The sequence below is a fragment of the Poecile atricapillus genome, chromosome 5, assembly GCF_030490865.1.
Source record: "Poecile atricapillus isolate bPoeAtr1 chromosome 5, bPoeAtr1.hap1, whole genome shotgun sequence".
Taxonomy (NCBI): Eukaryota; Metazoa; Chordata; class Aves; order Passeriformes; family Paridae; genus Poecile; species Poecile atricapillus.
Window position 1 is genome coordinate 6,292,506 of NC_081253.1, and position 60,948 is coordinate 6,353,453.

Genomic DNA, 60,948 nt, shown 5'->3' on the forward strand with positions numbered 1-60,948 from the left:
AGAAGAATGTAGGATAACTAGGGGAAAAAAAACCAAATATATTCATAAATATGTTATCTAGTAGCAATGATCTGAAACTATGACAACGATGTGCATATAAATGATTTAAACTGTCTAGGGATAGCTAATATTTTTAGTAGACAAAACAAAATATTCAGTAGTTGCTTTAGTTCAGGCTTAAATAAGACCTTGTACCCTAGAAAGTCCAGCTGTTATTTCACTTAAGTCATTTGTCTGCTACATGACATTACTTCTTCATATGAGCCTTGACTTATTTTATGTTCTCTTATTTGCTGTTTCCAACTGTTGTAGATTAACAGAGATCCCATGTTAAGTGTGTGGTTACTTTTTATGCACTAAAAGATAAGTTGTTACTTCATCTTTTACTGAACTTTGAATACGTTTTTTTTTTACTTGAATGCCTCAAGCTCTTTGCTAACAAAGTCTACTGTCATTGGTAACATGTTAATTCAAGTATATGTATTAACAGGATTCCCAGGCCCTAATAACCATTACTTCCTGCATTCATAATAAAAACAGTGTGAGAGCGCTATGTTCTCACACATCAAACAAAACTTCAGGACAGCCCAGTTAAATGATTTGCCAACATACTATTTGATACAGCACTAGCATTCTCTGAGTCTTTCTCAATTATGCACTGAGCTGTTTAGGACAGCAGGTTAAATGCTCATCAGCACTGCTAAACTATTTGATTTAAATGATCTGTTCCATGTTTTGAGATAACTTTGGCAATCTTAAAGTAAGAGCTTGAACAATGCAATTATTTTAAACAGTTTGCCAAACCTTAATGTGTCTCTTTACAACATATGGTATAGTCATTGTTTAAAGGCAGGTTCTCAGCAGTGCACATCTTTCACTACAGGGATCGAAACTGGGGACCCATCTGCTCAGATCTATTAAATTCTCAATACAGTTTCAAACATTTGCTGAACTGATGACACTTTCAAATATGGCAGGATTTTTATAACATAGGTGAATAACAGGAACATGGTTTCACTTTAAACAAAAACATCTTAAATTGTTGTCAGAGAAAAGAAGAAAGGAAATAAACAGCTGCAGAACTGCATCACGTTAAACACAATGCCAGGCTGTGTGATACAAGCTCCAAGTTATAAAGCTTTCTTTTTTCCTTTAAACTAAGGAATGTGCAAATAGTAATCATACTAGCTCAACAGAAAAGCACTTTATAGTGCAACCAAAAACGTGGAGGTGATCTCTTTTATTAGGGCAACTAAAAATATAAAGAAGTAGTCTTTGAGAAATTTTATTTTAATTTGTTTTATCAGAGCTTGTGAGCAGTAAAAAGGAAAATCAAAGGGTTGCCCTGTGTGGTTCCTCTCAGTGAAATAATCAGCTTTGAAGTTATTCTTTGGATAACACAAGACCCTGGGTTAAGTCAGGGGCACCTCCTCAGGATTTACTCCTATTTGACACAGCACCGCCAAACAGATGTAAATTTTATAGCAAACAAAATGTGAAAATATTTATTATACTAAAAATCTCCATGAACACTATGATTACTCCATAAATAACCACACAGCTGAGAAAAAGACAGAGGAAAACACAGGAGAGTAAAATCAAGGAAAATCTAGGGGGGAAAAATGTAACATGAAAGAATAACTTTCCACTGATTCATCAGTATTCTTACACTGGCCCCTCCCCAGCTGAAGTAAAATATCACAGTTCAACAAGTCATCAGTTATGACAACTTAGACAACAAAGGATCTGTACCTATACACAGAATAAATGAAATTAGATTTGTTGTCAATCTGATAGCCATCATATTTTGACAGTTATTTATGTTCATTTAAAGAAGCGCATCCCTATTAATGATAATTAAAATGCCTGCTGTAAATGAAAATCTGTTTATTTCTTACCTTGTACTTTTTTTTCTGTTAATTCACTGATTTTATTTTCTAATACAAGTGAGGGGAAAAAAGTACAAATAGAACAGACAAGAGACAGAAACATAAAACCAAAACAAAACAGGATATATAGCAAAATGAAACAAAAATACAGATCTCCTCAGGGCAGCAGTATCTTGAGTACAGGATTACAAATATACATAAAAGTTCAGGCTTTTCTACAGAATTTTTAAACTGAATATATTCTACCTTGTCCCACAGCTCTCCATATAGCATCTTGCAACAAAAAACCTGCATATACTGGAATAGCATGTTGATAAAAACCAAGGCCTTGCCAAACTTTCTCATCCAAGTAAAATAAAATACACATTCAAAGTAGAACAATTACTTGAACAAAATTCCAAAAATCTAAACTCCCTCCATATGGACATTTTTATTCCCGAATAAAAGAATCCAAGGGTGACAGTAACAAGGAAAACCTCAGAATTGTCTTAATATGGTTCATAATTTGTCTTCTGTACATAATCTTGGAATCATAGAATGGCTTGGTTTGGAAGGCACCTTAAAGCTCATCTCATTTCAACCACCCTGCCATGGGCTGGGGCACCTTCCACTAGAGCAGGTCACCCAGGGCCCCATCTAGCCTGGCTCTGAACACTTCCAGGGATGGGATAGCCACAGTTCATCTGGGCAGCCTGTGCCAGGGCTTCCTCATCACCACAGGGAAGAACTTCTTCAGAATATTTAATCTAAAATCTACCCTCTTCCAGTTTAAAGCCCCTGACCTATCCATCCATGCCCTTGCAAGAAGTCCCTCTCCAGTTCACTTGTAGCCCCTTTAGGTACTAGAAGGGGGTCTAAGGTCTTCCCAGACCTCGTTTTCTCCATCCCTTCCCTCCATTGTGCCCACCACACCACATGGGTTGGTGTCATCAGCAAAATTGCTGAGTGCACTCAGTGCCACTGTCCATGTTGAACAGGACCAGTCCTGATGCCAACCCCAAGGAGCAGCACTTATCACTGGTCTCTGCTTGGAGATTGAGCCATTGACTGAAACCCTTCAAGCACAACCAGCCAGCCAATTCCTTATCCACCGAGTGGTCCAGCCATCAAATCCATCTCTCTCCAGTTCAGAGACAAAGATGTGTGGGACAGCGTCCAACTGAGCTTTGCACAAGTTCAGTAGATGACATCAGTTGCTCTGCCTTTATCCACCAAGGTCAGCAAATTTCACAACTTACCTTTAACACAAAAAAGATCACACCTCCTCCTACACTGTTAGATAGCTCAGTGAGCACCACACATTCTTGCTCATTGTTCATTTGAGAGCACAAAACATTTGCAAAAGTGTGAGTTTTTGATGCTGGTAAAGTTATTACAGTTTCTTTGTGGTTCTTCCACACAATCTCATTATTAGCAAACTGTAGCTTTTGCTTGATGTATATTTATTATTCAATATACTATTATATTTATTATCTTAATATACTTACTGGATGATTATATTAAATTAATTGAAAAATTCTGTGTTTTGATAGCAAATACAGTAGCAAAAATATATATTTAGGCTATTTTTATAATACCTTTCCAGTGGCATGATATAGCAGTTCAAATATGCTCTGGCTTTCCAGCAAAGCAATCTCAGACAAAACAGCACAAAATTCCTCAAAATAATCTTGGTGAATGTTAAATGATATGTAGGAATAATACCATGACAAAATGAAGACAAACATAAGAGGAAGTCAATAAACAAAAAAATCTAGGTGTCAAATCATATTTGTGGAATCTATGGAAACCTCATCAAAGTGAATGAGATTTCTACCAAAGCCAGTTTTTGTGATGTCCAAGTGAAACTGAGTAAATGTACTTGGACATTTATGTCTCAACAAGAATAAATAGCTCCATGTGGGGCTGTAAAAGAACAATTGACAGCAATTGAGGCTTCAAATCAGGTACTGCAGCTGCCATTTCAGAACTTCAGATGCAGAACAGGATGACCAGAGGATGTTTCTGAAAGGCAGAGAATTCAGAATGGAACACAGGCTCTCAGTTTTGAATGCTAACTCTGGATATCAAGGAAAAAAATTACTGATGCATTAAAAATACAGCAGTAAGTATTGCAACTTACCTAGTGCAATAACATTTCTTGCATTTGATAGTGGATGGGAGTATCAAGATGGGTCAGATCCCTGAAGAATCCTTTTGTACAATAAAGATCATATCACAGTAGTAAAAAATTTAGGATACTTTTAGTCCTCAGCCACAGACCCTTCATCTTTCATAACATTCTGATTGTTGAGTGAAGATTTTAATGAAAACAGTATTTCAGAATTTCCTTCCTTTGTGAGTATATGTCCTCACCTTAACCTTATTTTAACATTGTTTTTGTGTGGGCGTTTATTGTATTGCAGAGTATGGCAAATCTGATAAGAGAAAAGCAATGACTGCTTTAATAAGCCCAGTCTTATTGTATCAGAATGGCTGAAATAATTACATATCCTGGAAAACCTGGGAACTTGTGATCCTACTTTCAGACACAGAATGGATACAGTTTTTGATTACAGAAAATATTCTTGCAGTCCAACACAAAGCTAAACCTCAGTTGTATTCTCTGATGCACAATCAACATGGCTCATTTCCTGGGCTTTGGGAGGAAAACTGTTTCTTGCACAACCCAGTGAACTGAGAATAATAGGAATGATATGCTTGATGACAGCAGCAACATAGAATCTGAAACATATCTCAGAAGACTGCACTTTTGAATTAAAGTATGAATGTCATAGGGAGAGCACACAGGATGTTTGATCCCAAAAGGTTTCTTTCTTTCAGTACCCTATAAGCTACAGCTGTAGCTGTCACAACCATCCATTACTTGGATAGTTAATTCTCCCCATTCTAACTTGTTTCTCAAAAGATCCCACAGCTTATGAAAAGATTACAAAACCCAGAATTTATGTTTAGATTCCAAAGGAAACAAAATTATTTTATCTATATTCTATTTTATTATAGCTTGTTCTCATGCCTTGTGATGCAAAAAAAAAAAAAAAAAAAAAAAAGTATAAGTGATAGGATTTGTTACTTCATAGGATATAATTTTTTAGACAGAATGGAAATATTATTTCTACTTCCTGGTGTATCTTTTTAAAAAGAGAGTTTCTTCTGCTGCCACCATAAAACTAATTATTTAATTGAGAAATGATCCATGTTGATTCTACCTGAGTCTGCGAGTACCATACCTGAAGTTCAAAAGGCTGCTGCAGGATTGTGACCTTCACACAACAGGAAAGTATGACAACAAATCCATGTTCTTGGAGAGTGTGTTCAATTCCTAACACCTCACCAGCCTCAGATACAATAACACTTTTCCAATTTCTTTGAATTTATTAAGCACATTCATATTGATATCTGTATTCCCATGTATACTTAGAGGAAAATTAAAGAAGATTGGACAACTGAGTGTGACAACAGCTCCTGGCAGCATACACCATAGAAATGGTTCACTCTGAAAAAATAATTCAAAACTTACAGTATATAGAGTTTTCTGTAGGGACCTACAGCCCTTCCAGAGCTCTTACTATGACCAACCATATTGACATACATTTTCTTTAACATTTACATTTTTTAAAGTAATCCTATCACAAAGAGATTACATTTTAACAGATACCCTTTACAGGCAACCCTCTCCAAAATTATTCCTAATATACTTTCCTGTGCTTCTGGTAACTGTCAAAAATTGGCTTCATATCAAATGGAATATTGGTCTGATTTAATACAGCATTTCCTGTTTGAATATTTAACTAATTCCATTATTTTCTCCAGGGCTTGGGTTTTCACTGGGAAAGCATATTGCAAGAGCCTCCAGTGAAGGCATTTTTGGTACTCATTTCCTGAGTCTGATCTTGACTTCTGACAGAATTACCCATTTAGTATAGAGAGCTGCTAACTCTTAGAGTGCTCAAGATGTCTGTCTTCACAACTATTTGCTTCACAATCCTCACAGCAGAATTTAGCTGGAATCATTTGAAAGCTTGCTCCATAAAAGCAAGGACTCCAAATTTCCAAACTGTTACCAACTGAAATTTCTTACAAATGTTTCTGCATGTACAAATGAACACTCTGTATGTATATATGAAAGGAAAAAGAGACTTGGACAACAAACAATGCATTTAGCTCTTTAGAAAACAGCAAGGCTCCTTAGGACTCAGCTCATTAATTTTCCCAGAGAGATATGCAATTGAAATTCAGTGAGAGTTAAACACTTGACTCCCTTAGGATCTTTAAAATCCCAGATGAAGTGATATTTAACTAATTCCCACACAAACAGAATTCAGTCATTTGGCAGAATGATGCAATCCGATTGTTGGTCACCAGAATAGATTGGGTCCCCAGCACAGCATTTACTGACGTCTTTAGAGAGCTGCCATGTCCCGTCCCTGGGCACACAGGAGCCCAGGGCCATCACCTGCTGTGGGGTTCGAGGGAAGGGGTGCACTTGGAGGAGCCTCTCACTCCCCGCAGTAAGGTTGTGAACGTGCATTCAGCTTCCCACAAGCACCCTTTGTTTCTCAGAAGCTTGGATCTTCTACATGTTAGAAACAATACATTCTTTGGGTGTGACAATCCTCACGTATCCAATAAAATCAATGGAATTAGATCCCTCCCTCTGAATTATATGAAATCAAATTAGACTTGTATGGAAAGATTTACTCTTGAATAGCAAGAGTTTTCCTCCCCTTTCCCTGTCTCAATTCTTGGTGTCCTGGCTTTGCTGCCAGAAATTTCTAAACTGGTGAGCTCACTCTCCCCCTCCTCCTTCCTCTCCTCCTTTCTCCCCCTGCCCTGCCCGTCGGAGGGTTTCAATGGGCTCCTGCAGTCACTCGGGCGGACAGCATTCTGTTGCCAGGCAACTCCCTGAAAAGAAGCACATGCTGCTGCGGCGCAGACAGAGCGTGCCCGTCTGCTCCAGTGATGCTGTGGCCTAATTTCTACCTCTCTTGTGCTGGATACAAAAGGGAACATCTCCAGAGTCGAGGGTTAGGGAGTACTGAATTATCTGCACTTTTTTTTGTTGCTTGTTTTTCCCCGCTCTCCTGATCGGGTGCATCCCCTTCCATCTGAGGGCCCCCAGAAGTCATGCATGTCTAATCTGCATGCATGCGTTTGGGACTGCTCCCTGGGCTTGCAGAATGCTGACAACTTTCTGTTAGCTTTTGGCTGAGTTAATAGTACTTATGGAGATCTGTTAAGCTTCCCTGTAGCTCTCCCACAAGGGCAGTTTTGCATGTAAATTCTCAAGGCCATTCATCTTTTCCTACCTGACTCTTTATTGCCTGGTTGTTTGGGTTTTTTTAAAGGCCTCTTTAGGGAATGCAAGTATAGCCTTTTTTTATTTTCCCTCCTTTCACCATGCTTTCCTGGGAACAAAGAACAGCAAACTAAGAAATTCCTTTGGTTTTTCCAAAGCCTGAAGAAAGATCACTGCTTTATCCATGGATTTAGTTTTGGACTGCCTAATCTTCTCAAAAGGCAGGCCCATACGTATTCAGATTTTGTGGTTTGAACTCAGCCCTGCAATCACAATCCTCCACTGTCTGTTACAGACAGTATTATCATTAGGTAAAAAACAGCAGTCAGATAAGAAGCAAGTTTTATTAAATGTCCTGCTAGCTTCCTTAAATTTCCTGTTAGCATGTTTGCCATAGGAAGGTTGCTTATGCTAGTTACCTTTTGTCAGCTGTGGTACCAACTCAGCAGCTCACTCAACCTGCAAGCAAACCTGAACCTCAGAGAGAAGCTGCACTGTATTCAGCCTGGCAGAGTCTAATATTGCTCTGGTGTTCTGGGTATTCCACCAATCTTCCCCTCACTTCTGGATCAAGTCTGAAGTCCCAGTCCTAATTTACAAATCCCTAATTTGGTTAGTGCACATCTACTTTAAGGGCAGCCAAGAATCCTCAGTCACTGACCCCTGGAGTCAGCACTGTACTACAGATTTCTTCCAGCATAGCTACGTGAACACAACTGTGACAAAGCATAACCTCCAGCTGCCACTGCTGCACCAGTAAATGCCTGGTTCACCCTCCTTTATGCCACCAGGGCAGCACATTTGTCAGCTTCGTTTGTGCCTTCAGAAGTGTCATGGAATTAAACAGGCAAAATCCAGTGGCATGGGAAAACATGTAAATCGCAGATGCTCTAGAATAGATAAAACCAGGATCACTGTCACTGAGCACATTATAAGAAAGGCCCTGTAAGACACAGAGATCCAATAGCTCTGTAGGAGAAAGGTTCCAGCCCAAATGTTCCAATTATTTCCAATGGCACAGTGCTAAGGTGACAGCAGACAGTTCTCATTCCAGTGTACTTAACTGTGGATAAGAATCTGCTTATCTTTTACTTAACTCCTACACAAAAAATCGGAACTGTTCAACTGTGTGGCAGCAAAAATAAACTCAAATGCATTGGCAAAGTCTCATCCTTTTGGAGCAAGAGAGTCCTTTCTTCAGTCCCTGAGAGTGTCACGCACTAGGAAATCACCGCATTATTTACAAAATGTTTTGAGACAGTCTGGAAAGAAAGGTGCTATACACAGACACAACAACATGTAGGACGTGCATGAGTCACACATACACAGCTTTCAGTATTACACAACTCCTCAAACATCTCCCTTCCCCAAACACTCTCTATAAGATGAAACACATGGGACTTTTCTCCCTCAAAAACACAACAGCAGTAAAGAAACAACAAAGTGTCTTAATATTACATTAAAAATTCACACTTTCATTTGAGGTCAGTCTGAAGGGGAAAATAAGGATCTAAAACTGCTTCTGGCTATGGCAAAGTGAATGAAAAAATAATAATAAAAATAACTAGGTGATCCCCTGCCAAACAGTTAATGAACTAAAGTTAAAAACACAAGCCAATTTGACATACAGACACCAACTTCTTACTTATTGTCCAGAGGCAGTCCATGTGTTTTTCTATGTATTTTTGGATCCTGCATCAATTCAAGATGATACTACAGTTTGGCCCATGGCCAGAAACTGGCAAGTGAAATAATGTTCCAGTACATGCACTGTGAGCACACAGCTGGCTTCAAAGGGAAATGGACTAATCCTACTTCATTTCCCTTCTTCAGTATGTGTTTAAAGAGCTTTGGTGCGCTGAAGGAAATCGACCAGAATTCATTAGTTCCCTTCTGATTCAGCTCATTGCTGCTGGAAAGGGAAACAAGTCGGAATTGCAGGATCCTACTCAATTTCCTTTTGGAGCAGACTTTAAGCCAATACTCCTCTCAGTTGTACACACACAGATCTTCACTAATGATGCATAAGTTCAAATGCAATACCTCTCCAAGCTGCCTAAACATATGAAAACTATGAAGGGAAAAAGAAGAATTAAATAATCTATTGGACTTTATATCATGGAGAACTTCTGGCTGAGAATATCCCTGAGAAAGAAACTCAGAAAATTGGTAGAACTTCTAGAAAGATACACAGGAGGAGTAAGGAGAGATGGAAGAACCCAGGTGAGACTATGAAAAGATCACAATGATGGAAAAAAAAAATAAATTAAATACATCATATACATTTTCTGATATCCAATGAAAAATTACAGCAAACTAAAACACTGATTTTAATAGCTAAAGCAAATGCTAGGGATGATTTTGATCCTGTTTGGAGGTGGTTTTGTAAATGGAGACATGAAGATAGAACATTTGCTCTGGACAGAAAAATTTTTTCTTCCCACTTATCAGACCTTTCAATTTGTCTCTTCAGAGTTCATGTCATATTTTATGAGCCTTCTTAAGATTCTGCAAAGCAATAGGATTTCAATTATTCCCTTTTCAATTTAAGACCACTCCTTTTGAGACCATAAGCCAGCACCAACACTCTTCCAAAGCTAACCTACAATTAACCACCTAGGCAGAGAGTGGCTTATGACAAACAAAGCAGAACAGAAGAAAGCTACAGGGTTCATGATGGGACCATGGCTTCACTTGAGTCAAAATGTAAAAATCACTTTTTGTAACTGCAGTGAAGACAAAGAAGTATTATTGCTGTAATGAACTGTCTCTTAAGCTTGAACTGTGATACTTTAAATAGTGAGCAGCCTTATGAATTTGGCTTCCCCACTAATTACAAATCCATTAGCTTGAAGCAGTATACTGCAAAGAAAATGGGTCCCATTTTTGGCCAAAAAGCCTTTAAATTATCAACACTGTCTCTCAGATGGGTGACTCCAAACTCCTCAGGTTTTAGCAGCTTTTATTGTCTGGGGTTCTAGGGGTGTTTGGGGAGCTCTATGTGACAAATTAAAAATTTGATTCCTTACCAGTTAGCTGCAGAAATCCAACACAGACACAATTTATATCCTACACTAATAGCTTCTCAGCAGAGGAAAATGAAGGACAATTAGAGAGCAAGTAATGGCTCAGTGATTCTGTAGAACACTGTACCACCTACAGAGCCAGTTAAAATGAGATTATTTTCCTTTGTGATTCTATGTCAACCTCAGTTTACAGCTTTAACTTTTATCATTAGACCACAATTTAAGATGTTATTTAACCCACTCTAGAAAAAGCCATATGACATTTATAATTTACAAAGGCTGACAGCTTCGTATAGACCCACTGGGATAGACACAGTAATAACAGACAATCCATTCTCTTTGCATGGACAACTTATTTTCTCACTCCAAAGACAAAGGTTGAATGTCCCATCCCTCTTTAGTTGTAGTGAATAGATATTATATAGGAAAAAATCAATCACCACTTGTGGATATCATCACAAACAAAAAAATACTTGAAACAAAGGCATTTCACAGCTCAAACATTCAAAGTCAAAACTAGTTTATTAGGCATTATCCTAATTTTTGTTTAATGTGCTTTACAGTACATGACAGTAGATCATACAAAGGCAATTCTAGCTCAGTTAGTTCAGCCAGTATATTTTTTTAATCCTTTCTTGTTTGCCACCTTTATGTCTCTGTTATTCTTTTTTGCTAAACTGATTACACAAAAGATTTTCTTTTGTACTGCCTTTGCAAAACCAGCTTTCTCCTTCTTCCTACCTGCCCAGTTTTTCTGTCTCTCATAAAGAACCATTTCCTTTTGTTCATGCTGTGCACACCCTATGACCTAGAGTTCATTTAGTATCACCTCAGAATTCAAATTTCTCTCCAAACTGAGTAAATTGTTCTGGAAAAAAACCTATGTTGTAAATGTAACTAAGCTCTTAACAGAGATGAGACTTTGGTTTTCACTGTCAGAAATATTTCAGCTTTCAAAACACATTCCAACAAAACCTCCTCTTGATTCCTACTGTAAAGAGCCATGAGTTCCTTTTGTGAAAATAAAATTGAAGGTCAGGAAAAGCAATGTAGTTCAATAACCTACCCAACCGCAGAGAAAGAGTTACTATTTACAAATTGGAGTTAGTGTACGGCAAGGAGAATTGGGCTCTTGGAGACACAACAGGAAAAGAAAACTTCCTTTAATTTACATGAGAGATGTCTCTTAGACTTGATATGGGAGGTAGTGAAATACTGAGGGAGAGAAATTAAATCCAGTGGCATCAAGTAGAACACAGTGATGGAGGAACACCTGCCCCTACTTCCACTCCTTCACAGGTACCAAAGGACATTTGTCTGCAAGTGGGATTTAATAGACTGTGGAGACTGACACGGGCTGTTCAGTGGAGGAAAGAAGGGAAAGGAAAGCAACCAGGGAGCCAGGAAATGTGAAGTCACCCCACTGTGCACTGCACACAGTGCAAATGCTTGTGCAGACCACCCTGGCCACTGCATGTTGCTTGAGCAACTCACTGTTCTATTTATCCACAATTAGGAGGGAAGGAGACTGTGGATATCCAGAGATTGTGGATACCACATGGCCTTACAGTGACCTTGGTAACAGGTTCTCTGGAAATACATGATAGTTATTTCAACTTACAGACATGGATATATCCCCTGCATTCATCAACCATACATCCTAGTGACAATACCTTTTTTTAGACATCACAAACTGAGAAAAGCTAGATGATTCCTTGATAAGAGATTTGCTATCTACAAACTTATTCTCACTAAGAAGCTTAACCTATGACTTGTCAGTATTATCCCATCCTTTGATTCTTCAAACATGAAATGTTACAAACCACTAGCAACATTCTATCTAAACAATAGTCTCCTGAGCATGAGGTTCAGAATTTTGACATTTCTAAAAGATACATATATTTCTCAATTAATTGCCAAATGAGTGCTTTAGTAATTTTGCCCAAGCCAAGAAAAATAAATCTTTTAACAGAAAGTCCACTAGCTAAACTCTAAATGAAAAAAGAATGCATTAAAATGTTCATCTTCTCTTCAACCTTGGATTAAGCAGGTGTCTATTTACCAGGGATGTAGGAAGACTCAAAATAGAATGCAGCCTATTGTTATGCATTAAAAAAGTGAACTTTCTGTATGGGAATATCCTCACTTGCTTCACTGTACTGTTCAGAATATGTGATGTGTACCTAGTGGGAAATGTGGAAAAATCAACCCACCACAACTATTAGAAAATGTTGTGTTCAAAACTAACCGGTCCAGCTGGCTTCTCTGCTTTCTCAATAGCCTTTGTAGCTTCCTTGAGTTGTTTTCTAAGGTCTTCCTTTGGCTTGTCATGTTTACAGCACTAGGAGAGGAAGAAACAAAGCAATTTTAAAGTTTGCTGAGGAGTACCTCATGTGCTATTAACAATGACCTTCCCACTCCCAATTCTATTTGTTCTTCTTCCTCTACAAAGTGGGTCAAATCTTTCAATTTAAAATCTGAGCAATCATCAACAATCAGATCTCTGACAAAAGCATTCAAAACTAGGTGCTGAGATGTCCTGACCTTCTGGAAAGCTTAGAGCCCCATTCTATGAAAGCAACAAAGAGTCACTTCTTAGCAGGTTGAAATCTAGTGATGTATTAGAGTACAGCCCAACTCAGAGCACTTTCACACCGGGTATGGGAAGCGTTAATCACAGCAGTGCCAATTTCCAATCATAAAAAACCCAAGGGCACATCTTCTCTGGATGATTCACACTATAGACAAACATGCCTTTGCAAACAGCTGTGCCCTACAGGCTACTGCCCACTGGCTCTTCCTCAGCTCCTCATCAGGCTCACTTCAGAGGAAGCAAACCCCCATCAGAGGAAATCACTAACCCTTATCTCTCCTGTATGTTCACCTGAGCATTTCTCACTGTGTTTCAAGTAAGGTCACACCACCACCACAACACCAAGGTAAACAAACACCAGAGCTCAATGACCTGGATGACTTTGTCTGGAATGGACAGTGGTGCCTTACAAGGGTAGCTCAGTCTGAGAGTGTGGCTTCACACTGAACTTAGGTGTAAAGACAGGTGACCACAGAAGCTGACCTGTCAGACAGTTCTGGGAACAGCCAGTCTCTCCCAGCTCAGTGGCAGAAAAGACTTGTCCCTGGTTCACTGTTAGGTATTCATGAGGGGAAATCTGTAGATCCTCAGCTTCTTCATCCACATGATCTTGGGGCTTTTTCTGTATCTTGACCCCTCAAGTGATAAAAGCTTGTACCCAGTTCTCGAATCTAATGCTCAGTTTTGCTAACTCTTCCTCCCCAGCTGAAGCTTTAGCTTTGTGCTGGTGTCTGTCTTGACAGCCAAAAAAAAAAAAAAGCATGCCTGTCTTTGTTAACTGAATAACTTCAACTAAGGAAAAAACACTGCAAACCTGGATAACTGACACAGTAAATTGAAAGGTGGACATTTTAAGTATATTTCACAAGGTTTAACTTAGTAACTTTCATATCTTATTTTCCAGTTTGATGAGTTCTATTCTACAGATCATGAAATCTGGAGTGTAACTACAAAAATTTGAAAATCTAGCAGACAGACCTTGACAGTCACATAGTCAAATCATATATGGCAGCCAAGGAAAACTAACAGGAATATCTTCTGCAATCCAGTAAAAATAGTAATTTATCAGGACCTGGGAAACAGAATCTGAGTGTTCAAAAAAACAACCCCCACTGCTGTCAGGTAATGTATTTAGTCATTCTGAATGAAGGACAGTTAAAACAAAACCCTGTTGTGTAGATTTGAATTTTCATTCGTTAAAAGGAGATGGGAGATGCCAGTTTAATCACTATTTTTCTGTTACTCTGGTACCAGCTGTTAACCATATAATCATAATTTTAGGTCTTAAAAACCCAGGAAAATTGAGAGTAGAAAGGCCCACAGCAGCACTACAGAACTACACTAGCAGTTCTGTATGCCCTCCCCACAGTCTGGAACACCATGAAGTTAATAAATATCTGCAAGTTTTGCTCAACAGACAAGAGGAGAGAGGAGGCACGGCAGTGAAGGGTGGCTGCAGTCTGAGTAGAGTGCAGGTCACACTGGTGTCCTCAGCCTGGCACTAGGCTCTAAGTCTCCATGTGGGATGCATATCTTTTAAGCACACTAGTTGCTCAGAGTTGAAAATTGGCATCATATTCTTCTTACTGTCTCTAGAAGAAAATAAAACCCCACACATTTCCAGAACTGAGGATTGCATCGCATAAACCCCTGACATATTAGGTTTGCAAAGTGAGGTGTTCAGAAAGAAGGCCCAGATTTTATAGAGATGAACTTGGCACTCTGTAATCCCACTGTCTGAAAATTAGAGGAACTTGAATTTCTAGGTATTTCATTTGAAAATCTCATTTCAATTCTGTAGAAACTAAGTGACTTCAATCCCAAAAGCTACATTTATCAATCTGTTCTGACTGAATTTAAGATTTATCCTATTTCTTACTGACATGTGGGAGCCATCCATAAAGGACCACCAGTACAGACATCTGAATGATAACAGCTTGTTTTCATTTTTTCTCCAAAATGAAAATGACCATCCTTCCTTTGTCCAAAATTCATGAGAATTCTATAAGCTGAGAACAAATATAAGCAAGTAAAAAAATCTCCCCAAATGAAATGTTTGCAATTAAAAGAAAATTAGAAAAAAGTGTATGACCCTTATAATTATTCATAATTATTCAGTGTATAAATTATGTAATATATAATAGATATTCAGAATTTGCTGTATATCCTTGTCAAAATCTTTGTCAAAATAAAATTTGATTTTTCTTATGATGGTGAATGCAAAGGCTGAAGTCATACCTAATTCAAATGACAGCACTTCAGTCAATGAAATTATCTCAGCTTACAGAAGGAGAGGTCTGTGGTGTTTGCCTGATAGGTCTGAGAGAGAAAACTCTCTGTTCAAAACATTGAAGTCTAATGACAGAGTGTGCAGAATGACTCACATTACCTTCTAGCTAACTACAACTTTTAGAAAGCTTTAGAAATTTATCATCACTATATGGTAATGATGACTTTTCTCTGACACAAAGAATTACAGTTTTTATCAATGGTTCATGCCAAAACCAAGTCTTAAAAGAAATCAGCCCAAAGCAGGTGCACTGAGCTGTCAGACCTTGAAATTTGTTTTGAAACCAACCACCTGTTAGTGTAATTGTGTAGCTGTTCTTCCTGGCTTATGGGATTTCAGTTCAGCTGTTGTTCTCATGCTAACACTTATTTCCTCTAGGAATCAGTCTGTCCATTTCCACCAACCTACAAACTCCTGTGTGACTGTCTTCACAGGCTGAGCCAATGGATATATGCAGAACGTCTGAAGGAGCACCCTGGACCAATAACACACTTTGTTTACAAAATACTTCACAATTGCTGTAAGAAAATGGCTCAAAAATAGCATTTAACATCCTCTGTGACACATTTAATCATTTAGATGACTCGCCTCTGCTTCTTGTTTGTTTCAGACAGCAACAAAGAACACTTTTAATGGGAAATCTCAGAGATCAGACTTAGTGCTGGTGCCTGACTCACATCTACTGATAACAGCACTGTTCTTGCTGCTGAAACCAAGTCTGAGCCAGGATTCCCACTACAACTTTCTGTTTCTAAAGGTTTATAATTTCACCCGAAGTTGACTCTGGCTTAGAGGTTAGCAAGGATATGGAATACCTAGCTGACAAAATCTAGAAGAAAAAATCTGCCTACATGTGAGATAAAAGTGTGAAAATTACCGGAATGACAATGGTTTCAGATGGTTTCTGTAAACGAGAAATGTCATGTAAGAAAGTACAATGTCCTTGCGCTTAAGGGCCCAGCCAGAACTGCAGTCCCTTTATGCTCCACTTTGCTGTTTTCAGCACCCTTTGGACATCAGCCACCCCGGAAAAAGAACTGGACACTTGGGTGAGAACAATAGCTGAGCTGTTCATGAAAAATCTCCTTTGCCAACCAGTCCCATTCATCTGGCAGCTCCACACTGCCCTCCAGGGAGGGCCATCATCAAATTTGCCGTGTTTCCCTCAGTTTCCCACTGGCAGGAAGTAAACACATAAAGAAAGTAAGAGAAATCCAGCTGACATAAACATGAAAATGTATATATTTCATGACATAAACAAGAGTAAAAAATAAATTATAAAGATTAAATATTCCATGGGTTCTTATTCATGCACAGATAACTGTTATCCAAATGCCTTTTTCAAGTGCCATTTTAAAGGAAACAATGAACAATTTATGGATAATAGCTCATAAATATAGGCAGCACTGTATGTCCAATGACACAGATATTTCATCTTGTAAGACATGACTACTGGGTTTATGCATGATATGAAATGTGAGCTTTTTGCAGCTATTTCAAAGAATTTTGGGACACAAAAACTGTTGACAAGATATCTCCTGTTTAAATGTATTGCCCATCTCTGGTTGCAGAGCATGTTGTCTTGTGTTTATCAGAAGGAACACTTCCAAAATGCTTTGAGAAACTCAATTGTTATCATTGTCTGAACATAAAAAGACTACACCTTTGTATAGAGTTCTGTCAAAAGAAATCCTGCTGCTTATCATAAGCACGTACTTCCCCAAAGTTCCTGTTTTTTTAGAAGTTTTATTAATTGCAAATGTTGTTTACTAGAGGAAAACCGTGACTGAAGCTCTAAAACAAAGAGAATAGTTGCAACTTTAATCCTTTCAATAAGCCTTTGTTTCCCATTGACTAAAAACTTCCTAAAGGAAGTAGAGCTGCGAAAATCCAGGAAGGAATTAGATTTGCCAAATTCTGTTCCTACTTGGATCTAGAGGCAAAGGCTTTGTTATTCATTGTACAAATGTTTTAGTAAAAAGAGAATGATCAATTACAAAAATACACTTTTGCCAAGGTTGAAATTATTAATAGAAGAGCTTTCCCTATCACAGAAGGCACACTATGAACTTATATGACCTACAAAATAAACAATATATTAATATTTTAGCAGCTCAATTTTTTCCTTCAGTGGCACATTTTTTTCTTTTTGTTATCTGAAGCAAATTTGGATACTGACCTGACAATCATACAAGAACCTAAATAAATAAACAAATATGGAAAGGAAAAAATCAAAAGCAACTTCTTAATTAAATTAAGCACGCTTTACAGCATCCAAAATAGGAGAAATCTTCAAAATTCATTTCCATGACAACAAGTAATTGCACACGAAAAAGTGTGCTATTGTGGCAATAAAGCGGAATTCCCTGAAGACCTTTCAGAGACACAACCAATTTGTTTTGTATTTTTTCCCCACATGCTCTTTTTATCTCTATACCACTTCATGCTCTCTAGGTTTTAACTTGCCAAACAAGTAGAGAGACTAGGTAAATATGTTCTGATTTATTCCATAGGGCAGAGGTTGTTTTAATTTATTCTCCTAAAATAATTTAAAGGTGATTCCTTTCTCCTTCCCAAAAGTGCATATTGCAACTTTTGATTTCCTGGCCAAGATTAAAGACTATTTGAGCCACCATTTTTGTAAGATGCTGTGTAAAGACAGGTTATGGAAAGTGCTGACTACTTTCAGCTTCTTGTGGTTTCAGTGCAAATGCTGTTTAGCATATTTAAGTAAAATCAGCTCAGTATTTTAACAAATGTCAAAGGTTTGGCAAAGCTTAGCTGGACCACTGAGCTGGAAAGGCTTCAGTTTCAGCAGCCATCAGCCATGGTTTAATATCACATCCACCTCTGTGTGCTGCTGGCTCCAGCATCCTCACAGGCTGGGCCTGAGCTTCAGCCTGAGCAGCAGCAAATGCCTCTGGATTCCTAATGAGACAAATTTATGGCTCTGCTATGGAGATGCCCACATACCATTTGTAACTTGAAACGCATATAGCTAAATCTTGGAATAGCTTTGGTTTAGGATATTACAGATGATAATGCCTAAGTTTCAAGGATGTATTGGATATAATTATTCACAATGTCTTAAACTTTCCTCTGTGAATTTCCTTCATATAATAGAGATACGTGGGATACATCTCCAAAATCACTGAAAAGCGTTTTGGTAAGATTAAATTGTAACAGGAGAAAGAAGTGAAGCAAAGAGAGGAAAAAAAAAAAATATTTTCTGCATTCCACTTTTCATCACAACAGATGACAACCCCCTCCCTCCCTTGAAGATGGGAAAGCCAATTTTAATTTAAACTACAAACTGTTGACCAGGCCTCAGCTTGGCTTTGCAATTCACTATATGCCTGAGGGATAAATTATTTAGCATTAGCACATGGTATGTCATGTCTTGTTACTTAAGTGGAGGATGGCCTCCATCCAGCTGCACCCCCGGGGCCCCCCGATTGGCTGGGGGTGATGTCATTTCCATGTGCTAATCCTGGGCCAGGCCCTGGGGGACAGCGCTGGCCGCTCCCCCCCAGCCCCTCCGCCTCCCACCCGGGCCGGCTCCGGCTCTGCTCGCACTTATCGCGCCCAGGTTCACCGCAGGTACTGCCCCCATCGCACGGGTGTCAATGCCAGCGCAGTGAAACAGAAGGTGCGGCAGATGAGCTGCATCACCTGCACGTGATGTTTTGTGTTCTTCACAGAGGACTTGTAATCAATTTAGTGAGATGGAAAATAAATTTTTGCTGCAGACCCAAGCTAACTGGAGAATTTTGAGGGGTTTATTTAACCACATTATTCTTAATTTAATTTCTCTGGTTTTCTATTTTCAGTGTATTACAGATTTTTGCTCAAAACACCTATTTCCACGCTGCAAGACAAAGGGACCCTGGACAAATGACCCGAGAGCATGAACTCTGCAAAATGCTTCTTCTGGAATCTTGACAATGGAATAATTAGCCACAGTGCCCTTTAAAAGGCTGTATTTTGTTTTCAGTAACACCCTCATTATACTAAAAGGGTTTTTCCTTCAGAACCACCTTCAGGTTACTTGCCCCAGAGGAAATACTCATGCTAGTCACCACTGGAAGGCTCCCAGCACAGAAATAAGGGTTACACGGCTGGTTTCTTTTGATTGAATTTTACAGCAAAGTGGGTGAAATGCCAAGAATTACAGAGCAGTGTGTCGTGCAGGTGATACCGTCTGCTCCGTGGTGAAGCACAAGATTTGCATCTGTCTGTTAGTTCAGGTTCAGGCTGAGCTGTGGTTCTACGTGACAGGTAACAAGAGACGCAACGGACAGAAAGAAAGCCACATGCTTTGTTACTGTTACATTAGCATTTAAGCACAATACACAGTACCCCAGCAGCAGTACTTCGTTTCTTGTGGTGAGGAATGAAAACTGACAGTGATTTGCCTTCTCTGTCACTGAATCTTAATTCTTTTCAACAGTGCATGAGAAGAAAGGATTTTGTGAAAGCTGTGCGGTCTTATGGTGAAGTGATAATTCTCTGAGACACAGGCAGAAGGGGAACTTTGCAAGGGGATTCCCACGAGAAGAGATGTTGAACCAGTGCAGTTCAAAGCGCTGCAAAATAAACAACAGTAGGACAGGAAATGAAGAACTCTAATCGATACCGCAAAAGGGATTAGTTAGTCAAATGTGAAAATTCAAAACTAGAATTTAAATCAGGACAGCTAACTCTTTCTCGCCCTGCACAAAATAAACAATCTATGGATTTGCCAGCTGCATCCAGCTTTGATTTCTGTCATTTCAAAGCTGGCACCTGCAGCCAGCCCTGGCTCAGAACCGTAGCATTGCCTCAAGCACCCAGCTGGAGGGAAACACCTGCATTTGCACTATTGCTCATCCCCTCAAAACTACCAGACCTACTTGTAGCTAACTAATAAACAGCTAATTATAAACAGGGTGATTGGGCAAGGGCTCAGAACTGCTACCAGAGTAAGCACTGGGAAGCCACCGTCTGCTAGCCTAATAGAACAAAAGTGCATTTAGATTTGGCTCCACACTCATTAGCTGGCCACCTCACAGCCCAACATGTTTATTTATATGCATATAAGCATCTTCAAGGCGAGTGCCAAGAGAATGGTGCCAGACTCTTCTCAGTGGTGCCCAGCAGTAGGAGAAGCACTGGCCGTGAACTAAAAACCAAAGTTTCACCTCAACACAAAGAAGAACTTTATGTTGAGTAAGGCAGAACTCTGTAACAGCTGCCCAGGGAGGGTGTGGAGTGTCCCTCTCTGGAGACATCCCAAATCCACCTGGACACGTTCCAGGTAACCCTGCATTGGCGCAGGCGGGGGTTGGACTGACTGAATGATATCCAGAGGTCCCTTTCAACCCTAACAATTCTGTGATTCTTTGATGTTACCTCTGGCCACAATGTGATGGACTGCGGAGCGGGGCGAGCGAGAACCAAACCCACCCTGCCTTAGCCCTGCCCAGCCCATCACAGCTTCGCAGCGTTCTCCTCAGCATCATCAGCGCGGGGCCGGAGGGGCCGAGACTCGCCAGACTGGCGGCGGTTCCCTGAAGGTACAGCTGCTGAGGGGAGCACAGAGCCCCCGACACCGCCCCAGCCCCGCCCTCAGCCCGCCCTCAGGGCACCGCGGGAGAACGCGCGGCGCGGGAGGCGGGCAGCGCGCGCCCGTGGCAGCTCTCGCGATACGCTCGGCCCGCGCCGGGCGGGGCAGGGGCAGGCACGGCGCTCTCGCGAGAGCCCGGCGCGCGGAAGCGGCGTGGCGTGCGTGGGCCTGTGTCGTGAGGGAGCGTGAGGGCCGCGCCGGGCGCTGCAGGATGCCGAGCGCCGCCGGCCGCGGGCAGGGCCAGGACCGCCGCTCGGAGAACGAGGACTCGTCGGCGGCTGATGTGGGTCTCCGCAGGGAACGTGGCGGGCGCGCTGTTGAGGCTCCCCGGGGTGGAGGGGCTGGGCCCAGGCGGGGTTTGGCCGAGCCCGGGGGCACAGCTGCCCTTGGCTTTACCCTGCCTGTCCCCCCACTCCCCCTTCGCCGGGCCCAGCCTCTGATTCCCTGAAGAGCTCTGCTCCCCCCAGAAACAGCTGGGCTGTTCCTCCACAACAGGAGGTTTCTGCAGGGGCTCCTGCTGGCCTTCTGTTTCTGACTTGTACGTGAGGATCACGGAGCAGTGCTGACAAGTTGTAGGCCGGTGTTTCTTCGAGAAGAAAAACGTACTAACAATGAGCATGAGTTCATTTTGTTATAAAGTAATTTTTGCTTATTCTTGCATCAGCAATAAGGAATTCCATGTATTGGTGGCTTCCCTAAAGCTACAGATATGCCACAGTTCGTCAAAAGCAGACAAGCAAAGACTCTCCCCAAATAAAGTATTTAGTAGGAACTTTGGTTTGTGTGTTGAATAGAGTAAAATAAATAAACGAAGGGATTTTATTTGAAAATCAATGGACTTAGTTGGAAAAGCAGAACTGTGATATTTTGGTGAAAATGCTGCCTTCTTCTGTGCCTTACCTGGCAGATTTTGTTAACAGTCAAGCTCCACCGGGCTGTGACAATTACATGTGATCTGCTGGATTTCTCAGTGTACCTGAATATGGGAAGGAAATACTTATCTACTTAGGTAGGAGTCAAGTATTTTTTGAGGAGTAGGCACTTTGTATAATCACACTAACTTTCTGCTAAGTAATGATCCTCATGCATGGTTGCTGTTGCTGGAATTATTTTTGTCTTCCAGGGCACAATTGTCTTCTCTCCCTTTTGTATCTGAGTCCAAAATGCCTTTTTTCTTCAATATTATAGCTAATTATTTTGTTTTCCCTCAGTTAACTCTGTGATGATGTTGTTCAGGTTTTTTGTATGTTCTTCTTTGATATATGTTTCTCACCTCCATTCTAGGATTATGCTAAGGAAAGATATGGAGTGTCATCAATGATACAATCCCAAGAAAAACCAGGTCAGTTGAAAAATAAAAAAAGGTTTTGCAAGAGAGGGGGTGGGAAAGAAGGAAAAAAGAAGTTATCTACCAAATAGCTTCAGTACTTCCTTGAGAAATCATTTACCAAACTTTTTAATTCAAATCCCACTGCCTTTTTCCCCCTTTATTGGGATATATTTGGCACTTGTGAGACACTTGCATTTGGAGTGCCATGTCCAGTTTTGGTCTCTGCAGTGCAAGGAAGGCGTTAACATTTTGGAGCCAGTCCAATGGAGAACTACCATGTTGCTCAGGGGACTGGAGCACAGCATCTGGGAGAGCTGGGCTTGTTTAGCCTGGGGAAGAGGAAGCTGTGGGATGATCGTACAGCTTAAATCTACTTAATGGGAAGGTGTAGGAAAGCCAGGCTTTGAAGGTGTGTAGTAGTTGGACTGAAGGTCATTGACACAAATCGAAACAGGAAGTTGAGATTGGAGAGAAGAAAAAATAATCATGAGTGTGGTTGAATATTACAGCTCAGTTCTGGATTGAGAGGAATCTTGTCAGTCTTTTCCCTTGCCTGGACCATGTATTACACAATATGTCAGTTTTGTGTCTGTCCACCACTGTGGACTTCTTTTTTTTTAACTATTAAATTATTGTTATTTATAATGTACTGAGTCCTAGGATGTCAGGTTTTTTCTGTTTTTGAAGTAAGTTCTGCTATGACTTACTGCAGCAGTGCTTTCTCTCTTGAGCATGATCCATCTGCCTATGCAGCCTTCCATTTCCTGTATATGGGCACCAAATTCATTAATATTGGATATTAATACTGATAGTTTTATCAGTTACACCACTCTGAATTCAGGAAATCCTGATTTTCTCCTGATGAAGAATTCGGATTCAGAAAAACTTAGAGGCTAGAGAACAATCTCCAAGCCAATATCCCAACGAATAGTAATCTTTGTATTAAATTCAGTGCATGGAATGGTAATGAGGGAAAGTAACAGACTGGCTTCTTGTAACTTCTTCATAGTAAAATGTAAAACAGCAACATCATCTGTGATTAGGTGATATTTTTTTCTCCTTTGAGTGGTTGTTTTGGTTGATCCCCCTTTAGGAAGGGAAATGCAGAATGTAGGGAAGAGAAGCAGTCACAAGAGCACTCATAGGTTGGAAACAGCTGAAGGGGAGCTTTATATCAAGAATGTAACAGGACAAAAGAATCAGCAGAGACTGAATTAGCAGTCATTGTTGAATAAAATACATTCTAGCTGCCAGAGAAAGGGAGCTGGAGTAGAAATCACGTTGGAAGCAGCTCAGCACTGTGTTTCCTCTCAGATTCGAGCTAACAACTGTATGGAGGACCTGAGCTGGCAGATTGAGATGGCAGATCCAAGTCCTGCTTTCATGGAGAGATGCCAACTGTTTCATATTCAAAAGAAACACTCAAAAGTACTGGAGAAAAAAATATGTTGAGAGGGAAAATGGTGAAAGCTACAGGAAATTATATTAAAAAGGCTGAGTTTCATATTTAGTTGTGTCGTCCCCTTGACCTTTCTCTTTAAAGTTAAAAAAACTTCTCAGTGTATGGATAATATTGAGTGAGTTTTCCATTTGGCTTCAAATGCAATCTACAGCTCTCTTGCTGTTCTGTAATTTTAGAAAGTGATTATCCAGAACACCAAAACTGTGTAGCAATAAAGAACAAAATGTCTATAACAAAAAAGCTGAAGATCGGCCTAGTTCTTGAGACTAAGGCACTTTTATTTACAGACTCAATAGTTCATGCCAGGGAGGGCTCTTGCCAAAGGGTTCACAGGAGGGTGAAATACTATTTGTCACCATCTAGCTCCCCAAAATGTTCTACTTGCTTTGGGTGTCTTGGAGGAGCTGCTGCTTGGGACAAGGAGTGTCACAAAAGATAAGCACAGATAGGCGTGTTCCCATCTATCTGAAGTGTATTAATTTTATTTCTGAAGTCTGTGTGAACTCTCTGAGGTCTGCCTGCCATTTCTAAATCAGAGTAGCCAACGGTGGTACGAGGTGTGCAGCCTACACAGCATCTGGTGAGCGGAGCCCTGGCTGGCAGCTCAGAGAGGGCTGCAGCACTGGTGTGGTTCTGCTTTCTCAAGTTGCTGCACTGTCCTGGGGTCACTGGCTGGACAGGGTACTCACACAGCTTACAGTGATCAGAACAAGTTATTCTTCCTTTCCAAGAAGTAAGCTTATTGTCCTTTTGCCATGCTGATAGATTCTTGTTCCTCTGCAGGCAAATTAAAACTTTTCTTAGGTTCACAGCTTTGTTTCTCCACCCTGCTCTGTTGAGCTCACACACACCTGTGCCTTCTTTCTTGGTCCACTTAAATCTTCTGCTTATGTTGGCTGCCCTGGCTATCTGATGTGCTTGCCTCCTGTCATGTCAGGTCTAAGTCTTTCCTGCCTGCTTGAGGCTATGATTGCTAGTACAACTCCATTTTTGGCCATTCCTTTTTTCTCACTTCAGATCCTTTATTTCATACCCCCTCTCTGGAAGCTGCTTTCATCTAATACTGCTTTTGATTTTCAGGCTTTTATGTCAAACTTGCCTTCTGTTTTTTAAATTTCTCCAGTACTTTGAAGATGCTGGCACTACACAGACACAGCAGAAATACTGATCATAGTTTTCTAAATTCCATGATACAGGATAAATTATCTTAGTAAACAGGTTGATGTGACAGGAAGGGAATGGGGTCTCAAGGTGAAAAAGTGTTGTTTCATGTATCCCACACAGCCTTTTGGACTTTTATCCTCTCCTCCCATGTTTAGAAGAGGTTGGCGTTCTGAGAGAAAAATAATAGTATGTTAAGACAAGATTGGGCTATACATTAAGGTAAAAAAGAACTAGATTTGGGAAGTGTCAGAGGAGGGAAGCAAAGTGGCATAGTTGCTACAACTAGCTCATTGCAGTGGAGCACAGTGACAGGAACAGAGGCAGTGGGCACATTGAACATCAGGAAATGTTTTTTTTTTCCTCTGAGAGTGACCATATTGATACAGGATTGCCCAGGGAGAATGTCCCTTCTTGGAAATACAGAACGTGATCCTGTACAGCTGGTTCTATGCCACCCTGCTTGTGCATGGCATTGGGTGAGATTACGTCCAGAGACTCCTCCCAGCCTCAGCCGTGCTGTGACTGTGTGATCTGCTGTTGGAAGAAAGGGCTTTATGATGTCACCTTGCAGATACTGTTTATTACCCTTTTTATGAAAGGTGAAATAGTTTTTAATGATACCATATAACAATTTTTGTGTTAAATGTAATTTAAAGGTAATTTTAACAGTCTGAGTATCAAGCTCTTAGAAATACTGAAGGTTGTGGATTGTGATGGTTGCTTGTTTCCTATAGTACTACACAAAGTTTGAGTATCAGAAATTAATGATAATGGAAAATGATAACATATTTATTCCCATTTCCCCCTTCCCCAGCACAACACACGTACACACACACATAGACACTTTATGAATATATTTGAGTCAATTTCCTATCACATTTCTCTGTGCACTTTCAGTCTGTTCTGGATTTGATACTTGTCTGTGAAGAAAGAAATTGCCCTGAAAGATAATAAAACTTTTCAATCCCCTAAAATCCCCAGTGCAGAATAATAGGCTTGCAGGGCAAGCTGTGACTGATATTCAGAGGCAGAAGGAAGGAGTCCAGAACAGCAGATGGTAATCTGGAGTGGGCAAAAGTTGTTTTTTGGTTTTTTTTTTTCCAAAACTTGAGAAAAGTTCTGTCAGGAAAAGTCTACAGTGGAAGTGTCTTAGCAAATTTAATGTTATTTTGAAATGAGGGAGAAGTTTGCGAGGAAAGAATCATGCAAGGAATAGCAGCATACACCTAGCGTATTGTTAATTCATAATGGTTGTATACAATTTTTAAAGTCCTGATTTACTTAACAATATTTTCCATGATAACTTTTTTCCCTATGCCATTCAAAATCTGTCCTTTCCAAGCCATGTATTTCTGCTATTATTTAGCTTTGCAGCTACATTGGATTTGAAGGGTACTTCTGATCTAGTCTTGGCTCTGACAGTGATAGTAGTGCTTGATCAGGTTGTCAAAGAGATTCTCCTAAAATGAATGTTATCCATTTTACTCAGTAATACTTTTGTTGCTCCAAAATGCTTATTTTAATAAAAATAAATAATTTAAAATTTATAATGCACATTTATTTGTGGTTTCTTTCCTTTCTTTATTTTAAATAATTTTTAAATAATAGTTATTTTACAGTTTTATTCATCCTACTTATGTAAGGTAGCTCATGTCACCTCTGAGCCTTTGTTTTGCTGGGTTCTACACAGCAGCTTTGATCCTTCACAGTGCAGCAGGGCATCCCTTAGGCAGCAGAAATGCAGACTAATAAGTGCAGGTAGTACAGTCCTATCAAAACCAGTGTAGTCATGCTGGGTTCTGCCATCCATGAACTACAGTGAGTCTTGCTGTTGGTGAAGTGCAGTTTAACCCTGCTGTGTAAGTCAAAATTAAGCTTGAACAATTTAAAGCTACTGGATCAAGTACAAGTCACTAAGAAAGGAAATGGGATCTTGGACGTTTTCAGTAAGTCAGTTACCCTGTTGATACAAAAAAGAATGTTTTGGATTTATTATCAATTTTCTCAGTAGCAATGATAGAAAGTGTATTTGGAGTTTAAAGAGAAAAACTGTTTTAAAATGTGTGTTTTTTCTGTAATTCAGATAGAGTTTTGGTTCGCATAAAAGACTTGACGGTGGAGAAGGCTGATGAAGAGGTTTGGGTTCGTGGCAGAATTCACACCAGCAGAGCTAAAGGTGAGAGGCCTCCAGGGTTTTTGGTTTTATTTCGTCATGTCATTTGTACAAGCTTAATGTTTATTTTGGTTTCATGACCTGTTGCTTACATCTTGCATTCAAGAAAACTTGAATTCAAGAAAACCCTGGTTACTCAGGGTTGCCTCAGTGTTACTTTGACTGGTTCTTTTCTTTTTCCCAAAAGGGAAGAGGAGATTTTGGTTTTAGCTATGTGGAAATCAGTTACTGTAGTAAAAGTGAATTATTGTTTTACTGTATTGCTAAATAATATATGGACACTTGTAAATAATACTAATTAAAAAATGTCATCATTCTCCTTAAGGTGTCAACAGGTGTGAGATAAAACATTTCTAAGCTTCTACAGTAAAACATACTTGTATTATAAATGTATCTTTTGTCAGACAGGTCATATTTCTACTGCTGCACATGTATATTTTCACCACACCTTTGACAGGAAACAAAAATCTGTTAAAATTTCACAAATCTTACTTTTGATTACTGGTATCTTATTATATCCATTTGAACTTCAAATAAGAAGCATCATCTTTCTTTAGCAAGACAAAAGGGAAACCCTTTTGTGGGTTCTCAGCAGTGTGGGCTGTCACACTTGGCTGTCTGACAGCCATATTTCTTCCCTGGAATCAGAAGTTCCCTCTGGAGACCAGGTTGCCATATGCAAATTTCAATAGGCTTTGGTCTTTGCAGTTGACATCAGATGCTGACAACTGTTGTACTGGTTTCAGTTGTGTTTGGCAGCTCTATAGATATAAATAACTTGTCTTTCCAATAATTGAAAAAAAAAAAAGCACATAATGAAATTGTCTTCACAAATGAAACTTAACAGTAGTCTTAAAATTGGGAATGATGCAAATTAGGGGTGAGAATCCAGTACACAATATCATCAAGATACCAGATTAATTTATCTTTTTGAGAATTCATTTCCTTAAAACATGTCCCTCTTAATGAGTGTCTGTGCTGCAGTCGATTAAAATAAGGAACTGCATTAAAATATATACATATGATGCACATATTAATTTGTAGTACTATCTTTAAACTTAAGGAATCCTCTGTGATTTCCTCAGTAATTTTTGTAATGGAAATCTCTCAGTTAAAGAAATTGTCAGCTCCAAAAGCTGTGAACCCTTAGTGATTACATCCTGAAGTTGTTCAGACAGAAGACACTCCCTCTGATTTAAATGTTACTGTTGTTATGATCTGTACATAAATTAGAGTATCCTTATGGCTTTTTCTTTGCAATTATAGGAAGAGTTCAAGCTATTAAAGGCATTTGGGGTATTAGAAGCAGGTATCTGTGCAGACCTTGAAAGCAGTGTAAAATTCTGTAGTTGTCGATTGCTCTCTGTAGTACATTGATGTGTGAGATCTTGTATGATGTATACATTTCTGTCAAACACAGTAACATGTCTGTAACAAGTCCATATGAACTTAAAAGAAGCTGTTGTAGTCCTTCACTTTGACCTCAGGAAAGACTTTTGTTTTTGATGAAATAATAGTGCTTATTTTTAAAACTCTATAACACAACCTGAAGAATGAAGGAAAAAGGAGTTGATCATGAGCATGAATGGTCTGAATATATTGATGATGTGTCTTGTTCCCTCTGACAACACAGAACAATTCTGACCTTCAGGGAGTGCTGCTAGGGAATGTTGTATGCTTGTTTACTTAAACTTTGGGGAAAGAATCTTACAAGAAGAGCAAATGTTTAAGAGTAAAAAGTAATATTAGCCTTTCCCACACACAACATGGTACTATTCCTACCATGTGGAAAGGAAAGCCTTGCAGGAAACAGGAAAATCTTTCACAAAAACAAGCTTTAGTTTTTCTCAGAAACTTGAATTTGACACCTAAATAACCAACATAGCCTTTATTTAACCCTGTCTGTTCTGAACAATAAGCCAAAAAAAAATTAATGGGAACAACTGCAGATTCCAGCTGTCTCCCATAACAAGTCACTCATGGAGTCTGATGGAAATTAACTGAAGGATGTGTAAATAATGGGGTGTTGGGAATTTCTGTGGGTTGTACTAAAATTGAAGAGCACTGGTCCCTGTGCTTTGTATCATAGATGGAATAAATGTTATTTCTGGACTTATTTTAAAGCCAGCCTAATCTGCTGATCACGTTTATCATCAAAAAGCCCTTGGGAAATTGGTCTGGGTTTGGCCAGACATCTGGGGTTTGTGCAGCATGTTAGACCTGAACTACATTTTGGGTTTTGAATCTAAAGGTCTATGAAACATCTGAAAATAAGAATTCCACCAAGAGCAATATAAATATTGAGCCAAATTTTATAATAAACCATGTAAGGTCTTCTTTTGGTTGGCAAACGTATCATTTAATTTATACAACCAACATTTTTTACTCTTTATACAGGTTACTTCCTTACATCCGTTTCTTTCATGAGGTCTTTTGTGACCTGTTGCTTTTATCCAACACAGACTATGGATTACTGGATGGTTTATATGCTTATTTTTGATGGAATTCTCTGATTTGTTCAGAGCCTGAACATTCTATGCATTTTACTGTGTTTTTAACCAAATTTCTTTTGAAATTTGTAGTCTTTTGGGAATTCTTGTGGGACATGGTATTGTTTTTTTAATAGGAACTTAGAGTAGTTTACTGCTGAATATGAGTAAATTTGGTGCTATACTTTCCAGCTAAACACTGCTTAAGTTTTGAAACACAGGGAGAAGATCCCATTGTCCAAGTTTTTTCTCACTCAAATCCTTCCTTTTTCCCATCTCCTGATCTGGAAAGGCTTCTAAGCCTGAGCTAGAGTTGATTGTGACTGGTCTTTTCTATACTTTATTTTGAATGCCTTCAGATCTCTCAGGGAAAGTTCTCTTCCCTCTTTAATCTTTGTGATTAGGATATTTTAACCAGCCCTGTGAGTGAGGTCCGTTTGATCATTTATCTTCTGTGTGATTAGCAGTTGTTGCATTCTGCGAAACATCCTCTTCCTTCATGAAAACAGCTACTGTTACTCATGGCAAAGCCATTTGAGTCCTTTTATAATGTAGATATTCATCAGGCTTCCAGTGTTTGGGATTAAGTACAATGGCCAGATTTTTGGATGAGGATCTGAGCAAGCTGGTCTTGGTGCAGATATCTCTGCCCATCACAGGGGATTGCACTGGATGGCCCTTAAAGGTCTCTTCCAACCCAAACTATTCTGTGATAGCAGGTCCTTTCATTATTGCCCTGTGTTATAGCTGAGTTACATTGTAGCTGTCTTCAGCCGAGCATTTTTTGTTTGAACATCACTGCTGAAACTTAGATCATATTTTGCTAAATTGTTTGTGACTAAAATCATGGAGATGAATACTATCTCCTAGGAAATATTGTATCCAGCCACACTGTAAGAAACACTGAGATGTCAAAGATGTGAGATAGGGCTCCCTTATCTAAAGAAATTCAGCATATCCTGTCCTGTGGAAAAATTGTACTTTCTTTGTTGACTTGCTGGATCTGAAACACAGCCTGTATTTTTCTAACTTAAATCTGTTATTTAATGTTTGCCTGCAAGAAATACATGCATCTGTGCCATATTGGATATTGCAACCTCTGGAATACAGAAGTAGTTATATTCTGTTTTCTGAAAATACGTAATTAATCTCATTACATTGTTGTCGTAGGACAAGATTTGTTATTTCCAACAATTATAATTAATATTTAATAATATTTTGTACTACTTTTGTATGTTTGCTTTTATTTCCATGAGACAGTGTGTTAAGGGTTCTGCATTTATTTTCTGATACTCTTGAATTTTCTGTAGCTATGTGTCAGGAGTGGTAATTTGCATAATTACAAATGAAAACGGCAACTGGCTTTTTAGTGTCAGTTTTCAAGTTAGGTATGTGTTGGTTTATTGGTTTAGAACTTAAGTCAACAACAGTGGGGAAGTAGCTGTCTATAACAAAACTCCTGTCTTCTTCCTATTCTCATAATTTCAATGGAAATGTTATGACGTTCTGAGTCAGAACCTGGGGTTAAAGTCATACTGGTGCCTTTATCAGATACTGGTACACCAGTGAAATGGTTGTTGTTAGTTTCTCTCTAGGAAGAAGCATTTAAAATCACCACATTTCCTTAAAACTAAGTTAAGGAATAAATGATTATTAGAGATGTGAGAAGAAGTATGAAATGATTGTAACTCAGCTAAACAGATTAGAAAGAGCTTTGTTGACTGGGAAATACCCGTTTTATAAGTCAACAAAATGCATTATGTTCTTTGTTCATTATTATTAATTCCTATTAGCTTCTTTTTCCCTAAGCTGTTAATGAATAAATTGCTCTTACAGGAATTTTTAATTGGGTCTTTTAGGTCTTGTCATTCACTAGAATCAATACTGCTTTTGTTCCCCTTCATTCTGAATGTGTGGTGTATTGTAGAATGAACATTGTTGGTTTAGTCCTTGCGGTGCAAAATCAAGCCTAATTCAGAGCAGCTTTGTAAAGAGAACTCTACAGCTTTGACTTGAGAAGATGAGAAAAAACTACTTTAAAAATAGTTTATAGACTTGAAGTAGTTGTGAGCAAAGAAACAAGGAAAAGTCTATTTCTTGCAGTTGAAGAAAGTTACTTTAAAAGTTACGATTTATTGTTTTTCTTTTGTCTAAATATTCTTTATCTTGGAAAGCTTACTGTTATTTTTAGAAAATATCCATTCAAACGTTTATAGACGTAAGCACAATATTTAATTTATCTCAGTGTTTGTGTGTGTGTGTACATATACAGCTGAGGAATTTGAAGCAGCTTTTTTGGAGGGGGGGCAGCAATGAATGAGAGAGACGCACATTCTTAAAAGCTCAGTTTATGTTTAAGTAGTAAATAATTTTTTCTCATTCACAAAGACCTCAAGTAACTTGTCCTTAATACACCTGTGTTGTTTCTCTTTGTATTCAGGGAAGCAGTGTTTCTTAGTCCTGCGTCAGCAGCAGTTTAATATCCAGGCTCTTGTGGCTGTGGGACAGCATGCAAGCAAGCAGATGGTAAAGTTTGCTGCCAAGTAAGTAAGCAATTATATCCTGTTGTCAGAGTAAACAATGGTGGGAACCAGGACTCCCAAGGGTTGGGACCATTTTCACACATTAACATCAATGCTTCGTTTGTTTTAAAATGTAGTTATTTAAATTGTCAGCTCTCTATTGCGTTGAATACATTATACTGACAAAAGATAAAATAGAGAACAGGCTTGAAATTCATTCTGAACTGCTGAAGCAGCATTCTCTCGCCATAGACAACCTACATTTTCTTCCAAGCTGGCTAACAAAAAGTCTGGCAAGCTGAGCTTAGTGGGCTACTTCGTTTGGTGTGGTGCTGTGTGTCTGCACATGTTCAGCGTTTTTCTTCTACCAGACATGCAGTCTAGTAATACATTTTGTACTTAGAACTGATGTGAAGAAGTCCCATATTGCAAGTGGCTTACTGAGTTGAAATTAAAAGTAGCTTCTGTGCACTGGGTTAGTCATATCTACACCTTATTTTTGGCACTAAAATTTTAATTAAAAAAAAATTTGGCAGGGATAGTAGTTAGACTTGCCATTTAAAAAAACGTTTGTTGCAGCAATTTGAATTCAGTTATTTGGTTTGATTTGTTTCTAAAGATAAAAAATTACCTTTCCCTTCTGTGTGCATCACGATTGTGCTTTCAGGTTGTCCTGTAGTGAAAATGTTTGTGTGACAAATATGCTTTATAGTAGAGCTTTAATCATGCCTATCTACTTGTTCACAATTAGAAATGTGGATCAGTTCTGTGCAGTTTATTTGGTGCAGAATATGTTTAACATGTGGCACTTGAGTTGCTTCTGTGTAGTTCTTGGCACTACTCTCATGCCTAGGAAGGGAGCCCCCACTAATTAGTTGCAAAAGTGCTACAGCCTTCAACCTTCAATATGTCAGGGAGGGGAAGGATTCATTATAGTAGAGATTTCCAGAAGCCAAGTTAAGAAGGTTGGGATAATGCTTCTGCTGATGGGGTTCAAGGCAACAGGAAAACAGAACCAGCAGTGTTTGTTTGGCGGTGCTCAGTGCTGGCAGTGCCAGTGTGAAACATGCTGTTCACAGGTGTTTGTGAGCCAAAGTGAAGTGTTCTGTTTCTTCATGAAATGATTTGTTCACTCCAGCGCTTGGAATCTCTAAAAAGAATGAAGTGTATAATGTACTTGTTCCCTAATTCATCTCCCTCGAAACTCCCAACTGTCTGCCTGTACTCCCTTGAGAAACTTGTTCTACAGAGCAGTGAAACAACCCTTAGAGTTGTGATGCACACTGTCCTATTCCCCAGTTTTCTCCAGTATCTCTCTTTTTCAGTTTTCTTCTTGGTTCTTTCCTCCACAGCTGAATTTCTTACATTTCATGATTGGTAGATCTTTGTGGAGATCATGAGAGGGAAGCTGGTCCTTGTGCTATTTTTCGATATGCTGTCTGCTACTTAGAAACCTTCTGTGATAGTTTTTTATGATTCACCGATCTTCTTTTACTCAATCAGTTTTCTGCCAGATAAGTGATTTAAATCAGGTCATGGAGGTCCAGAGCTAACAAGGAATGTAAATGGTGGAAGAGGGTATCTGGAAACAGTAGAGGGTAAAGCTCCTTTCTCTTCTGGCAGCAGTGAGCTGTTTAGATCAGGCAGAATCTCATCCTTAGGTTCTTCCCAACTCCCTGTTGTCTTCCTTCTTGATGAGACAGACTTGAACTCCTCAGAGTAGCCAGACCGATGATGCTTATACTATATTTTGACTGTTCCTTCTGATCCTTTTTTGGGATAGCATTTTCTAGCTGAATCCTGGTACTTCAGCCTCACTTACTTTGTAGCATTCATGTTTCCCATCCCATTTGTACTTCTGAAATGATTACATGCTCATCATCACGTTCCCTGAGTGGTGTAGCTCTATTAAAGCTTTCTGGATTTTCTTTTGGGAGTTTGCTTTCGGTTTTTTTAACACCATTAATGCAGTCATCTCCTCAGGATTCCTTCCCACCAACAAACCTGTTTTATTAATATCCTGCCATGCTCTCACTTTTTCCAGTGTTTCATCTCCTACAATTCTGTCTGCTGTTGCCACTGCAGCTGCCTCTTGTCCTTCAGGGGCTGCTGCTGTTCCCTGCCTGGTGAGTGCACATGGGGTCACTGTGTCAGCAGCACCTGAAGCAGAGCCCCAGTACGTGCCTGTGTTCAGTCACTTTCCTGCTGCCTTTCACCTGCTCTGGAGTGATCCCATTATTTCTAGCAAATGAGGCTGGGCTTAGATGTCTAAAAATAACTATCCTGTTTCCCTGCCTTTTTCAGTGTCTTTTTTTATCATAGACTCACAGGACTGTTAAGGCTGGAAAGGACCTTCAAGATCACCAAGTCCAACCTAGCACCACCGTTATGTCCTGATTTCCTACATGTTAAATGAGGAAATAAACATTTATTGAAAAAAACATTTAACTCAAATTTCTTAAATTTCAATTAAATTTTTAAATGCTTTCACTGATAGTATATAAACTATATTTTCATTGTGCTATTTTCTCATATTTTCTTACTGTGTCCACAACTTCGTTTAAAGTAGTTTGTAAAATTCTGGATCTTGAATTTTTAATTTTAGTTGATGAAATAATGAGCATTTTTGTACAATTTTTCAGAAATTATAAACAAACCAGTTCCTCTTTTAGATATTGGCACATGGAAACCAAGAACTTTCATAATGTTCTGTGGTCAGCAACATTTATACAATAATTACCACCATTATCATTAGAATGTGAGTTTTTAGTGAAAGATATTTTATAGTGGTTCAACTCAGGTTTGCAAAGAAATTTCTGTGAGTTTAACCATGGAAGGTTTCAAGTTGAACTTCCAAGACAAATATAGCACAGAGTCAGTTGAGGTACTGGATTGGCAGCTGTGGAATTGCTCTTTTGTCTTTTATCAATAAAAAACAATTCAGCCTGGTCCTGCAAGGGATAATGTATAAGAGAAGCAGTTAATTGTTTCTTTTACACAGCAGAGATGCCAGTTAGTGTTGTATCTTAGTAATTTATCAACCTGCTTTTTTCCATCAAGCATTGGGTGTGGCTGGTTTTGGTTTTCTTTCTCCTTTTCTATCTCAGAATTGAGCCTTTCCCGCCACCCCACTGCCAGAGCCACGTGAGCTGATAGAGCAGCTGGGAGAGGTGGTTAACAGATTCTAATATAGCTGCTCAAAAAATTTGCCTTTGCACAGGAAGTAACTTGATGGCTCTTTGTAGTAGACTAGAGAGTAAAAATGCAGGAAAGAGATTAAAATGGAGGGGGGGTAAAGTGGTGAAGTTGTATGAAAAAAATTCACAATGCAGATAAACATATGTAAGTTCTTTAGCTAGATAAATTGATAATACCAGGAAGACTGCTGGATATTGCAGAATGTTTTCTTTATCAATTTCTAGTTTTTATATCAGAAGGATGGAAGAAAATGTCAAATTGCAGTGAAGTTTGCTGGTGACACAAAAATTGAACTGGTTGATAGGGACTCAGGAATATATAGTAACCAGGGCTCATTTAGAATAATCACTTCAGTGCTCTTCAGTGTGAATTTGTACCTTTGTGATTGGTCAGATTTTGTGGGTGTTCAGGATGAATAAATAAAAAAGTGCAGAGAGAAATGTGAGATTGTGATAGATAACTGACTTGACAGAAGCCTATGCAGTTCCTTGACTTTTGGAGAAGAGGAATAAAATGTCATTAATATAATATATGCCTGGTTTTAGGCAGTTCTGAAGTATTTTGTCCACTTTTGTTGTCTTTGTGTCTGAATACGTGTCAGATTGGAAAAAGCTGAAGGTGAAGTTGCAAGAAGAAATGATATATGATCAGGCAAATCTGCCTTCTGTGAGACTAAGAAAACTCTTCTCTCCTGGAGATATTAGTGAGTGATTTAGATCCCAGTCTGGTGGTGCTATGCAAGGTTTTCTGCCATTGGGGGGGTCTTTACAGTGCAGATACAAAGGTATGACAGGATGCAAGGAACAGACAATGAAATTGGGGAAATTTAAAAAGGAAATAAAGTGTAGGGTTTTTTGGTGATAATTACTAAAAATGCATTGTGGATTTTTTTACTTAAAATCTTTAAAAGCAGATTGGCTTCTTTTTTCCCCAGAAGATACCCAGGTTCAACCAAGCATTAGAATGTTGGTAAAGGAAACCAATCATTACATTTTTAGAATGAAGAGAATAAGAGTAGGTGTTTTCCTGGCCTTTTTGTGTACAATGTCAGATAATTTCCTTTCGGGGGCTATATTTATGCAGACATGATTTTACAGTTGCTCTTGTTGAATACAAAATGTTTATATTCCTAACTATTTACAAAATGTACTCATTTTTTGAAAGTAAACCATTGCCTTCACTTTCACTGGCATTCAGATGAAGGATCATTGATTATTATGTATTAAGACAATTATTTAATATTTTAAATTTAGTAATGTATTAATATAATTTGTGCAGTCTGCAGAAAGAGGTTGAATAAAAAAGAACAAAATGCCAGAATAAGTGTAGATGGTATAGAAGAAGTAAACATTTTCTATTTAAAGTCTAAAAATAACCAAGTTTCTTCCTATTCTTCAGGCTTTTGACCAAGAAAGTGTTGATTGTGATTCACTTTGGGAGGCCAATATAGGGTTCAGCTTGCAACATGAAGCTGTTGATGAAAGATGTTGTTATAAAGACTGCAAGAATGCAATCCTGTGGTTAAAAGGGAAAGTCTTGGCTAATAGACATGCAGCTAATTAAGAGAGACATAAAGCATCTAGTGGACATTTTAGAAATTATAATTTTGATTCTTTTGAACATTACATACAAAATAGTTTCCTATACAGAGAAATTTTTCATTATTTGACTTCATGAATCTATATACTTAAATAGTTTCTTTTTGGATTAAACAATGTAAAGTTGTCATCTGTCTTTTCTTAATGCCTTATGCATCCTACTTTAATTTCTAGTCCCTGGTAGTATTAATTACAGATATAAATGTTGTTATCCGTAAGGGAAATGGTGGTACTTCAGCATGTTTTTCTGCTACTTGTTCACTTTTGTTGGTGTTTTGGGGTTTTTTTGTTACCCAGGGGAGTTTTATCGGAAATCACCTAGATGACTTAGTCCTGCTGCTGTGGGAGAATGCTTTGCTGTAATTACGGGCAGTTTATTAAAACATCTTGTTTCTTGTTATAACTTGAACTAAAAATGCCATTTCAGTAACATCCTTGGAATTACCTCTTTGGATCAAAGCAGTGCCTTCCAGGTTTCTGTAGTTTACATTTGATGCAGTGTTAGGGACTTCAGATACTTCCAGCTCTAGATCTTGCTGAGCATGGTTCAAACAGAACTCAAAACACAAGCTTTTATTTCCATACTGGATTAAATGTTGAGTTGAAATGAGGAAAAGCACATTTTTAAATTATCAAATGAAAGTTTAGAGGAGGTGATGGATGTTTATAAATACAAAGATGGTCACATACAGTAGGACCCTTCCTAGTGCTGTTGTGTGCCCAGGCAATTACTTGAATAATTGAGTACGGGGACCTACACAAGTAGGAGCTCAGTTGAAATACATATTAAAATTATTGCAGGTGTAGTGACTAAGGAATGCTACAGTTTTAAATATGTTCCAGATCAAGAAACTTGTTTTAATTGCAACTCCAGTGTAGAGATGGAGAGAAAGCTCATTTTTTCCTATGTGCTAAGCTTTAAAGTTATGCAAGTTTGCAAAGCAATATTGCAGGTACAGTTATGTAAAACTCAGTTTCTTCCTGTATTTTTAACCTGATACCATTTTGCATGTTGAATTCCTTGCACGTTCTGATCAGAGCTCTGTACATACTTCACTAACAGCTCTCATCCATAGGATCACCAATCTAACTATGAATCCATCATACAACACATTTATATTTAACTATTCTTTTCTTTTTCACAGCACAGAGAATTTTCTTCAATAAATTTAAAACATGATTTGCTATTATTAGTGAGAAGGCTTTTATTCAGCAGATTAGAAACAGATATTTTCAGTGAAGACACTGTTACTCATGTAGTTAGTGGTGTTTTCTGGACATTTGCCAAAATGTTGACATGGAAAAGGAGGTGGGAAAAATGAGAACTGTTTAGGGAAAAAGAGTTCACATAAGAGTAAAACTTTAATTCTTTTAAACATTCATGCATTTGAAAAGCAAAGGGAATTTATAATTACACTTAATACTGGTTTAGCATCATATATTCTTATAGATGATCATGCTGTCTTGCATCTAAAGTGCTGTATTGCTTCTACAGTCTGTGTAAGGAGTTCCAAACAGAATCACTTATAATAGAAAGTACTTGGAAGCACTTGGTGTCGTTTCAATTATCCTTTCTGATATTTGTTGCCTCTGCTAAACTAGTGGAGATGGAGGCTCACCCATAACTAAATGGATTCTTATTTAAAGCCTGCTCTCAGCCTCTACTGTGTACAAATTTAGTTGTGATTTGAGCAACTGTAGATCTTCTAAAGTGTAAATGTACCAGAACATGCTGTTCACTAATTTAATGCAGTACATGGAATTACCTATGGTTAAACAAGTCAAGCATATGAAGCACCCTTGTCTGTATTAACTTCAGAGCAGCTAAGTAGTTCTATCACCTGAAAGTATTACCATAAAAAAAGGGTAATCAGCTAAAATACTCAAATTTGGCTTTTTATTTTTTAATTAATTGGAATTTATTTATAGTGATGCTGTTAGGTTTTGAGAATTTGATGCTTGAATTTTCCACAGTTACTTTAATATCATCAGATTGTTCAAGATTTTTATTCAAAGTAAAAAAAGTGCCAGCCTTGTAAAGTTGGTGGTTGTTAATGGCTCTTTGCTTTGCTGCTTCAGCAGTGGCCAGCTTGTCTGATGACATCCTCACTCACCTCTTATTATTTGCAGTTGAATTGTGGGCCTGATACTTTCCTGCTGTCTAAGGGCTTAGGTGGTCAAGTGATGTACATAAACTGCTTTTCAGCTTTCTCAAGAAGGACTTGCAAGTGAAAGATTAATTGTAATATTAGTTTTCCTAAAAAGGAAAGCAACATTTTTAGATAGTTGACCTCTTGTAAGTTAACAGAGACAGAGTGAAAATATATTTCCAGTGAGGGTGAGATTATCTGTAGAAAAGTGCTGGTTTAAACTCCAGTACCTTGAATGTGTAAATAAAAAGTGCTCATACAAATTCTTTTCTCACCTCTGACTCTTGAAGGTTTTGTTATTGTTTGCTTAGAGCACACATACTTTATATCGTATCTTTGGAAGACTTTCAGGATGGTGTGTGATGTTCTAATGTACTATCAGTGACTGTTAGTGGAGAGCAGCTAGGGTGTCCCCTGTCACAGAGAGATAACTTTGGAGCATCTTGCATCTTTCAGTAACAAGTCATGTAGTTTAAACAAGCTGAACTAGTTTCGATTTTCCCCTTCAGTTCTAGGATTTCCCTTCAGTTTGTTGTTCTGCTGATGAAGACACATCTTGCAGATAATTGCATCATCTGACACATGGAAGAGTGTCAGTGGCCTAGAAAAAGAGCTCTGCCACTTTTCAGTTTATGTATAAATACACAGAGTGGGCGAGCACTGAGCTCAGTCATAATTCTTTCCCTCTCAAGTCTTCCATCCCAGTTTGAATTCATTGTGGCTGGGGATAATTCAGCAAACTCCTTTATTAATCAGTTATTAGATATAAAAGTAACTTCAGATCCTTTACTCTGTTCTGTTGTTCAGCAGTCCATACAAGTGAATGAATGGTGCTCAGTGCTGAAGCTGCTGCAGTGTGCAATGGAAGTTACTGAGCTTTCTGTCCTCTCTTTATTGCCAGCATCACCAAAGAGAGCATTGTGGACATAGAAGGCGTTGTGAGGAAAGCACATCAGAAAATCGGAGGTTGTACTCAGCAAGACGTTGAGCTCCATGTTCAAAGGGTAAATTTTTGAGCAAATGGAGCACTGATTAATTGTTTGATAGATAATCTGTTGGAACTGCCTGTCCATCTACATACATAAACTTTGTCAGTAAGGAATCCCCTGCCGGAGAAATAAACTCCTTTAAGCTACATTTTTCAGTGTTTCGTATGTAAAAATTAAACACTTCTGGTTTTAAAATAGTTGGAGTTTCCCTGTTTTTATCTGCCATTTGAATTACAGTGTCAAGTAAAATAAAGCATCTCACTAGAACAATTTGGCTAGGAAAGCTTGTAATTCTAGTTTTTGATTCTTAGCTGCAGTAGACACTGGAATAAAAAGTCTGCTTCTTTTTAAGTGCAAGCCAGGAGTTTCTTCTTTATCGGAGTTACAATCTTCCCTTTAGTACAATGGACTGGAATACATAATTCTCACAGAAATAAACTTTCAGTAGCTTAACAGTATGGAAACTTTTGAAATCTGAAGTTCCTGGAACTTGTGCTGTAGGGCTGGAGGAAGTGTAACTTTATAATTTGTTTAAATAGAAAGCATATTTAAACCTTTATGTAATATCCTTTTCTTCTAAGGGTTTTTAACTAAACTGTGTGCCTACAATACAGCTGAAACCCAGTCGCCTCAGGAGTAGAGCACAATGGCTATTATAGCAGTGAGGTAAATCTTAGCTAACAGCATTGGGGAAAATCTGCAGATTTTGAAGAAACATGTTTTAATATGTGTGGAGATTATCCTGTGCTTGATTTTTCTGAAAGAACGTCAAATTCACTGCTCCTCCAGGAGCAATACTAGACCATAAGGCACAGCAAGGTGTTTTTCGTTCTCTGATTGTATTTTAGTTATCTCATAAATTCTTGAATCTGAAATAGCTCTTTCAGCTATATTCAGATGGTAAACAAATGATACATTAACAAGGAGAAGAACAGGATGATCTTGATGGAATCAGAACTTAAAACTCAGTGAAATCTGGTATATTCAGAGCTGGCATTCATGCCAAAAGGCTTGTCCCTCAGGCTGTATGAACTTGCTCAATTTGGTGCTTCCCAGAAGGAAAAAAGATACTTCAAATCTTTCAAGGGGAAAGCAAGAACTAAGCACTTCAGTATTGTCATGAGAATACACAGTGTATCTCAAGTACTGGAATAAAATCACAGCCTTAGAGCAAGCAGGCTATGCAAACACTGTTTCAAGTCTCTGCTAGAAATATCCTTTTGTAAATCACACCTCCTTTTGAGCAGAGGCTCATGCTATTTCTGTTCTCTCTCAATTTCAGATCTATGTGATCAGTTCAGCTGAACCCCGATTGCCCTTACAGCTGGATGATGCTGTTCGACCAGAAGTGGAAGGAGAAGAGGTGAAAACTTTGCATCCTCAAATGCTTTTTATTGTCTTTGTAGCTGAACAAAAGCATGAAAGCCAAGCAACTTCCTTAATGCGGTGATTCTGGGGGTTTGTTAGGTTTGCATTTTACTTCCTTTGTGCTATCCAGAACTGTGTTCAACATCTCTATGGCTTTGATGTCTGCTGAACTGCAGTAGGAGGTCAAAACCAGAAGGTTTCCAATCTTGTGTGTGTGTCTCCTGCATCCTCATAGCTGGGTTCTGCCTGCCTGTGACCTCTGGGAGAAGTTGCACCTTAAACTTTGCTATGCTGCCACTTTGCTGTATGATCTTTCATACATTCAAGATCATTCTTAGAATGATCTTGAAGTTCTGCTGAATATAAAAATAACCCTTTGCTTTTAGCCAGAAGGGGTTTTTTTCCATTGATTTTCTTTTGTTGAAGTTTTGGGTTTGTAGATTTTTTGGATGTGTGTGTATTCACTGTGTGCTTTTGCGCAACTGTTTAGGATGGAAGAGCTACTGTAAACCAAGATACAAGACTGGACAACAGAATCATTGATCTGAGGGTAAGGAACATGCAGTGCTGCAGGCTTGCCTGCAAGTGTTTATTCTCCATATTTCTAGTCCACAAAGCAATAAAAGTCCTGGATTTGATGGAATTGTATTGTTGGGAGCATGGGATTTTTGAATCCTAAATGTTTGCCTTTACTGACATTAATTAAAGAACATACATTGGTAGTTCAAAGGCAATCATTGATGATTTGATGTGTGGCTGTGTACATCTGTGCTTTTGAGCTGCAAAAGTCAAAGGTGACTGAATAGGGACAATTTAGACACAACATTTTTTCTCAAATATAGTTTTGTGATCCAAAATCTGTAATCTGTAAGAGCTCAGTTTTGAAGTATACGATGTAAGTTCTTGGATTTAACGGGCAATTGGGGTTCTTTACCAGGGAAATTGTACCAGTCTACAGTACCAATCTCACTCTCTTTGTTTCTTCCACAGCATTAATGTATTTTCCTTTTTTTTTCCTGAAACACCTTTCTTTATACAGGTCATGAAGACCCAACCTTCTGTGAATTCATATACCTCCCAAATATTTACCATTTCTGATGAGATGCAAAATATTCTCTACTAAATTACTTGTAGAACTTTGATTCTTTTTTAATGAAACAGCAGCTAGCACTGAAGTGTGAAACTAACTAAGCATTACTGACTTGAGGCATCCTGGCCTTTTCCTAGGCTTTTGAGACATTTTAGGCTCTCCACAATAAAATTTTAATCAACACTGAATGAAGACTGTGCATAGCTCTTTTTTTTTTTTTTTTTTTGATACCTGGTACTACCTTCAGAGTTCTTGGTAATGGCAGTTTCTCAGTAAATCAATCTTTTGGACCTGAGAAATGAAACAAAAAAAGTAATTTATTGGAAAATTAGGAAAAGTTCTGGCACTGAGATGCAGCTTTTTAACATCTGATCTCCTTATTTCAACAATTAAAACTACTTGTGTCAATTGTTTTACTTGTACCAAATTGCTTTTCACTTGACCTTATGTACAATACTAAGTAACTTCAGTCTGTGGTTACTTTTGAGGGTACTCAGTATCTCATCATATTGGTCTCTTAATCTGTCTTAAATTAAGCCTTTAATGAAAAGAATTCTATACTAATGATTGAAAGTGAAAATCATTTGAAGGATCTTCAGCTTATGGTAGTGCTAAGGCAGTGTACTGAATTGAAGGGGACAAATCTGGGATGCTTGAACTGCAGGCTTTACTTGAACATCTGGTGATGCATAAAAATAACCAACAGCACTCCAGAAAAAACTAAGAAAATCCATTATATTGAAGAACCACCTGTATAATAAACTGAAAGGAGCCATGAGACTCAAAGAGAACAAATAAATTATACAAAGGGAAATAACATTTAAAAATACTGAGTGAAAATGGCTTGGAGGTATCCTTGGCTGTAAGGCACTTGAAGGCATCTGCAGAGCAAAGCCTAGGAAGGTAAATAGTAATGGAAAAAGAAGGAAGACTTATGCCAGAATAAACACAAGAGGTGGAATGGAAAGGACTGGATGTTCTTCTGCCCCTGTACACATCCAGTAGTTCAGCATGACCCTCCCAATGCTTCTGAAATGTCTGTGTGAGTACAGCAGTAGGGCATTAGTTGTCAGTATTCTGCTTGGAGGGTGCAGCTGCTGACCTAAGGGGACGTTGCTGTAACCTCTTCTGTGTCCCAACCACTGTTGGGACACCCTTTCTTCAGCAATGTCTGGCACCTTGTTTTGAGCTCTGAACCTTAACTCTGTGTTAAGAAGCTCTTTTTCTCCTTAGCTACAGCAGCTGCTGCAGTGTGATGCTAAGCAGATGTTTCATGCTGAACAGGAATTCAGGTTAGCTTTTCACACAATTGGTAGAAGGATGAAATGGCAGATCTCAGTACCGCAGTTTCTGCGTCTCATCCTCTGCATACACCTGTGGCTGGGTGTGGTTTGGCCACAGCTTGCCCGTGATTGAGCTTGGGTATCTGTCTTGCCTTCCTTCCCTGCTCAGGAAAAATTTCTGTCTCAGACTGTGTCACATTTCTGTGTATCTTTTCTGTTACACCTTTCATTATGTGTTTCAGAACAAAAGCAGATTCTAAATGTGTTATTTTAATATTTTTTTAAGGGAGTGCTGAATAAGCAGAAAATAATGAAGACAAGGGAAATTTCAGAGAAGTTTCTTGTGAGAACACATGCATATATATATATTTGTACATCCTAAGCACTGTTATGTAGTGGAATCACAAGAGTAGGAATACAAAGAAACCCAGAAAGTAGTAATTGATTTTCAGTGATTTAATTCCATAGATTGGAGCTACTGGAGTACAAATGAGGCTTCAAAGAGTCTTTAGTGTTTCAAATGCAGTATATAAGTAGGCATGTCCTGAGGAGGATTGCAAACATGATGTGTTATCTGAACCCTTGTTCCCACAGCTTTTCCTTCTAGGAAAACCATATCATAGGTAACAGAGAAAAATGTTAACAGAATAGTTCTAACAGAGATACTGTGATGATCAGTTCCTACAAGTGTGGGAGGAAGTCCAGCCACAGATAAATGTATAATCTAGTTCTGGTTTCCTCAGTGCCCCAGTTTTTTAAGGAAGAAGGAGGTCACTGAACATCAAAAATAAGGACACTGTTATTTTGAGAAAGGTTTACCAAACTAAATGCATAGATCTTGGTTAGGCTCAGACTAAAAAAAGTCATTTGTATGTAACTAAAATTATTTTATCCATTTAAACACAGTATTTAAAGTAGTTAAGTAATTAGCCAATTTTAAAGAGTGATTAATGTAGGAGATAAATTAATTGAATAGGGCCAAGTCATGATAAAGCAGAGCTGGGAAACTCAGTTATTACATGAATGAAAAAAACTGGATTTCCAAAAATAGCATCACTCCATCCAGCTATGATGTTATACCAAGGAAGGTTTGATTATGATGCAATACAAGAAGTGTAGTTAATAATAAGGAAATTACATTAGTGGAGATGAAAGATGCAAAGTATGTTGCAAAGATTGCAAGACTTCCACTCTTGTGTACATGCGGAAATAGACTGAGTATTGCAGTGAATTATTAACAGTCTTGGATTTTGTTTGCTGGCAGAGATCTCTTAGAAGTGTCTGGTAGTTTAGTTATTTTAAGGTTGGGGATGGGAAGTACTTAAATGTCAAGATGCCAAGCTACTGCTGTGGTTGTTATTGTGAGGTATGGAGAGAAAATGGTGATTATTTAGGGCTAAGGGGTTTTGAAAATAATTTCCAAAGGATTATTACTGGAGAAGAATGAACCTGTTCCTGGTGGGTTAACTCATAAAATACAGATCACACCTTTGGAGTAGAAAAGTTAGTGCTTTAGAGAAAAAAGAGCTGGTAAGAAGAAAGAAAAGTCCTTGTATAGACTAGATTTTCTTTCACATAACCACAGGTGACTGTGAGGAAACCACTGTTGACTTAAATATCTGTTTTTCACAATGGCTTAATGAAAGTCAAACCACTTGATCATAGAGGTGTTTGATTTACCATTCACTTATCATGACAGTTAAAAAGGGTAAAGTAGAGCACTGACTGTGTTTTTAAATCTTTACTTTTCTGCTGCTCTTAAGTTTCACTTAAATATTTGATGATGTGTAGACTTCCCATGTCTGTAAAAAGACCTGCAGAAACTAGATTTCATGAAGTTCTTTGGTACTTGAAAAGTAATGAAGAAAAGACCAGTGAAAAGCTGATTCTTGTAGTTTGCTTCTTAAAATTACCAATTCAGGTTCATCCAGTTTTACATTGTTTAAAAAAACAATGAAGAAAAGTCCAATGAAAGAAACACTAATTCTTGGATTTTACTTCTCAGTTTGCCTTTGAAAAAGTCTGAAGAATGAAACAATTCAGATTCACCCAGGTTTACAATGGACCTGACTTGCTCTGGTTTATTTTTTGTGTTCAGCAGGGCTTCTATCTCAACAGTATCTGTCCAAATGTGACTTGAATTATATGCTTTTTGCAGTCCTGTTGCTACAGTTGTGGCTACTAATGCCCAACTCATTGAGACCAAAGCAAAGCCTTTTTAGGTTCAGTATTATCCTGTCCATACTGCTCAGGGTAGAGCATTAACATTAAACTGTGTCTTTTGTAGTTTATGGATGACAGACTGTGTTATGTGATAATCCAGCTGTACACTGATCTTAATGCACTTTTTTCCCAAATACTCGATTATTTCAAGCTTGATTTCATTGTGTTGGATTCAGTTTCCTCATTGTAAAAGCTGTGTTTTTCTGACTGAATCCAAGCTGTAATGAACAAGCAAATGTTCAGTTTATTTTCCTGTGGGCAGTGATTTGGCAGTGTGTTCATACACAGTCCCAGTCATTTAGACTACAAACTCCATGTTCATATATTCTTGTATTATAATACTGAAATTTGAATAAAAGTACACTTCAGTCACCTTAGTGTTAAAAAAAAAAGTTACTTCAGATAAATTCTGTTTCCTAACAAAACCTTAGTTTGTCCTGTATATAGTGGAGGAATTGCAAAATTAGTTACATGACTTAAAATAATGTATATTACTTAAAAGAGTACAGATTATATTATTTAGCCAGCTATGTATTTAATGTTCCTGATGGAAGATGGGTAGCTACAGCAGGCAAACAGAAAAGCAAGAATAAGGGGAGAGCAGAACAAATTCTGCAGCTGATGTGAGAGTAAAAAGAAAGTTGACAAGTTCTCATGTCTGTGCATCGGTCTCACCTCACTGAGATGTGATCATCTCAGTTGGTGTGAACTGCCCTCAGTTCCACTGAAAAACATTTGGCAGCACACGTGGCTGTTGTTCTGACACTGCAGCTTGGGCCAAATGAAAAGTGATAATTGTTTTTATAATCTTACACTGCTCAGTTTTGTCATTAATATCTTCCTTCGTGGCATCTGAATAATAAACACACAGGTGAAATTAGACTGAGGATATGACTGAAACTCATACTTCAGCATTGTTCCCTAAACTTTTCTTCTGCTGTCTGTAACAAAGGTGATTATTGAAAATAATGAGTTTTTCTGTAAAATTAACTTTGAAAACTGAGTTAAAACATTAACATTGTTAACTGCAACAGCATTTGTATCATAAATTTGTTTCTGTTTCTGATTAATTCTTGAAACAGTGTTGACTTTGCCAAAGTCTCAGATAAGATAGTTTGTCAATATGTATGTGGAAGGGTTCCTATTGGAGTAAACACTACGCAAATAGAATGCCATGGTAAAATCTTACTTTAAGGCAAAGGTAAAAATCAATTAATTTTGACAGCTGTCTCTTTAGCTTGCTGTATTGTACCTAAGTATGGAAGCTCAAATTGTGACTGTGTTACTTACCATTGTAAAAACGTTGCTATATATACCAGCCTCTCAGTTACTGAATTATTTTCTTCAAATGAATTTGTTCTCTTTGTGTTCTGAACATCACACCAGTGCAAAGCATGTTATTAAATCTGAAAAGTTCTTTCTCCATTTTTAAAATCCTGGAAATTGTAGTGGCACATAAAGCTTTTGAGGTCATTGATTTGACTCCACTGCAAATTGTCAGATGCAGTTCTTTATGAGTTTATCTCAGATGTCTCGTGGGTCTGTTTAATTCTTATAAGAAGGCTGCACTATCACAAATTCCCAACAGTATCCATGTTGTCAGTCTCTGAGTGAATGGACACTGAAACTCGGCCACCTTTGCTGAAAGAAGAGTGGTCTTGTCAGATCTAATTTAAAGTATGGAGAATTGCTGCTTGGTTTTGGTCTGCAGTTAAATAAAAGCTTCAGTGTCCAGTTCTGTGAATTTGGCTGCTTTCATAAATGCTGTTTCTAAGCATATCGTTATAGATAGCTTAGCTTGTCCTTGCCCTGCATCCTGACAAAGGACTGGAGCTGTTACTGCCTGACAAACCTTTGCTACTGGAGAGCTGTGTTAGATATTGACTTACTGTGTTTCTGTGCACAGTTTTCGGTCAGACCATGTAATTGCTTTCAGACTGGGTTTATCAACTGGTTTTCTTTTTCCTGGGGCTGTTTGACTCACTACTGCATTCTCACTTGCTCTGGCATGAAACTGCTGTTAGTTCACACCAAGGGTAGAAGATATTTTGTAGCCATGTATTGTTTCTATCCTGATTTATGTTGATGTTATGTTGTTACGCTTCTCTCAGCGATTTTAGATGTGTCTAATTCATCAAAAACTTTATTGAGAAACTTAAATGTGACTTAAAGTTGTCAACTTTTTCACCTTTCAAGTAGGAGATAGTTAAGAAGAAAAAATCCTTTCAAATCATCCTGGTACTTGGATGTACTGCCAAATTATGCCCTTAACTCAGGCAGAGTCTTACCATATGTCTGTTTCTGGGTGACCAATGTGAAAAAGGTGAAAAACTTTGAGGGTACTTTTGTAACTGTTGCTCAAAACCTCATTTGCTTCATTTTGAACATTTGGAGTAGCATCTGTGGTCTATCAGACGTGGTTTATCAGACAGTGAGAACTGCTATTATTTACTAGTCTCAACCACTTACCAGCCTGAAATATTTCATTGGTCAACTAAAACAGCAAATAACTCCAAACAGCTACAGATCTCCAGTATTATTGCAGTTTTCACTTTGGGTTTGTTGGTAAAGGGATGTCTTTATCTTGCAGGGATGATGGATGTAGCTTTATTTCAGCGTTTCTACTGACTGTCTATCTAAATTTGGCTGCTCATATAATTTGTTTTGGTTGGAGGTTTTTTGTTTCGTGGTTTGGTAGAGGAGTTGTGAAAAAGCCCACAAGACTTTTCTTACCCTAACTGAAGAGCTGGGTGCTATTCAGAAAGGGAAGTAAACAGTGCTGTGACGCAGGTTGTCATAAAGAACCGTTCTCCTGCTCGTTTGCAGGAACTCGTTGGTCTTTTTGTACCCTTTTAGGTTGCTCACTGTCACATTTGAGATGCTGAAAGCACAAAATCAGATACGGCTTCAGTGCTGATACCTCACAGTCTTTGCAGCAGTCACTAAGGTGGTTGTTTCATTCTTTAGGCCAAAAGTGTTCCAGGAATGTTTAGTGTAGGTATTTGCTAACTCAGATGAGTAGCTCAATTGTGTCATGTGCATAAACAAAATTTTCAATTCAGTTAAATCTACTTCTGTTTTCAGCTAAATTTACTTTTAAAGTAGGGTGAAAAAAAGACGGAACTGCAGTTCATATAAACAGGTGTTACATGGGCTGCTTAAATGTTGGAAGTGTAGACCTTAGGTTTTGGATGTTTTTGTGGCAGTGTTGTACATGGTTAACATGTGGCTGTGTTTTTACATGAAAAAACATTGTATTTGGTAGCCTTTAACAGGCAGACATTTCTTCCTTATGTAAGTTATTAATGGCTTTGCTTTTATCATGCGCTGTGTATCCTGCAGCTGTTCTAGTTCAGTGTGCTGAAAGCTTTTTAATAGATTTAGTGCTTTTATTCAATTTCTTCTGATAAAACCTTTATTTGCAGGAGCACATCTCATAAATCAGGTATTTTTTTTTAATGTAAAATTTGCCATAGTGCCTCGTTTATAACTAAATATGCTGTAAATTGAAATTAATAATTTCTTTGGTTTCCTTTCCTGTTTCCTTCTATGTAACAGACAATTACAGATTTGCACTTCTCACTGTTTAGGCAGATACAATAATCAGGTATTCCTGAGGGAAGGAATTCAGTTGTCCAGAAGAAGTAATAGTCAGGAAAAACTAACATAGGATTCATTGTTTTATATTCTTCTTGTAGACCTCCACTAGTCAGGCAATCTTCTGCCTCCAGTCTGGTATTTGTCAGCTTTTCCGAGAAACTCTCATTCGCAAGGGATTTGTGGAAATTCAGACTCCCAAAATCATTTCAGGTACTGTATATGTGATCCAGCCACTACAGTTGTGCTTCTTTTATAGTTGCTCAGTGTACCTATATGACAAAAATTCAGTAAGTTTTATTTAAAAAACATATATTTTCTTTCTAGCTTAGATGCAACGCAGCGAAGTTGCAGGTGTCAGAATTGGTCTTTACTTTTCTCCTGACTTAGGCTATTAAAAAAATGACAAGAAAAATTATATATACACACCTGATTAATGTAGTTCGCAATGCTTATGAATGTCTAATTCTGATCATATGCATTATTCTTCAAATCAGTGTTCTTTGTGTTGAGCACTGCCTGTTCCATTCTCAGTATTAAAAAAAACCAGTCTAATTTAGATTAAAAGACAATTCCATTATAAAGATGTTGCAACAAACATATGGTGTAAAATATGATGCCTTTATATGGCACAATTTGTCACTTCTTTAGCCATGAGAATGTGGGAAAATAGAAGGTGGTAGACCTTTTTCTTTTTGGAAATATGGAATAACAACTTCAGTCTTAAAGTCTGAAATGTAGACTTTGTTTCTATTTCTTTTGATTTGCCGTATTGTTTTCAAAAGTCCAGTTGCTTGATGTACTGGTGGACATTTTTCTTCCATCTTGTTTGTACTCTTTGAGGTTTTGTTGATACCACTAAGATACATTGTATGGAAAATCAGAGCAGAACATTTGTGTGTAACACATTATGTGTTGTTACATTATGTGTTACATTACTGTGTTACTGTATGTACATTCAGTTTTTAAAAGTTACCTGTGTTAGGCCACTGCACCTCTCACCTCATGTGCTGGGAATAGGCAAGGTGAAGTGGTGCGGTTTTGGTAGGTGTAAGGGAAAGGATTGTGATCCTTGTTCCTGTCTATGAAAATTGCCTCAAACTGAGAAAAAGCTTTATAGCTTTGGCTCATGCCGTTTGGTAAATCTGGGATTGGATGTGAGAGAGGTTTCTGCTTTCAGTTAGCGAGGATGGTCCTGGCAAAACAGGATATGCGCTTTGATCTGAGGTTCTGCAGTGAACCCATGGCAACCTGAGTCACTGGCAGAGATTGGTTTCCACAGAAATGTGGGGCTGCAGGTAGATGTGTTAGTACAGATATGTATTCTGCTGTTCTCACTCTAAGGTGAAGGTCAGCTGCAATAGTAACATTTTAAACTACCCCAGCTAAATTTGCAGATTTTCAAGAAAAGGTGTGACAGTCCTGATCTGTAAAATTTACCTTGGCATGAATGGATGCAAATATGTATTTTTCCTCTAATACACTTTGAAGAAAAATCTCTTTCTTATCTTTAAATGATAGACCAATAATCTATCATTTTACCTCTGATTGATTTTTTACATTTTTATTTTAATAATTGCTAAATTTTATTTCAATAATTCCTTATAAAAGCACTTGCTTTCTAGCTGCCAGTGAAGGAGGAGCCAATGTGTTTACTGTATCCTACTTCAAAACCAGTGCCTACCTGGCTCAGTCCCCACAGCTGTACAAGCAGATGTGTATATGTGCTGACTTTGAAAAGGTTTTCTGCGTCGGGCCAGGTAAGAAAAGCTTTGCTTTGTGCAGTGTGTGAAGTGTGCCCTGGTGGCTTTTAGCAGCTGTGGTACAAGTGAGATAACACACACACACACACACACACACTAAAGCTTTGAAACGTTTCACTTGGTGTAGTTTCACTTACCAAACCAAATTTCAGTTGAGGAGACTGCTGACAGTAAAGTTGACAGAGAAGTTGCTGTACATGTACCAAACAACATTACTTAGAACAAGCTTACTTTTACCTGTCAGTAAATAATAAAAAATGAATAATTTCCAGTCTCATGCTCTCTTTCTCAAAAGCTGATACAAACATGGCCTCTTTAGGTGGCAATACAATAGTTTTCTTCAAAGACCTCAAGTTGTTTAAAGATACCTAACCCCTAAATGCCGAAAACAAGTCAATAACAGTGTATAAACCAAAAAAGCCTGCAAACAAATTCCAAGTAATTCAGAAGGTCTTAAATTTCTTGTTAATCACTAACAGATGAGTCATGGTTTATGGGAAGATGTGTTTATATTAGACTCATCTACCCATCCCAGAAGACACACACGTGTACAAGTCCACTTCCTCTGAAAAAGGCAGTTTTCAAATCTGAAAGTTCTTGTGTGCTTGAAAGCTTGTCTGTTTTTTCCCCTTGCGACTTAGTCTAACCAGAGATCCTGCCTCTCTGTGGATTGTGTCTGTCTTGTATCCTTTGAGCACCACAGCTGCAGTAGTGCTGTCACTGTTAAAAATGATGCCCTGAGGCTGCTAGTTATATTTGTGTCTTTCAGTGAGAGTTTTCATGTCTGTCTAATACTAATGACGATTGTTATTTTTCCTACTAGAGTGATGATTTTAGGTCAGTTAGAAATTCTGTTGTTTAATTTTACAGTATTTAGAGCTGAGGACTCCAATACCCACAGACACCTGACTGAATTTGTTGGTCTGGATATTGAAATGGCTTTTAATTATCACTATCATGAAGTGGTAGATGAGATTGCAGATACCCTGGTGCAGATATTCAAGGGGCTTCAGGAAAGGTAATAAAAGCATTTCCTTCTTTCAATGAGCAACTTTGTTTGTTTGACATCTCTTGCACTGTGGAATGAAGTAGGCAAGCCTTTTATCCTCAGTTTGTTAGATAATCATTGGTAATCTAATTTGCAACACAACTTTGAAACATATTTTCACTTTGCTCTTAACTGTTTCTTTGTGCCTGACTTCTAAGGTTCACTCAAGCCATAGGTCAGTAAACTACTTTTAGCATCTCCTGGAGTATGCTGGTTTGTGCCAAGAAACTTGCTGTCTGCTCTTGAAAAGACTTCCTAAGAGAAATAATCCATCCTTAATTAATGTCCTTTTTGTGCCACTATGGGTAGATGGTTCTATTTCAAAAGTTATTTTAATATTTACTATATAAGAAAGTTTTCTTGCATAAAAAAAAGATTGTACCAGCCTGCATTTCTTCCTTGATAACAACAAGGATTATTTTCCATTTTTCACAGTCTAATGCATTAAAAAGCCAGGCTAGAAGTTTAGGAAGTGGTTTCCGTTTGTTTACAAATTATACTTTTGCCAGCAGAAATGCAAATCTTTGTCTGTCCAGAAGGAAATTTCTTGTGTATATTTGGATATTACTCCAAATTTTACTTCAAAAAAGAACCTAGGTAAATACTACAAATCAAAGGGGTGATTTCAGTGTCTTTACTGTGAAAATTCGACCTAGACAATTACTTCTTACAAAAGGGATTTAACAGAAGTAGTAGTAAAATATTAACATCAGTGAAGTAGGTGCATTAACTTTGTTGGAACAAGTCATTACAGAATTTCTCCAGAAGTGGTTTTAATGCAGTTTTTATGTTGCAAGAGGGACCTCTTGTGGCAAAATCACAGAATCATTATTACGTGCAAGTTCTTGGCTGTTGTATATTTGGCTTCTGTTCTTGTTTCTTTGTCTGTAGATTCCAAACTGAAATTCAGACAGTGAGCAAACAGTTCCCTTGTGAGCCATTTAAGTTTTTGGAGCCAACTCTGAGGCTGGAATACCGTGAAGGTGTGGCCATGCTTCGAGAGGCTGGTGTGGAGATGGGTGATGAAGAGGATCTCAGGTACTTGGCAGGACATAACTGTGTCAGTCTTGGGAAAGTGGTAGTGAAGTGTCAGTTTTGTATTGAGCACCTGACAGCCCTCAATAAGGACCCACAGCTTTTAGAGGAATAAACAGCAGTTTTGTCCAGATCTCTTGACAAGTAAATGAGAGGATGTGAAAATAATCCTTTCTTTTAATGTAGACTACAGGTACAAACTCTGAAATCTGACAGAAAATAACTCACAACATGAAGTGAGAATGGAGGAAAAGAAGTGTTTGTTTGTCCAGCAATTGCAGTCCTTCATGTGATTACAGCATGTCTTTGACTAGAGAGTAAAAGATAAATAATAAAAAGATTCTGCTGCCTTAAGGTTTTTCTTTTAACTTTTCTTTTAACACCCTTCCATTTCTTCCTTCCACCTCTCAGGAAAATGATTAAACAATCTTGATGAATTCCCATTGATTTACTGAGAAATGGTTTAATTAGAAGTTTATATATAAACTTTACTAAAGATGTTTAATTCATTAACACAGTTCTGTTCTTTCCCATAGTATATCCAGCACCTTTAGGGTACTGTGTGATTTTAAGTTAAACCATCTGTGTATCAAATAAAGTTTCCATCATAAGAGTTTGATGGAGGAAAATCATTTTGTCAACAACTGTTCATGTGTTTCTCACTTACTGTGTCATACACAAGATGTATGGCAATAGGAGATGTAGTACACAGTTCTTTAGTAATCAGAATATGGTAACTAGGAAGAATATTCTTAGGTACCAGTTAATTTAAGGAATTTCTAGGATCAATATGAAATATTCAGAAACAAATAGATATATTTTATTTCTGCAATTTCTGTATGCACAACCCAAAACAGTCAGAAACAAGTACTAGATTTTCTAAGGGTCAGGGTGCAGCAACTCTGTAGTTTGTAATCTTTTGGGCTTTGTCAAGTATATCACGAATACAAGTTTAAATCACTTCATTTTAATGATGATAATCTTTTTCAGCACACCTAATGAAAAGCTCCTGGGACGCCTGGTAAAGGAAAAGGTAACAATTATTTTAGAGTAAATAAATTTGTCACTGAATCTTAAACTTGATATTGTAGATTCATAGGGTTGGTGTAAATACTTACATGTAAACAGTATCTCAGAACATGCAGAAATTGTGAAGAGTTGGTGATAACCATTTTTTAATTGACTGCATTCCCATTTTGGTGCTATGTATTTCATCTACTGTCAGTTTTGGTTTTGTCATTAATAAGCAGTTTCAAACCATTTTTATTTTTTTATATTTATTTCTATCGTATATTATACTGAGGACACCAAACAGGCTAGTATGTTTCAAAGCCAATTCTTAGGAGACTTTAAAAAAACCCAAAAAGACCAGAGTCTAGCAAAATCTATTGGAGAAGATGAGATCTTTGGGGGAGGAAAAAAAGTACCTGTTACAGCAACACATTTTACTGCTCAGCATTTGTAAGTTTACACTAGAAAAAGTATTGAAAAAATGAGAAAGAATGCACCACTTTTATTGATAACTTAGACAATATTGTGGGAAGCTATTGGGAAATTTTTTTAAATTCTATTTCAAAGATTCACTGGTTCTGTCTTTCTCTTGTAATTTGTTTTTTATGTAATTTTCTCTTGTACTAACTGTTCTGAATTACTTATTCAGTATGACACAGACTTCTATATTCTTGACAAATATCCTCTTGCTGTGCGGCCTTTTTATACAATGCCAGACCCAGCCAACCCTGTAAGTAAAATTCCTTGTTGTTAATGGGTTTTTTTCCTTTTTTTTTTTTCTTTTAGTTTAAATTATTTCATGTAGGGATAACTTGATAATACAGATAAAATGTATTAATATGACCAGAGATCATTTAGTTCCAGCCTTGCTGTAATTAAAATTATGATAACAAGATGAGGTCAGGGTTACATGACTTGTCAAATGTTTTCAGTTACTCTTCACTGGTGAAGACATATCAGAAAGAAATGAGCAAAAACTAGGAGGGCTTTATGAAGAGATCTCCATGGTCAAACACTTTCGCCATCACTGAAAAGTGGCAAAAGCATTCTTCCAGGGCAGCAGACATTTTAGCAGAAATTAGGCTTTTTTTACAGCATTGGATATCAGAAAATTATGTTATTGAGAGGTAAATATTTACAAACTATGGAACTGTGGTAGAAAATAAACTCCTTTTTGGTGTTTCCAGAAAACCTCTAACTCATATGATATGTTCATGAGAGGGGAAGAAATCTTGTCTGGAGCTCAGAGAATTCATGACCCCCAGCTGCTGACAGAGCGAGCCAAGCATCATGGCATTGGTAACAAGGCAATTTAAAATTGTTTCTAATTCTGTTTAACCATATAGAGTGGGGTATTAAGAAACTAGTGAGTCTTCCAGCAACATCTTGTTGAATAGTTTTTAATAAATAGTTATTAATAAAATTATATAACAACACTGTTACGGTCATAAATTCTAGATAGCTGTGGACAATTTACATGTTCAATGAGTAAAGCCCCACTGTTAGTTTGTAATTTCTTTGTTGTGCTTGTAGTCCTGAAGTTATTTGTCTGTTTGGCTTGGGGTTCATTAAGCAGGTGAAAAAACGATATTTTTCTTTTCTAGATTTGGAGAAAATAAAGGCTTATATTGACTCTTTCCGGTTTGGTGCACCTCCACACGCAGGTGGTGGAATAGGTAAGTATCTCTATTTTGTTTAGCCTTAATTTATACTGCTCAGTCCCAAGCAGAGTTCAGTATAAAATTCTGAGTAGTGACCTTATTAGGTAAATTTGTGGGGCTGTTTATCCTGGAGAATATAAGGAGAGAAGCTCAAATTTAAGGATCATCATTAAATAAATAGGCAAAATACTAATGGCACAGTCTGGCGAGTTTAAAAAGAAGGTTAGCCCAAGAGAAAGTGCCACCTCACTAGCCAGGCACATTACTTTCAAATTTGACCAATGAGGAAAATTTAATGAAGCAAGAAAATAGTGTATTATGTATGGATTTATCAAAGTCACCATCATACCAGCAGCCACTGGTCTCTGTGTATTTGATGAAGGTGTTTTGCAGTGACGAGAAATAAGTGATTGTTTCTGCATCTGTTTGGGAGCATGCAACACTGGCAGGTAATCCAAAATAATTTAGGCCAGTCAGAACTGACACCAAGGAAGCTGAAGATGCATCTTTCCTTCAGAGTACATGGTCCTCGTGGCAAAGTACCAGCCAAACAGGAGATGCCATGAGGATTAACACTGGGTTCAAACTGTTCCATGTTGAAACCTTAACATAGGAGGTGTATGGAAAAACAAGTGTGCATCTGGGTTCCACCCACCATGGCTGGGGTGCTTACAGCCCCAAGGATTAGAAGTGCCAATATCATGGGCTGTGCTCACACTGCTGTGTGAGGCTGGCCCCAGCTGGGAAGGACCTGCAGCTCCTTTGGGGCTTTGAACAAAGACTGGCAGTGCTGATGGGCTGTTTTCATCTGCTCTAGGGCTGGAGAGAGTAACCATGCTGTACCTGGGGCTGCACAATGTCCGTCAGACCTCCATGTTCCCGAGGGATCCCAAACGCCTGACGCCCTGACAGGAGCTGCTCTGAGAGTTGGGAATGCTCTGCCCTGCAAATAGGACCTGACTGCAGGCATAGCCCCTGCTGCTGATGAACATGTATTGATTGATTTGAGCATTATGATATGCAATTAAAAACAAAGTTCTCCTTTATTAAGTGCCACAGTAATTTTTTTTATGCTTATTTGTTTATTTAAAGGAAAATATTTTAACAGATCGAGACTCTTTGTATTGGCAGCTGCACATTTTTAATGAAAATGGGATACTTTGAATTAGTATTTTAGTGTCACATTAAACTGTATCATTTTTCTAAACATTTTAATAAATTATGCAATAACCATTTTGCATTTTTAACTTATGTCAGCAAGATTGAATATTCTGAAGTACTGGCTCCAAGATAAAGTGACTGGATGCTTGCAATTTAAAAATCTGGAGAGACCAGCCAGTTGATAATTTACATGAGTGTCAGGTGAGAAAGCAGGTGGGAACATTCTTAACAAGAAATCTTCGTAAGAAGTTGTTAAAATAGGTTGAAATAAAGCTCTCAAAGTAAACTAGATACAAATTTGTCTGTTTTTTTGCTTTGTATCCTCACAAGATAATGAATCAATAAGGTTTTTTTGGTTTGGTTTTTTTACTGATAAAATAACTGTCTAAAGTTTAAATGTATTTTCTATCTTCTCCGCATTTTTGTGAAAGTTGTATAAAAGCCATAGGCCTGAGAGGCTACTATTTGAGAATGATTGCAAATTTACACATGCTCATGGAATACACAAGGGATATATAATATTCTCAGAAAAGAAATGGATAGTGAGTTTGAGAGCAGGTCATGTGTTTTCCTGCCTGACCCAGCCTATGAGATAACAAACAGAACAAGGATTTCATACATCTTTTACCAATGAAAAAAACCCCAAATTATGTAAGCCAATCTATTTCAGGGTGTTTTTTTATTTATAAATGCTGTGAACAGCCCAACTTTGTACACTTAGAAAAATTGAGTGTTTCTGTAAGCAGAGTGCTTTTGAAATTCTTTCTTGACATACTTTTTCTCTGATTATTCACTTACATGAACTCCTCAGTCTGGAGCAGTGCACAAAGCTGCTTCTTCTCATCGTCCTCTTCCTCCCAAGCCAGAGAATGTTCCCTGCATTTGAAGAGGCGCCAGTGTATCTGAAACTTCCTTTTGTAGACTGCATCTGAGAGTTGGTTTTCAAATTTGAAACATTTTGTAAGTGTTGCTGCCAAAGAGCAAAGGATTAAATTCCTGACTTGGGTACTGCAATAGTTACTCTAATATTCATACATATTTGTAATTCCTGACTTGATTTTTGCTTAACATTTTACATGATCAAGTTTTCAGTAGGAGGTATGGTGTGGATGGTCTGTGTTACCTTGATTTTTAAATGTCAGGGAAGTTACATATTGGTTATTCTACAGAAAGGTCAGTGAGGCTGTGTATAAATTGTGTGGAGTTTTACAAAAGGGCAAATCATCTTTGCAGCTGCCGTGGAACAAGACTTAATTTTAATGTCTTATGACAAGAGTTCTCCATTAGAAAACAATCATACTAAAGGTCAGTCAGGTAAAGTACTGGAAATGTAGAAGTTAAACTTTGTTTAGAAATCACACAATTCAAGGAATAATGCTTAGCAGCTTCGCTTGTGAGTCAATTGTAATTAATTTACTGTGGAATCTTCCCCAAATTATTAACTTGAAAATCTTACACTCTAGCCAGTTGTACTTTGCAAAGCTAAGTGGATTATAAACACAGCTCCTTGTCACAGACTTATTACTGATGAATCCAAGTTTCAAAACAGTTGTTTATTTAGCTAAGCTAACTGGAATTAATTTAGTTTAATTACCTTTGTTCATACAGAACTGGTAATATATTCCACTTTGGATGTGCATTCTTCTAACCAAGAGCAAAATTACTGACTTAAATTTCCTGTCCACAAAAGAAATATCCTGGGTGCTGTTTCTTGTTCTAGATCTGACAGCAAGTTTTGTGCATACATGCCTTTAATAACTGTGCTTATACCAATTCTGTTGGGAGTTACTCAAAATCATTCTCTAGCTTGATTTATTCACAGTAACTGCAGAAGAACAAGAATTAGGATGGAGGCCCCGATTCCTTTGTATGCTTTCATGAATGCAGCCTTTCTTAGCTAAGAGAAAATAATTATGATCATAAATCAAAATGCAAAATGCATTTGTCCTGAATGTCATCTTAACAGGACACTTTAGTGGGAGCTGCACAGTGTTAGAACTTAGTTTGGAACACTGTAAATAATTAAGGTCTGGAAGACCTTTAGTCTTTTGATAGGTAGTAAGTCTGCTGTAATAGTTCTGGAAAAGTAAAACCTGTACTGTCCTTTATTTTCAGTAACTTGCAGGAAGTTTACCAGTTTACAAGGAGTCCACATTGGTGCTTCCTCTTCACCAGGTAAAATGGTTTTGGTTTTGTTTTCTCTCATTATATACAGATGGTAATTACAGTAGTGCAATTTTTTAAACTAAGAAACTGTAAAGTACATTTTTTAGAATAGCCAGGGAGTGTGTCTGCTCAGAACAAACACAAAGCTTCAGTTTGCTTCTGAAGTTTATCTGCACCGTTTTCCTGTGAAAACCCATCTGTGTTCGCTGAGCTGTTTGAATCTGCCCAGTGGGAAAGAGGACTCAGGCTGTTCTTTTGGCAGCCAAGTGCAGGCCTGGCTCCCCATGGCTGCCCACACCTGCTGGGATAATCCTGGTGCACAGCACCTCACAGCTGCTTGCTCCCTGCCCAGTGGGCCCAGGGCAGGAGGAAGGGAAGAGTAAAAGTAGGAAAACTTTGTGCTTTTACCCAGTGTCTGTCAGTTCCAAGCATATTGGACACCACTCCATGTGAAAGCAAGGGATGGAGGAGTGCCTTGACAATACCCATTGTGGAGCACCATATGGCTGCCTTCATACTGGGGTTCCAGAAAGTTACTGAAACAGATTTTAATTATTTACTGTTTCTTCTTTGGGTAATACTAGCTTCTTTTTTGAGAGAGAGAAATCATCTAGGATGGATTACTTCTTTTAAAACAAGCCTCACAACCAACTTGTGCGCATTTTTCCTAATACAATCTCACAAAAAATGGAATTTACTCACCACAAGTGTTATAAAAATTACCAAGTTAGTTCTACAATACTCATGTTTTCTTACCATCTTGCAGTTAAGTCTCTGTTCACTATATGGCAAGTGCACCGTAACATGAACAAACACTGCTGCAGGAGGCTGCTGGCACTTCTGAAAGTGTTTCAAAACTGAAAAAGAGCCCTTAGCTACTTAATTACAGCAAAATTCCCAATTTAGGGCAGAGATTAATGACTTTGCAGGTGGCAGAGCAGTTCTAAGCAATTTTTCATAGATGTTGAAGTGGTTCCTGCTGGCAGGCGCTGTGTGCCAGCAGCTGCCATTCGGGAATGGCTGTCAGCCATGGCACCGCTTGGCAAATGTTGCCTTCAACCATCCTGCAACAGTGCCAATGAGGAGCCAAGTGTCCAGACGGTAACCTGACCCTCACCTGGCGTGCTTTACACCCTTTCCACCTGGGCCAGTTCTTCAGAAGCTGGAAATGATCCATGGTGTGGGTCCCCTCAGTGAGCAGCTGCCCAAGTGCCTCCTGCACACATTGTGGGGATTCCCTGGCTCGGGGATTCCTCATCATCAGTGCCCTGGCCACAGCACATTTTAACTTCAGCTACCATAGCTGATTTCTTCCTGGGCAAAGCAGTGCCGTGTGGAAGTTTCACTGCAGCTGCTGTGCTGAAGCTGCCCACGCCTGACATCTCCATGCTTGTGGTTCTGGCATCCCCAGCATAAGGACATGAAACTGTTGGAGAAAGTCTACAAGAGGGCCATGAAGTTGATAAAAAGGGATGGAACACCTCGCTTGCAAACAGGCTGAGAAAGTCTGGGCTGTTGAGCCTAGGGAAGAGAAGGTTGTGTGGAGACCTCATAGCAACCTTCCAGTATCTGAAGAGGCTACAGGGAAGACTCCTTGTCAAGAACTGTAGTGACAGGACAAGGGGAATGGAGACAAAGTGAAAAACGGGAATTAAAATGAGATATTAGGAAGAAATTTTGTGCTGTGAGCATGGTGAGACGCTTCGTGGTGAGAACGGGTTGCTCTGGGAGGTTGTGGATTCCCCATCCCTGACAGTTTCAATAC

The 60,948-nt window shown here is 38.3% G+C and overlaps 1 protein-coding gene across 1 annotated transcript; it reads left to right on the plus strand.

Moving 5' to 3' along the window:
- The first annotated feature begins 20,810 nt into the window (after window positions 1–20,810).
- Window positions 20,811–57,314, plus strand: DARS1 (aspartyl-tRNA synthetase 1). Its single transcript, XM_058840197.1, has 16 exons — window positions 20,811–20,985; window positions 21,987–22,044; window positions 26,742–26,834; window positions 31,761–31,863; window positions 39,690–39,792; window positions 41,060–41,140; window positions 41,636–41,695; window positions 49,440–49,551; window positions 50,964–51,098; window positions 51,972–52,119; window positions 53,041–53,187; window positions 54,175–54,217; window positions 54,845–54,925; window positions 55,383–55,494; window positions 55,800–55,871; window positions 56,674–57,314. The coding sequence occupies exons 1-16, from the start codon at window positions 20,914–20,916 to the stop codon at window positions 56,763–56,765; spliced, it is 1,512 nt and encodes a 503-aa protein (XP_058696180.1). The 5' UTR covers window positions 20,811–20,913; the 3' UTR covers window positions 56,766–57,314.
- Window positions 57,315–60,948: the final 3,634 nt, after the last annotated feature.

Excerpts from the sequence above, each read along its gene's own strand:
- DARS1 (XM_058840197.1), top strand. The coding sequence starts at position 20,914 with ATGCCGAGCGCCGCCGGCCGCGGGCAGGGCCAGGACCGCCGCTCGGAG. Across the intron at positions 41,696-49,439 it reads ACAGAATCATTGATCTGAGG|ACCTCCACTAGTCAGGCAAT; the intron begins GTAAGGAACATG and ends TTCTTCTTGTAG. Across the intron at positions 55,872-56,673 it reads ACACGCAGGTGGTGGAATAG|GGCTGGAGAGAGTAACCATG; the intron begins GTAAGTATCTCT and ends CATCTGCTCTAG.